At 33.2% G+C, this 72,089-nt stretch overlaps 1 protein-coding gene and 1 non-coding gene across 2 annotated transcripts; both read left to right on the top strand.

Annotated features, from left to right (window-relative positions):
• The first annotated feature begins 31,370 nt into the window (after positions 1-31,370).
• LOC139904636 (protease Do-like 7) lies at positions 31,371-46,291 on the top strand. The gene is made up of 25 exons (XM_071886570.1): positions 31,371-31,671; positions 32,809-32,879; positions 33,319-33,453; positions 34,104-34,162; positions 34,267-34,303; positions 34,425-34,553; positions 34,737-34,826; positions 36,064-36,129; positions 36,224-36,280; positions 36,370-36,435; positions 36,774-36,881; positions 37,351-37,431; positions 37,539-37,588; positions 37,783-37,948; positions 38,082-38,525; positions 39,237-39,419; positions 39,509-39,620; positions 39,777-39,947; positions 42,489-42,568; positions 42,675-42,902; positions 43,030-43,245; positions 43,330-43,487; positions 43,675-43,786; positions 45,110-45,834; positions 46,229-46,291. The coding sequence occupies exons 1-24, from the start codon at positions 31,419-31,421 to the stop codon at positions 45,278-45,280; spliced, it is 3,243 nt and encodes a 1,080-aa protein (XP_071742671.1). The 5' UTR covers positions 31,371-31,418; the 3' UTR covers positions 45,281-45,834; positions 46,229-46,291.
• A 329-nt stretch (positions 46,292-46,620) lies between these two features.
• On the top strand, positions 46,621-46,692 carry TRNAG-UCC (transfer RNA glycine (anticodon UCC)). The gene has a single exon. It is a non-coding gene; the product is annotated as a tRNA-Gly (tRNA).
• Positions 46,693-72,089: the final 25,397 nt, after the last annotated feature.

The raw sequence follows: 72,089 nt of genomic DNA, 5'->3' as shown, positions 1-72,089 counted from the left end.
AGACGACATTGAACAAGTATAGGGTTGGCCTTGGATTCACGAACCTATTTCAATTATATATATTAACACATATAATAACAACTAACAAGTTTATATATTAATAAGTTATATATCCTATTACTAAATAAATTATATTTATCCTATATATTTTAAGTGGTTAATATTTATTTTAATAATACATTTATTAATATTAATATAGTAAATACTTATTAAAGTAGTTTAATAATATAATAATTATCATTTATCATAATATATTAAAATAGAAATTTATTTCAAGATTTATATACGATAAGAATATATATATTTATATTATTAATATATTTTACATATATCTTACTTAATATCATTTTAAAAATTTAGTAATATGTAATATTAATATATTTATAATGTATTTTTGTAAAATAATATTTATTTGTAATAATAACAATAATAGAGACAATAATAGTATTAATAATGAAGATATCTATAAAAATAATATTAGTGATAATACTACATTTGAAGGATAGGTCTCACAAATTAAAGTGCTCCTGCCTGGGATCGAACCCGCGACCTCACGCTAACTCGACACCACACCAAACCAGCTGAGCTAAACTGTTTTTTTATTAAATCACGGACCCAATACAATTTAACCCCTTTATTCGGCCCAACTAACAATAACTAAATTTTCAGCCCATTCCAATTACGGTTTTTAATTGACCCACGAAATAATTTTGTCAAGCCCAATGGGCCTGACATAGTGGCTGACTGTTTTAAAAAAAATTATTATACAGCATACGAGAATCGAACCTAGGACCTCTCGTTCACCCAACACCCTCATAAACCATTCGGCTGCAGTTACATATCTGATTATGTAAGATTCGAATTAAATATTAACCGCATCTTTCTGTTATCTAATATCTTCTTCAAAGACAACCCAGAACTATTCATTGTTATACATCATCGACTATCACCATTTTTCTTGATCCTTCTTCATCATCAATTCACTATATCATAATCATCACTACCTCATCTTAATAACTAATATCATCATTCTTATCATGGATCACATGAAATCATAACCGTTATTTTCTTTATTTCATTATCCACCTCGTATCATCACTATTGTTTCCATACGGTTTTCATCATTGATAACATCAAAACAGAAAAAGGATATCAGCGGCTGTAGCAACAGAAATTAGTCGCACAGCAGGAAGTAGAAGTGAACGAGAATCATAAGGATGGTCTTGGTTGTGGTTTGGAAAGAAAACAGAAAGAAAAAACGGCTTGTAATACGTGGCGGTAGAGACAATATATAATGGTTTGATGGAGGTTCTAATAGTTGTTTTAAACAGGAATTCGGAAGGTATGTAGCAGCGTAACAGCCTGCTAGATCAGATATGGATTTAGTAGTTGGGTTTAGAGATCAACTAGCAATAAGGAGTAGTTTGAAGGTTGTAGAGACATGTTGCTGAACCAGGAACAGAAGCTGCAACATGTTAGTCGATGATGGTTTGAGTTGATGATTAATGGTGTTCTCAGTGGTGTTTTGATGGGTTTTACTTAAACAAACAGAAAAACAAAAAGATGCAGCAGCATAAGTTGACGGTTGGAGTGGTTGTGGTGATCATAGGAGCTTCAAGGTGTCGGGTTTAGAAGGTGATGGAGGTCCACAATGGTTTATGATGGTTGTGGTGGTTGCCGGTGGTTAAAGAGGTCGAGGGTTTGTGGTGATTAATGGTTGATCATATAATGAAAGAAAGAAACATAAAGATTGCAAGTGGTGGGTTCTAGTTTTTATATATGTATTTGTATATATGTATCAAGAAAAGAGATGAGTTTAAGATGGTTTAATGGTGTTCTCGACATATGAGTTTGTGATGATTAAATGGGTTGTCAACGAGTAACATTTGTAGAAATAGTCGAGTATCACAAATTCCTTTATGGTTAGGTGATGGTTAAATATAAAGTAGGAATTAGAAGCACAAAACGATATCAACAAAAATAAGTGTTCGGTTCATGCAAAAGAGAAGTATTATTTTGTATAGAGGAAAAAGGAAAAGTGGTTTATGGAAGTGAGATGGCGGGTAATTCATATCCAAAGTGTGCATATCCATATATTGCGTAAACTTTAATCAAATAATTCACAATAATATATAATATTAATATTAATATTTAATATATAAGTGGAGAAAAACGTGTTCACATAATTAGCAGCCAATTAAATCTACCGACAGTTTTCACGGACTGTGTTATATCGTGACCATTGCTAAACAGTTAGAATATAAAAGTGTTCCTAAAAATCCTAAATTTTTAGGTTAAATATATTTAATTATTTCATTCATTAACTATTTGAAACCTGATCAAAAAGGTTCGATAATTTTTTTATTTTCTGATCCAATTTATATGTACGGAGTACTAATATTTAAACTAAAAAGGATAAAAATATTTTTAACAAATCTAGAATCTTCGTAATCAATTTACACTCCAACTTTTATTTCATTTCTTCATGAACATGTACAATATCTATATTAAAACTAACAAACATCAACCGAGTGTTACCGACATTTACCAATTAAGCTCAAAATCGTTTATCTTTAATATATGTTCTTTCTTTATATATAACAAAAAACAATTTAGTAAATAATTATATTAATTATATCTTTTAAACAAATAAATATAATATTATATATTTACATACACACAATGGTTCATGAATCACCGGGAATAGTTAAAAGTCAAATTCATATAAACAGTTTCAAAATTTTTAGACTCAACTTTACAGACTATGCTTATCGTGTCGAAATCATAACAAGTTTAGGTTTAAATTTGGTCGGAAATTCTCGGGTCGTCACAGTACCTACCCGTTAAAGAAATTTCGTCCCGAAATTTGAGTGGGGTGGTCATGGCTAACAATAAAAATGTTTTCATGACAAATACGAGCTGATAAATAGAGGTTTATCATTATTGAATGATAATGATAAAATAATTCGATTATTCTAAGAATACGTGTGAAGCTATCGCAAAAGAGTGAATTGAAGAAAATAAGATTCTCCTTAGCTTTTGACGTAAACAGGGTTGAATTTAGAAAATAAGGTGCGTCTTAACTTTTGACGTTGCCTTGGTTGAATTCCGGAATTCAAGGGATTTAAAGAAAATCTTCGAAATCTAAAAGATTTGATTCTTCAGCGAGTAAGGAAATTAAGATCTCTATAATTAAATACGATGATCTGCCTCGATTACTCTGTCTGATACTTCCACTATAAATTAAACTCTTCCGTTCCATTATTCTCACCATTCCTATACTTTCCTTCTTGTTTCATACATCCAAAAGATTCTGAAAATGATTAATCCAATTCTGATCCTTGTCCTCATCCTTACTATCGCAATAATCATTCTCCTTTTTCAACTTCCACCAGAGGAATCTGTTTTCTTCTACTTCGCCCTTGGGGTTATAGTGTTTTTAATTCTCCCGTGTCTTTATGTTGCGATAAACATTGATATACACGGTTTGTAATTCCTATGTTTGTGATCGGCTTTATAATTTCCTTTATTTTTCGGAGCTCCATGCTCTTGTTTTCTCTTCCCGACTCCAAGTCAAGCGAATAATGGTCCAGAATTTGTAGATATAGAGTTTCGAATGATTATAATGTTCTAAGCAGGAAGGAACGTGATAGCACGATTTGATTTTTAAATTTATCAACATCACGGAAGATATAACCATCAAGAATACATTTTCTTGATATGTTCAAAAGTTAAGTAGAATGAAAGAGTTATGTAACATGGGACATGATGACGTTATGATCTGTGAATCATCACGTTCCATTAGAAACTCAGCATGAATTACTGTAATATAATCACGTTGATCAAGTGTCATTATATTATACTAACTCATGCATCAGTTACCAACATTACTTCAATAACATTCATATTTTAAGCTCGAAAGTTTACAGAATATAGAAACTAACAGTTTCTATATGATGTAACACTGATAGCTCGAAGAGATAGATAATTTCGGACGAGGATATTTATGAAAATATCTTCAGAAATATCGAAGATATTTATGATGATATTTTGGAAATTCTAAGTTCGATTGTTGATGAAGAAAGATTCTCCGCAAGATTTTAACATGAGTACGGATCAAGATATTCGTTGAAGGTTTCATCAGATCCAGAATTACCTGGATTCCTTGAATATATGGTATGGTCCTTGTATTTGCCCTTGGTCTCCTTCGTGGTTAGCTCCATCCGTTTTCCAGTTCCAACTTCTCTGAGATTTTCCAACATATTATTTATTATCATCAAACTTCCGACGATTAAGGTCGTTTACGGTTTTCTGCAGTTTCTGCTGCTTCATTCAGCTTTTTCAAAGTTCAATATGTTGATTCGTAGGCTGGGTGCTTTTCAAAATTTCAGAATTGAAGATCATGATTTTAAGAGGTACATGTTATATTTATACATATATACATATAACTGTTGTTGTAAAATTGTTGCGAGATTCAAAATAATGATTACTGATTCCCGGTATTTGGTATGGAAATACTTGTCACAAGATGCGAATGAGTATATGATAGGGTTTCAATGAATATAATAATTTTCGAAAAATCAAAGATCAACGGAGTTGCTGGTATATCTTCTGATAATGTCGTGGAATATAAAAGGTTCCTCGGTAACAATAAAAGAGTACACATATATATCAAGGTTTTAATAAGGTTGTTTTGAACGAAAAGTCGAAGTTGACTTCTGGAGCTGTGATAAAATTTGCTACTTTGAAAGGGATTACCAAGTTATTTTGGGTAATAATAATGCTAAAGGAGCTAACACAGATACGAGTTAAACGTTTTACTCAGGTTTCGAGTGTTTTCAGGTACATAACTATATGCGTCAATCTCTTCTTCCGTAGATGAAGTGCGGTTGGTTCATACTCTCGATTGAGGTGTTTTCAAGAATCATGAAAGGTTTGAACGTAGATTGTAATCGTCAAGATATAATTGAGGTTTAAGATGAAATCAAGTGGCAAACTTGAAGAATTGTTTAGTTTCATATGTTATAATCAATATTTTAATTCATTTTAATTATCCACTGTTGATAGTCCTCAGTTGATAGTCCACAGCTGACAGTCCAATAATTCATATAGTTTAATATATAATATTCGAATTAATTAATACGTATTGTGACCCGTATTCGTCTCAGACTCGATCACAACTCAAAATATATATATTATTATAGAATCAACCTCAACCCTGTATAGAGAACTCGATTATTACTGCATATAGAGTGTCTATGATTATTCCAAATAATATATATATATATATATATATATATATATATATATATATATATATATATATATATATATATATATATATATATATATATATGCGTCGATATGATATGTCAAAACCTTGTATACGTGTCCCGATATTTAAAGTGCGTAAAAATAAATAACAGAAATTAAATGACGATAAATAAAGTGCGTAAAGTAAATAACAGAAATTAAATGACGATAAATAAAATTGCGAGATTGTAAATTGCGATGATTAAATTACGATAAATAAATTGTAATCAGTTAGCTAGGAACTATTAGCTAGGAACAGTAGCGTGGATTCTTAACAAAATTTCCCATAGTCAATTTGTTTGTTTCTAACAAATTTTATTTTGTCAAATGTTTTCTTCACTATGCCACTTGTTGGATTCTGATAAATCAAAATCCAAATATGAAATTTGGATGAATATGATTATTCTATGGTGAACGGATTTGTATATCGATGGATGTAAGTAGGATAGTAAAAGACTGTTGAATCAGATTCGAAGAACGTACAATGTAACTTATTAATGTGTAATCTAAATATTCCTCGGGTATTACCTACCCGTTAAAATATTTTCACCATTAACAGTTTGTACAATAAAACTTTTAATTACCATCTTTATGAAAACATATATACATATATATTTTCTTCAGACGTAATCATGGATTTAATGAGTCAATGTGATATTAAACTCGTCAGATTTACGGCTAGAACTAGAGTACATAATCTCTAAAACATTAGAGATTATATAATCGCCATGAAGGACGAAGATAGTTTATGTAGAACGATTCGTAGAACGATGATTATGCTTGAGGTATAGACTGCGAGGCTGAGACGTGTGATGATGTTGTTGTGGTTGGTACTGGTTATGCTGCTGGTGCTGCTGATGATGGTACTGTTTCTGTCAGTGCTACAAGTGTTGTTGGTGCTAAGGTTGGTGATGATGTTGGTGTAGTAAGTATAGCTTGTAGATCACGCACCATTCTTGTCAGGGTTTCTATCCTACCCTCTATCATTTCTATCCATCCACTCATCTGATTTGATAGATCTTGATTATCAATTCGAAGTTCCCTAACTTCTTCTAATATTCCCCTTCGATTGGTATTAGGAAGTAGAGGTTGAATATTTTTTGAAATTGCAGTAATGCGACCTTCGAGGTGGAAAACTTTAGCAAGAAGGGTGAATACAGTGTTGCGCATAGGTTCACCGGTGAGTACATCGTTTTCTCCGATGTTATGAGGTAAGTTTGGTTCGCGGTAGCGCTCGCCTTCTTCATTTCTCCATCGAGTGAGTAAGTCTCGAACCCACCCTCATCTCCTCCAGAAAGAAAAATAACTAAATGGTTGAGGCACTTATGGTTCATTGACTTCGGAGTCTGCTTCAATATACATCTCGAAATCGCTTCCGGAACTAATGGAATCCATGCTAGGTGTAGGATCCATCTCTCACGATCAGTTAAAGGGTTTTGATATGAAATGATTTTCGAATATCGAATGATATTCTCATTATATATAGAATATCTGTACATACTTCCAAAGATCCCGTGAATTACGGAGAAAATTAAGGAAACGTGTCAGATAAAGTCTACAGTGACAGATGGGCTAAGATATGGATTTATCTATACACTGTCTACGCAATAGAGGCAGTAAGACGTGTCTAGAATTTAAGGATGATAAGCAAATAATTTTTCGACACTAATGATAAGCAAAACTTTTGACATGCAGACACGGTCGAAGTCCAGACTCACTAATGCATCCTAACGACTTATCAGTTAGACTCACTAATGCAGACCTGGTTCGCTAAGACCTCCGCTCTGATACCAACTATAGAGACCCGTCCTAATCCATCCGGACGAAGTCCATATCGATTATAAACGATTCACAACAATTGATTACATTGCGAGGTACTTGACCTCTATATGATACATTTTACAAACACTGCATTTGTTTTTGAAAAGACAATCTTTCATTTCATCGAAAGTTGACGGCATGCATACCATTTTATAATATATCTAACTATAATTGACTTAATAATAATCTTGATGAACTCAACGACTCGAATGCAAAGTCTATTGAAATATGTCATGAATGACTCCAAGTAATATCTTTAAAATGAGCAAATACACAGCGGAAGATTTCTTTCGTACCTGAGAATAAACATGCTTTCAAGTGTCAACCAAAAGGCTGGTGAGTTCATTAGTTTAACATAAATACTCATTTCCATCATTTTAATAGACCACAAGATTTCATATTTCCATTTCTCATAAATATACGTCCCATGCATAGAGACAAAAATATCATTCATATGGATTGAACACCTGGTAACCGACATTCACAATATGCATATAAGAATATCCCCATCATTCCGGGATCCTCCTTCGGACATGATATAAATTTCGAAGTACTAAAGCATCCGGTACTTTGGATGGGGCTTGTTGGGCCCGATAGATCTATCTTTAGGATTCGCGTCAATTAGGGTCTCTGTTCCCTAATTCTTAGATTACCAGACTAAATAAAAAGGGGCATATTTGATTTCGATAATTCAACCATAGAATGTAGTTTCACGTACTTGTGTCTATTTTGTAAAACATTTATAAATATTGCGCATGTATTCTCAGCCCAAAAATATAAAGGGTAAAAAGGCAAATGAAACTCACCATACTGTATTTTGTAGTAAAAATACATATGACGACATTGAACAAGTATAGGGTTGGCCTTGGATTCACGAACCTATATCAATTATATATATTAACACATATAATAACAACTAACAAGTTTATATATTAATAAGTTATATATCCTATTACTAAATAAATTATATTTATCCTATATATTTTAAGTGGTTAATATTTATTTTAATAATACATTTATTAATATTAATATAGTAAATACTTATTAAAGTAGTTTAATAATATAATAATTATCATTTATCATAATATATTAAAATAGAAATTTATTTCAAGATTTATATACGATAAGAATATATATATATTTATATTATTAATATATTTTACATATATCTTACTTAATATCATTTTAAAAATTTAGTAATATGTAATATTAATATATTTACAATGTATTTTTGTAAAATAATATTTATTTGTAATAATAACAATAATAGAGACAATAATAGTATTAATAATGATGATATCTATAAAAATAATATTAGTGATAATACTACCTTTGAAGGATAGGTCTCACAAATTAAAATGCTCCTACCTGGGATCGAACCCGTGACCTCATGCTAACTCGACACCACACCAAACCAGCTGAGCTAAACTGTTTTTTTATTAAATCACAGACCCAATACAATTTAACCCCTTTATTCGGCCCAACTAACAATAACTAAATTTTCAGCCCATTCCAATTACGGTTTTTAATTGACCCACGAAATAATTTTGTCAAGCCCAATGGGCCTGACATAGTGGCTGACTGTTTTAAAAAAAATTATTATACAGCATACGAGAATCGAACCTAGGACCTCTCGTTCACCCAACACCCTCATAAACCATTCGGCTGCAGTTACATATCTGATTATGTAAGATTCGAATTAAATATTAACCGCGTCTTTCTGTTATCTAATATCTTCTTCAAAGACAACCCAGAACTATTCATTGTTATACATCATCGACTATCACCATTTTTCTTGATCCTTCTTCATCATCAATTCACTATATCATAATCATCACTACCTCATCTTAATAACTAATATCATCATTCTTATCATGGATCACATGAAATCATAACCGTTATTTTCTTTATTTCATTATCCACCTCGTATCATCACTATTGTTTCCATACGGTTTTCATCATTGATAACATCAAAACAGAAAAAGGATATCAGCGGCTGTAGCAACAGAAATTAGTCGCATAGCAGGAAGTAGAAGTGAACGAGAATCATAAGGATGGTCTTGGTTGTGGTTTGGAAAGAAAACAGAAGAAAAAAAACGGCTTGTAATACGTGGCGGTAGAAACGATATATAATGGTTTGATGGAGGTTCTAATAGTAGTTTTAAACAGGAATTCGGAAGGTATGTAGCAGTGTAACAGCCTGCTAGATCAGATATGGATTTAGTAGTTGGGTTTAGAGATCAACTAGCAATAAGGAGTAGTTTGAAGGTTGTAGAGACGTGTTGCTGAACCAGGAACAGAAGCTGCAACATGTTAGTCGATGATGGTTTGAGTTGATGATTAATGGTGTTCTCGGTGGTGTTTTGATGGGTTTTACTTTAAACAAACAGAAAAACAAAAAGATGCAGCAGCATAAGTTGACGGTTGGAGTGGTGGTGATCATAGGGGCTTCAAGGTGGCGGGTTTGGAAGGTGATGGAGGTCCACGATGGTTTATGATGGTTGTGGTGGTTGCCGGTGGTTAAAGAGGTCGAGGGTTTGTGGTGATTAATGGTTGATCATATAATGAAAGAAAGAAACATAAAGATTGCAAGTGGTGGGTTCTAGTTTTTATATATGTATTTGTATATATGTATCAAGAAAAGAGATGAGTTTAAGATGGTTTAATGGTGTTCTCGACATATGAGTTTGTGATGATTAAATGGGTTGTCAACGAGTAACATTTGTAGAAATAGTCGAGTATCACAAATTCCTTTATGGTTAGGTGATGGTTAAATATAAAGTAGGAATTAGAAGCACAAAACGATATCAACAAAAATAAGTGTTCGGTTCATGCAAAAGAGAAGTATTATTTTGTATAGAGGAAAAAGGAAAAGTGGTTTATGGAAGTGAGATGGCGGGTAATTCATATCCAAAGTGTGCATATCTGATGTTATGCGAGGTGTATATAAAATATTTTATTAATTTTAGCAGGAAATACTATTAAATACGATACAATTTTACACAAGATATTTATTTATTTATAGAATGGATATACTTAAACCTTGCTTCAACACTTATAGGCAGTGTACCTAATCGTACAGTAGTGTAGTTTTTAGTAAGTCCGGTTCGTTCCACAGGGAAATCTTTAAACAAAGCGTAACGCTATATTAGTTTACTTTTATAAAAATACAAACATATATATAAGTAATATTATTATTATAAAGGGGGGTTTTTACCGTTTAATGACCGGTTTGTCGATTTTAAAACTTTAGTCGCAGTTAAAACCTAATGTAAAATATTAAATAAATAAAAGACTTAAATTAAAACTTAAAGTAAATAACGATAATGAAATTGCGAATAATAAAAGTGCGATAAAATAAACTTGCGATAATTAAAAAGTACGATAATTAAAAGTGCGATTAAATAACAATAAATAAAAGTGCGATAATTAGAAGTGCAATTAAATATAAAATAAAGGAAATTAAATATGAAATAAAAGAATTATGCTTATTTAAACTTCCGTAATCATGATGTTTGACGTGTTGATTTTAGTTTTATGCCCATGGGTTAATTGTCCTTTGTCCTGGATTATTTAATCTGTCCGTCTGGTTTTTGTCCATAACAGTCCATCAGTCATAAATATAAAGTGCGAGTGTCCTCGTCAAATTATTATTATACCCGAAGTTAAATATTCCAACTAATTGGGGATTCGAATTGTAACAAGGTTTTAATACTTTGTTTAATGAATACACCAGGTTATCGACTGCGTGTAAACCAAGGTTTTACTACTTTGTTAACAATTACACCAATTACCCTTGAATGTAATTTCACCCCTGTTTTAATTATTCTAGTGGCTATTAATCCATTCCCGTGTCCGGTTAAATGAACGATTATTCGTACATATAAATACCCCGCCCATCGTGTCCGATTGAGTGTATATGGTAATTTATAGGGACGCCTAATTGTAAATCTTTATATTAACATTAACAAACTTTCATTTAGTTAAACAAATATAAAGCCCATTAATAGCCCATAGTCTAATTTCCACAAGTGTCGTTCTTTTGTCCAAACCCCAATTATGGTACAAAGCTCAATTACCCAATTTTAGTAATTAGCCCAACATCATGATTACTTCGTTTTAAATAAGCATAATAATAACTTAGCTACGAGACATTAATGTAAAAAGGTTGAACATAACTTACAATGATTAAAAATAGCGTAGCGTTACACGGACAGAATTTCGACTTACACCCTTACAACATTTGCTAACATACCCTTATTATTAGAATTATAATTAAAATTAAAATATAAATTATAAATATAAATATAAATTTTACGTATGAATGAGGAAGAAAAAGATGATGGTTTTTGATCAGAATTCGGTTGGCTTTATAGGCAGTTTTCAAATTTAGGGCTCCGCGACTCGCGACAAAAGCCTCTTCAAACTCCGCGAGTCGCGGAGGATGAATTTACAGCTCACACCCTTGAAGTCTTTCTCTGCCGACGGTTTTATAATATATATATAATATATATATATAATTAATATAATTAATTATATATTATATTATATTTATATGCATAGTTAATTTGTAATTTTTAGTCCGTTGCGTCGAGCGTTGAGAGTTGACTCTGGTCCCGGTTCCGGATTTTCGAACGTCCTTGCGTACAATTTTATATTTTGTACTTTGCGTTTTGAATCTTGTACTCTTGTAATTTCGAGACGTTTCTTATCAATAATTGGAACCTTTTTGATTGTCTTTTGTACTTTTGAGCTTTTTGGTCGTTTGCGTCTTCAATTCGTCGAATCTGTCTTTTGTCTTCACCTTTTATTATTTAAACGAATATCACTTGTAAATAGAACAATTGCAACTAAAAGCTTGTCTTTCTTGAGGAATAATGCTATGAAATATATGTTCGTTTTTAGCATTATCAAATATTCCCACACTTGAGCGTTGCTTGTCCTCAAGCAATATCGTCTTGAAATACTAGAATCACTTTTTTATTCTTCACACTTTGTACATCAGTGATTTCTATACGGCGGTATAAACAATGGTAGTAACGATATGGTTTACAGTCCCACATGACTATAAAAATTTAGATCCATTAAGGAAATTGGATCTTTATGAAAACATTTGATCTTTTGAAAATTAAATCTAGTTTTTACCCTAGATAAGTTTTCCGGGATAACCCTTTACCGGTGTTTGCAAAATATTTTTGTGGGTTTGGTGGGTTTCAGATTTGAAAATTTTAGCTCAAAACTTGCTGTTTTGTGTCACCCACTTGCTAACCTTGTATTTGGAAAGCAACACGTCCAGTTTACTTGTCCCGTATATTACCTTTCGGTAAACTACCGTCCGGTTGTAAAGGAAAGCGTTGAACAAGCAACTGTTAAGGCAATGTCCCCTGACATGCTTTTGATTATGGTCTATAACGTGTCGGACGCAATTACTATCCTTGGTAGGAGCAATAGTAAAGCTCACCCTTATAATTTTTCGGTCTGGCACAAGGTCATGTCTTTGACCATTATGCAACCACCGTTCTTACGGTTGACACCCGATTTAGTTCAGGTGACCTAATGAATTCCAGGTGAATTCCTAGGATGTTACGTTCAATGGTAATGAACGCATTGAAAATAGGGTTTTCAGAAAACAAATCGGTTTATAATTTTGATCAAAATATTTTCTCGTTCAAGCTCGAGTTTAGATATCATTGAATTCCATGAGTTTGAATTCTCAATCTTTAAGGTCAATCTCTAGGATTGAGTAATATCAGTCTTAAAAGCTGATTTTTAATCTTTAAGGAGATTATCCTTTCTGGGGATCTGATTCATTAGTCTTATCCAGCTAATTTGCATGGTGCCCCCCCATTGTACGAGATAAATCCTTCTCATGGTTAGGATAAATCTGACCACTTGGCGACCCTGTTTAATGCTGAGGTCCGTGGATTTCCTGCTGATTTTAGTGATGACTTTTCTAGATTTTTCGTCAACCTACAGCTGGTCTGGACGACAACTTCATGACCTAAATCAAGAAGCGCGTGTCTTTTTCGGAAGACTTTACTTCCTTTTAATGATGGAATTGATTCATCATGTAGATCCATCTCTTCTTTTCTTTCATCGGGTAAAAACAGTTTAGTTTAGTCCAAAGCAAAAGTATTTTCAGTTATTTGTTACAGATATATGTGACATATATTTAAAATAACTTGGTAAATTTTCCCACACTTGGCTTTTTATTTTTCTTTTTATCGTCCTCTATTCCATTTTAAATGAATTTTGACATTTTAGTTTGTTTCTTAATTTATGTCCTTTCCGAGGTAACAATAATTTCGGTGTTAAAACCTAGTTTTATCGTTCATAAATATGTATAAACATGATTTTGAATTCATTTAATTGAAAATTTTGAAAAATTTTACTAGAATTGGGTAGTCAGTATATAAGACTAGGGCTGTTCTTTTTTATCAGAGAGCACTAGATTCTAATACAACTACTGCTTTACTAGTATTTTTAATGGTAACCAAGTGTATAAAGTAAAAATTTTTAAAATCCGAAAGAATTTAACCCCTTCCCACACTTAAGATCTTGCAATGCCCTCATTTGCAAGAAATCAGTAACAATTTAAATTATTGAGGGTGATTTGTGTGAAAATGATTAAATTTTTACCAAAGTTTCCAAATATATTGGCGTTTGTTTGCTGAATGATAAATGGTGCACATCATTTGTTCATTCCGTCTTGTTGTTATTTCACATATATTTTGCATCTTGTCGTCAAAATTAGTTGCTTTTGCTGAACTTAATGCCAGTCTTTGAAAATGCGTTGTTTTACCCTGTTGTGTACATAAGATAAACTGCAAACATATATACATATTTTTGAAGTTTGGTATATTACCCCACATTCAAAAATTATTAAAATCTAAGAATAAAAGTTAGATAATTATAAAAATGATTACAATATTAACAAAAGTATTAAACGTATCAATAATTACAAATTACAAATTACAAAATAATAAAAAATAATAAGTAAACTAAGGATGATATTGGTACCAATAGGGGTTCCAGGCATAACCATAGGTGCTATAGAATGCTTCGGCAGGGTCATACGTAGGATATGGTGGCTGCATCTCTATAGACCAAGGAGGGAAGATGGGTTTCGGTGTAGGAATATAGTTTCTACCTATATGTTGGCAATGAGCTATGATTTGGTTCTGATGAACTTGCCAATCTTCAAATGCTCTCTGTCTAGCATTTTCGTATTCCTGAGAAGCTATAAACCTATGCATTTCTTGCATCTCATTCCCCCCTCCTACATTACCTTGCTACTGGTTTCTCTCCACCTGTGGATGTCTACCATGGTATCGTACTGCGGCGTTATTTCGCCTCTTCAAAACTTTCGCACCATGGTATACATTTAAACCTATAGTATCGCGGGGTTCCGGCTCTTCTAGTAATAATCCCCCCCGACTTATATCCACACCGAGATATTCACCAATCAAAGTAATAAAAATACCACCTCCTATTATGCTATGTGGTCGCATCCCCCGAACCATAGCTGATAAATAATAACCCACACAATATGGTATACTTACAGCGCTTTGTGGGTCTCGAATACACATATGGTAAAACAAATCCTGTTCATTTACTTTTTCTTTGTTCTTACCCCTTTGTGTAATCGAATTAGCTAAAAACCTATGTATCACTCTTAATTCGGCTCTATCTATATCCAAATAAGAGTAATTTCCCCCTTTGAAACGGTGATGGCTTGTCATTTGACTCCACACACCGTGTGTATCAAAATTTTCATCTATCTTTCTACCGTTTAGTATCAATCCTCTACAATCGGCAGACGCTAACTCCTCAGGCGTATATATACGTAAAGCCTGAGCCATGTCCAGTAAAGACATGTGGCGCATCGAACCGCCTAACAAAAATCTAATAAAAGAACGATCGGTTAAACTAGCTACCCGATCATTCAACTCTATACTACATAACAATTCTTCACACCATACTTTATATACAGGTCTACGTATGGTGAATAAACATATCCAGTCATTAAAAGAAGAATTACCATACCTCTGTACAAGTAATTCCCTAATTGGCCCGGCCAATTCTACAGCTTCTAAGGGTCCCCATTCTATGACCCTCGGTACCTCAACAACCTTAGAATGAAGAGTATGCAAACCCCGTTGATATTTTGGATAATCTATCCAAAGTCTGTCAAATCTCAGGTTCGGGTGCAACTCTTCCAAATGCATATCGGAAAAGGTCATGACTGGATGAGGTACATCCTGCTTGTAGTAGTTATCCACCTCCTGTTGTTCCAAATTCTCAGCAGGAGCATTGCGGGCTTGGGATGAAGATTCACCCCTTTCATTCTGCAAAACACATCAAACACAAATTTTGTGCATCCAAATATGCATTAGTGTCAGCAAAATCATCAATCAAAATAATTACAATGACATTATCAATTTATATCAAACTTAAGCTCATTTTCATATTTTCATCAAATCTACACTTTTTCAAATAAGCATATACGAAAATGTTCGCCAAGTTCATAAGCATTCAACTCAAATAACATGTCAAAATAATCATTACTAGCAATTAAACAAGTCTCAAATGGCATTATCTTTCAAAAATCAAGTTCATGAATTTTAGACTTGAAAAAGTCCACTTTAATTCTCAAAATCATGTTTAGGCTCAAAGTTTGGATCATTTAACTACCTAGACATGTTACACCACTCAATTTAGCAACAATTCATGACAAAAATCGGCCATAACCTGTTTATATCAAAAAGCCCCAAATTTGCTCAAGAACACAAACCCTAGATTACTCAAAATTTGAAGTTTAAGGCTTCTAATCATGTTAAACAGCATCAATCTAGGTTATACAAGCATAATACATAAACAATTTAAGCCTAATTACACTAAAAAGCATCAAAATCAAATTGGGGAAAAATTTGCTCAAGAACATCAAATTTCGAATTAAATGGTGTTTAGGTGTAGAAATTTACCGTTTTTCTTGAGTAATTCTTAGATAGCATCCTTCTCAACATGATTTTAGCAAAAAATTTGGTGATTAACGGTTAAAAATTGGGATTTTGGGGTGTTTTTGGGTGGTTTTTCAGGGTTATGTTCGCAGTATTTTTGGGTGTGGAGTGTGAAACTGAGCTGTTGCAGCTCTTATTTTTTTCTGTAATCCGGTCTCTCCGCGAGTCGCGGGGATTAACCCTCCAAACTCCGCGACTCGCGGAGTTTGTTTTTTTTTTTTTTTTTTTTATATAATCATTAACTTTTGAAAACAATTAAGAAATTAATTTTAAAATTTTGTTTCCCTTGTTATTTAGGACGAGGTCGTTTCGGATCGATGTCCTAGTCCGTCTCTCGACAAAATTTTAAAATTTGTCTTTTTGTAGCGATTGTTTTAAAAGCTAAGATTTTTGGGTTTTTTCAATGTTTTTGGCATACTTTAAATTAATAAGATTAAAAATAATGATAATAAAAGTTCTCGTCCCTCCCTTGGGTAAAGCAATTTCGGTTCAAAAACCTAGTCTTCAACTTACGACGAATTTTAAAAATCATATTCTTAACTTAATGAGATAAAGTAAATTTTTGTTTTTAAATTCACACAACTTAAATATAAAATTCAAAATTATTATTAAAAGTTCACACCAAACTTAAAATTTGAAATGCATAAAATTAAAAATTAATATTTTTAAAAATTCACACCAAACTTAATTTAAAAATTTATAAATTCATACCAAACTTATATTAATTTTTCAAATATTTACAATTTTAAATATATTGTTTTTACAAAGTTTACAATATTAATTTAAGATTTAAATATTAATATGGTAAAAATAAAATTAAAAATCTTTTTGTCATTTTATCCCACTTTAATCAATCAAATATTATCAAAAATATGCGCCCCTCTTTTCGGTAAAGTAATTTCGGTTCCAAGACCTAATTTAACTCATGACGAATTTTTGAAATATTTTGGGTTGATTGATTAAAGATATTTATACCTTAAGAATAAACGTTAAATTTTGCAGTGATGTAATAAATTTTTGAATGATATCAATAATTTCGGTCGCCAAACCTAATTTTATTTAATACCAATTTAATACTTTTTAGCGAACAAATTAGCGTTTATTATCAAAAGGTTAAAAATAAAAATAAAAACTGTACAGACATACCTGTGAAATAGATTTCTTAGTTATATGATCTATCCCATTCATAAGATAGTCGGTTTAATTGGTTTTCCATGGCTACATAGGCGTAACCTCGAGCATTCAGTGTCTTTTCTTCTAAACATATGAACGGTCCGTCTCTGCATAAAGTAACAAATTCGGTATTTGAATAGGTTTGATTATTTGAACATTTACCTCCATGTGACCATTTTCCGCATTTGTGACATCGTTCTAGGTGTCGTGCTCTTCTTTTCGCTGCGGATTTTGATTTTCCTTTACCAAATTGTAACTTATTATCTTCGCATCTGGATTCTTTTCTAACTCCGTCCATTCTTTCTCTGATTACTGATACTATTTCACTCGGTAGTATGTCATTATTACGTTTAGTGATCAAAGCGTGTAGCATTAGACCATGGTTTAGTTCACAGGCAGTCTTCATTTTGTAAAAACCTAGAAAAAATAAAAATTCAGAATGGGGGGAGAAGACTAGTTCTTTAGGGTCTGCTAGGGAAAGACCATTCGGGTTCCATTTTCGAGAACTACACGAAAACAGACAATCTAACTCTAACAGAAATACATATTATCCTTTAAAGACTTGATTCTCCCCACACTTAGTTAGTTGTGGTATTGAAATTGTGATTAACTTCGTTGTCGACTTCCATCGGACCATGTATGTAATGTTTAACTCTGTGACCATTAACTTTAAATTCAATCCCATTTGAATTTATTAATTCTATCGTTCCGTATGGGAAAACTCTTTTGACTATGAATGGTCCAGACCATCTTGATTTCAATTTTCCAGGAAATAGCTTGAATCGTGAATTAAAAAGAAGAACTCTGTCTCCTTCTTTAAATTCTTTTGAACTTCTGATTCTTTTATCATGCCATTTCTTCGTTCTTTCTTTATAGATTAACGAATTTTCGTATGCTTCATGTCTTAATTCTTCCAATTCATTTAGTTGACTTAATCGTAGACGTCCAGCTTCATGTAAATCAAGATTACATGTTTTCAAAGCCCAAAATGCTTTGTGTTCAATTTCTACTGGAAGATGACATGCTTTTCCATAAACAAGTCTAAAAGGTGTGGTTCCAATTGGAGTTTTGTAGGCTGTTCTAAAAGCCCAGAGTGCATCCTCCAATTTAATGGACCATTCCTTCGGATTTGATCCTACGGTTTTCTCTAGAATACGTTTTAAAGCTCGGTTGGTATTTTCAACTTGTCCACTTGTTTGTGGATGATATGCGGTGGAGATTTTATGAGTTACTCCATATCTTTTAAGAACTTTCTCAAGTTGATTATTACATAAATGAGTACCCCGATCACTTATTAAAGCTTTCGGTGTTCCAAACCTTGCAAAAAGACGTTTTAAAAAGTTGACTACAACTCGTGCATCATTAGTTGGGAGAGCTTGTGCTTCCGCCCATTTAGATACATAATCAATGGCTACGAGTATATATAGATTATTATGAGATTTTGGAAATGGACCCATAAAGTCAATACCCCAAATGTCAAATACTTCACATACTTGGATGACATTTTGTGGCATTTCATCACGTTGACTTATTTTTCCGGCCCTTTGACAAGCATCACAGGATTTGCAAAGAAGGTGTGCGTCTTTGTAAATTGTAGGCCAATAGAATCCAGCTTCATAAACGTTTCTTGCTGTTAGTTGAGGCCCATAATGCCCTCCTGTTGGTCCTGTGTGACAATGGTTTAAAATTTTACTAGCTTCATCTCCAAATACACATCGGCGTATTATTCCATCGGGACAACTTTTAAACAAATGTGGATCTTCCCAGAAATAGTGTTTTATATCACTGAAGAATTTCTTTCGTCTTTGGTACGATAATCCTTTTTCAAGGAATCCACAAACTAAGTAGTTTGCATAGTCTGCAAACCATGGGATTTCTTTATAATCTATCTTCAATAGATATTCATCAGGAAAGTTGTCTTGTATGGCCGATTCATTTAGAACTTCTAATTCGGGATTTTCAAGACGAGAAAGATGATCAGCGGCGAGATTTTCTGCTCCTCTTTTATCTCTAAGAGCAGAATGGTCGGTATAGACCACCGTTTTTGCTAGAACGAGATATGATCGAAATTTGTCAAAAGCAAAGACAATAGCAAGGAGTTCTTTTTCAGTAGTTGTATAGTTCGTTTGTGCTCCTTGTAACGTCTTACTAGCATAATATATAGGTTGAAATCGTTTTTCAATCCTTTGTCCTAAAACGGCTCCCATTGCAAAATCACTTGCATCGCACATTAGTTCAAATGGTAGATTCCAATTTGGTGTTATCATGATCGGCGCATTAGTGAGTTTTTCTTTAAGAATATTAAAAGATTTGATACATTCATCTGAAAAGATGAATGGCGCATCCTTTTCTAGGAGTTTATTCATAGGAGTGGCAATTTTAGAAAAATCTTTTATGAAACGTCGGTAAAAACCGGCATGCCCTAGAAAACTCCTAAATCCTCTAACATTGGTGGGATGTGGAAGTTTAGCAATTACATCTACTTTAGCTCTATCCACTTCAATTCCTTCTTTTGAAATTTTATGTCCAAGAACGATGCCTTCTTTAACCATGAAATGGCATTTCTCCCAATTAAGTACTAGATTTGATTGTTCGCATCTAATTAGCATTCGTTCCAGATTAACTAGACATGATTTAAATGTATCACCGAAGACTGAAAAGTCATCCATGAATACTTCCATGCATTCTTCTATCATGTCGTGAAAAATCGCCATCATACACCTTTGAAAGGTTGCAGGGGCGTTGCAAAGTCCAAATGGCATGCGTTTGTAAGCAAAAGTACCATAAGGGCACGTGAATGTGGTTTTCTCTTGATCTTCGGGTGCTATTGGAATTTGAAAATATCCGGAAAATCCATCTAGAAAACAATAGTAACTATTTCCGGCTAATCTTTCCAACATTTGATCTATGAAAGGTAAGGGAAAGTGATCTTTTCTGGTGGCGTCATTTAATTTTCTATAATCAATACATACACGCCATCCTGTTACAGTCCTAGTAGGAATAAGCTCATTTTTCTCATTTGTAATGACAGTCATGCCACCCTTCTTAGGTACGCATTGAACTGGGCTTACCCATGGACTATCAGAAATTGGATATATCAAACCTGCATCTAGCAGTTTAATAATCTCTTTCTTAACTACATCTTGCATATTAGGATTTAGTCTTCGTTGGCGTTGCACATACGTTTTATGACCTTCTTCCATAAGGATTTTATGTGTGCAATACGAAGGACTTATTCCTTTAATATCATGAATCTTCCATGCAATGGCTGGTTTATGAGCTTTCAACACAGAAATGAGTTGTGATTTCTCATTTTCAGTAAGAGAAGACGATATTATTACAGGTAATTCAGATTCACCATGTAAATAAGCGTATTCCAAATGGTTTGGAAGTGGCTTTAACTCTAATTTCGGAGGTTCTTCTATCGATGATTTATATCGATATTTGTCTTCTTCTTTTAGCATTTGAATTTCTTCTGTTGTTGGTTCATATCCATTAGCTATAAGTGTAGCTAACATTTCAGCTTCATCAATTGGTTCATTACCTTCTCCTAAAGAACATTCTCCTGTTCCTTGTAATTCTGGAAATTCTTCTAATAATTCTGCATGTGCATATATAGTTTGAATATAATAACATGTATCATCTGCAGATTGTGGTTGTTGCATTGCTCTATCAACTGAAAAGGTAACACTCTCATCCTCTATACTTAGGGTCAATTTCTTACCGAACACGTCTATCATTGCTTTAGCCGTGTTTAAGAATGGTCTTCCTAATATGAGAGGAACTTGAGAATCTTCTTCCATGTCCAAAACAACAAAATCTACTGGAAATACTAAATTACCAACTTTAACTAGCATGTTCTCCATTATTCCTCTAGGATATTTTATTGATCTATCGGCTAGTTGTATGCTTATTCTGGTTGGTTTCAATTCTCCAAGGTCTAGTTTAGCGTATAGTGAATACGGCATTAGATTTATACTAGCACCTAAGTCTGCCAATGCTTCTATTGAACTAAGACTACCCAAAAAACATGGAATTGTGAAACTTCCTGGATCAGATAGTTTTTCTGGTATCTTATTCAACAGCACTGCTGAACAATTAGCATTCATAGTAACAGCCGAGAGTTCTTCCATTTTCTTTCTATTTGAGATTAGATCTTTCAAGAATTTAGCATATCTTGGCATTCCTGAAATCACATCAATGAAAGGAAGATTTACATTTATCTGTTTAAACATATCCAAGAATTTCGATTGCTCGGCTTCAAGTTTTTCTTTCTTCATTTTACTCGGGTAAGGAAGTGGTGGTTGGTATGGTTTAACATAAGGTTTATCCTTAACTGTGTTATCTTCATTAACCTTTTCAACTACCGGTTCTTTTTCCTTATCTTGATCAGGTTGTGGTTCTTGTGGAGTAGGAATAGTTTCATCAGAAGTTACGGGTATTTCAGGTGGTTTAAGTGTTGTACCACTTCTTGTGGTAATGGCTTTAGCTGTTTCATTCCGGGGGTTAGCATTTGTATCACTAGGTAGACTTCCCGGTTTTCTTTCACCTATTAACCTTGCTAGGTTACTTACTTCTTGTTCCAGATTTTGAATAGAAGCTTGTTGATTTCTAAATGCTTGAGCATTTTGTTCATTGGTTTGTTTCTGAGAGGTGAAAAACTGCGTTTGAGTTTCAACTAGCTTTGTCATCATATCTTCTAAATTCGGCTTTTTATCATCGGTTTGTTGTGGTGGTTTGTTTTGAAAATTCGGTCTTTGCTGGTTGTAAGTATTATTGGATACTTGTTGATTGCTAGGACCTTGTTGGTTGTTGTATGGAATATTTCGGTTATAATTCTGGTTTTGATTGTAAATCGGTCTTGGCGGTTGATAATTATTCTGATAATTATTTCCAGGCCTTTGGTTTATGTATGAAATATTCTCTCTTTGTTCCATTGTTAATTCAATACTGAGACAATCTTTTGTCAAATGTGGTCCTCCACACTGCTCACAACTAATTCGTATTGAGTGAATATCCTTAGTCATCTTTTCCATTCGTCTCTCCACAGCATCTATCTTTGCGGAAATGGAATCTAAGTCATGGCTAGAATCGGCTCTAGCTGCTTTAGATGATCTAATGATATCTTTTTCTTGGTGCCACTCATGTGAGTGGGAAGCAGTGTTATCAATAATTTTGTAAGCATCAGTTTCGGTTTTCTTCATAATAGAACCACCAGCTGCTATATCTATGTCTTTTCTTGTAGTGATGTCGCATCCTTGGTAGAATATTTGTACTATTTGACAGGTGTCTAAACCATGTTGCGGACATCCTCTTAACAACTTTCCATATCTTGTCCACGCCTCATATAGAGTTTCATTTGGCTTCTGTGTGAACGTAACAATTTCTGCTTGAAGTCTTACGGCTTTAGATGCAGGAAAGAATTGTTTAAGAAATTTGTCAACTAAAACGTCCCATGTATCAATCGCCCCTTCAGGTAACGATTCCAACCAATCTTTGGCTTCTCCCTTTAAAGTCCAGGGAAATAACATGAGATATATCTGTTCATCCTCCACTTCTCGTATTTTAAATAGTGTGCAGATCCTATTAAAGGTACGTAGATGTTCATTTGGATCTTCCTTCGGCGCACCACTAAATTGGCATTGATTAGTCACCATGTGTAGAATTTGTCCTTTGATTTCATAATCTGGCGCATTAATGTCTGGATGAGTAATTGCGTGACCTTGGCCAGTGCGTTTAGCTCTCATTCGGTCTTCCATACTTAAAGGTTCCAGATTCTCCATAATTGAATTTGTTGAATCGGTATCACTAGATGATTCTGATTTAATGGTTCGTTCCTCAACAATCTCTGTTTGAATGATTGGTGGTTCCGGAGGAAAGTTTAGTGGTTCAGGATCTACGAACCGTTCCTGAATATTCTCCGGATTCTCAATTGTGAGGTTGGGTTCAAAAAATGGATTATCGGAAATTTGAACTGAAGTACTTGGTCTACTGGATGACGATTCTAAAGAAAAATCAATGGCGGTTATATTTGCTAAATGTCTTGATCTAGTTACAGGTGGTGAACGTACAAAAGGTGATGAACGTCTTGCTCGGTGCATTCACTGAATATCCTATTAGTTTTTAAAAGGAAAGAAAAATTATAATAAGTTATCCAATCAATAGACTTTTCTGATTTTGCCCACGTTTCGAATAGCCAAAAGATGCAGCAGAGGGGCAGGATTCGTTTGGTCTCAATATAATTGAGGACTGTTTGGCTCCAATAACCCGGTCCACGTACAAATCCAACTATTACTACGAACCAGAAAATTTTGATGTCTATTAATTTAACCACTTAAAATAAATTTTCGTAATTTTAAGAAATTTAGATAAGAAGTAGAATAAAAATCTATGTCCTAAAACTAGAATAGCGAGAAATAAGAGAGAAAAAGAGTTCGTCGCAAAAGGTCGAAAAAGAAAAAATGGTTGAAAAATAAAAGGTGACGGAAAAATAAAAGAAACTTATAAAAACTTAAAAATACTTAACTAACCTAATCTTATTACTACAACTAACTTTAAATTATAATCGCAAATTGAAATTACTAATTGGAATAATAATTGATACATAGTAAAAGGTCTAAAAATATTAAAGCTTACAGGAAAAACTAAATCCCAAATGGAAATAACTTAAAAAGAAACTAAAACTTAAAATGGCGTCGCAAAATTCTAAAGCACCTAAATCTTAGTCTAAAGAAAAAGCACTTAAGGAATTCTACGGCAAAGCCTAAAAATCTAGGAGTAAAAATAACTATAGCAAAAACTAAGTTTAAAATTAAATATGAGCGAAAAATACAAATATTACGCTACAACGATTAAAAAGGGACAAAATATAAAAATATATAAAAAGTTGTAAAAAGTACAATTTTTATAAAAATATTATTTTTATATTATTTATTTAATAAAACTACTAATTTTACAATTTAATTAAAACTAATTAATACTAAATACATAAATTAAATAAAAAGTAAAAGTAAAAATAAAACTAATTATAATAATAATACATAATTAGGGTTTAATAATAATTAATTAATAATTACCGTAATTAATGCTGAATTAGGGCTTCCTGTTCGCGTGTCAGAGAAGCTCCGCGACTTGCGGTAATTAAAACTTCAAACCCCGCGACTCGCGGGGTTCCAAAATTCAGATGACAGCTTATTTCTTCAACGCGTTTTTCTTTATTTATTTATTTATTTTATTTTCTGTTTTTAATTTTTTCTGTTTATAAAAAATATTTAATAAAACTTATATTTTTATAAATTAAAATAAGAATAAAGAAACTTATAAAACTTAAATATTTAACAAAATCTTAAAAATACTTATATTTTTGTTTTTCTTTTTATATTTTTGAATAATTAACACGTATTTTTACAAAAACGAATTTTTAATAGAAGTAAGCTAAAAATCTTTTTTTTTTTTATATATTAGCGTTGCGCTTCCGGCTTTTAAGATAGGTCCCCGGCAGCGGCGCCAAAAGTACTTGATGTTATGCGAGGTGTATATAAAATAGTTTATTAATTTTAGCAGGAAATACTATTAAATACGATACAATTTTACACAAGATATTTATTTATTTATAGAATGGATATACTTAAACCTTGCTACAACACTTATAGGCAGTGTACCTAATCGTACAGTAGTGTAGTTTTTAGTAAGTCCGGTTCGTTCCACAGGGAAATCTTTAAACAAAGCGTAACGCTATATTAGTTTACTTTTATAAAAATACAAACATATATATAAGTAATATTATTATTATAAAGGGGGGTTTTTACCGTTTAATGACCGGTTTGTCGATTTTAAAACTTTAGTCGCAGTTAAAACCTAATGTAAAATATTAAATAAATAAAAGACTTAAATTAAAACTTAAAGTAAATAACGATAATGAAATTGCGAATAATAAAAGTGCGATAAAATAAACTTGCGATAATTAAAAAGTACGATAATTAAAAGTGCGATTAAATAACAATAAATAAAAGTGCGATAATTAGAAGTGCAATTAAATATAAAATAAAGGAAATTAAATATGAAATAAAAGAATTTTGCTTATTTAAACTTCCGTAATCATGATGTTTGACGTGTTGATTTTAGTTTTATGCCCATGGGTTAATTGTCCTTTGTCCTGGATTATTTAATCTGTCCGTCTGGTTTTTGTCCATAACAGTCCATCAGTCATAAATATAAAGTGCGAGTGTCCTCGTCAAATTATTATTATACCCGAAGTTAAATATTCCAACTAATTGGGGATTCGAATTGTAACAAGGTTTTAATACTTTGTTTAATGAATACACCAGGTTATCGACTGCGTGTAAACCAAGGTTTTACTACTTTGTTAACAATTACACCAATTACCCTTGAATGTAATTTCACCCCTGTTTTAATTATTCTAGTGGCTATTAATCCATTCCCGTGTCCGGTTAAATGAACGATTATTCGTACATATAAATACCCCGCCCATCGTGTCCGATTGAGTGTATATGGTAATTTATAGGGACGCCCAATTGTAAATCTTTATATTAACATTAACAAACTTTCATTTAGTTAAACAAATATAAAGCCCATTAATAGCCCATAGTCTAATTTCCACAAGTGTCGTTCTTTTGTCCAAACCCCAATTATGGTACAAAGCTCAATTACCCAATTTTAGTAATTAGCCCAACATCATGATTACTTCGTTTTAAATAAGCATAATAATAACTTAGCTACGAGACATTAATGTAAAAAGGTTGAACATAACTTACAATGATTAAAAATAGCGTAGCGTTACACGGACAGAATTTCGACTTACACCCTTACAACATTTGCTAACATACCCTTATTATTAGAATTATAATTAAAATTAAAATATAAATTATAAATATAAATATAAATTTTACGTATGAATGAGGAAGAAAAAGATGATGGTTTTTGATCAGAATTCGGTTGGCTTTATAGGCAGTTTTCAAATTTAGGGCTCCGCGACTCGCGGCAAAAGCCTCTTCAAACTCCGCGAGTCGCGGAGGATGAATTTACAGCTCACACCCTTGAAGTCTTTCTCTGCCGACGGTTTTATAATATATATAATATATATATAATTAATATAATTAATTATATATTATATTATATTTATATGCATAGTTAATTTGTAATTTTTAGTCCGTTGCGTCGAGCGTTGAGAGTTGACTCTGGTCCCGGTTCCGGATTTTCGAACGTCCTTGCGTACAATTTTATATTTTGTACTTTGCGTTTTGAATCTTGTACTCTTGTAATTTCGAGACGTTTCTTATCAATAATTGGAACCTTTTTGATTGTCTTTTGTACTTTTGAGCTTTTTGGTCGTTTGCGTCTTCAATTCGTCGAATCTGTCTTTTGTCTTCACCTTTTATTATTTAAACGAATATCACTTGTAAATAGAACAATTGCAACTAAAAGCTTGTCTTTCTTGAGGAATAATGCTATGAAATATATGTTCGTTTTTAGCATTATCAATATCCATATACTGCGTAAACTTTAATCAAATAATTCACAATAATATATAATATTAATATTAATATTTAATATATAAGTGGAGAAAAACGTGTTCACATAATTAGCAGCCAATTAAATCTACCGACAGTTTTCACGGACTGTGTTATATCGTGACCATTGCTAAACAGTTAGAATATAAAAGTGTTCCTAAAAATCCTAAATTTTTAGGTTAAATATATTTAATTATTTCACTCATTAACTATTTGAAACCTGGTCAAAAAGGTTCAATAATTTTTTTATTTTCTGATCCAATTTATATGTACGGAGTACTAATATTTAAACTAAAAAGGATAAAAATATTTTTAACAAATCTAGAATATTCGTAATCAATTTACACTCCAACTTTTATTTCATTTCTTCATGAACATGTACATTATCTATATTAAAACTAACAAACATCAACCGAGTGTTACCGACGTTTACCGATTAAGCTCAAAATCGTTTATCTTTAATATATGTTCTTTCTTTATATATAACAAAAAACAATTTAGTAAATAATTATATTAATTATATATTTTTAAACAAATAAATATAATATTATATATTTACATACACACAATGGTTCGTGAATCACCGGGAATAGTTAAAAGTCAAATTCATATAAACGGTTTCAAAATTTTTAGACTCAACTTTACAGACTATGCTTATCGTGTCGAAATCATAACAAGTTTAGGTTTAAATTTGGTCGGAAATTCTCGGGTCGTCACAAAATGGAAGTATTATCGTGGGCATACACGTGTCTCAATCTAACGGTCATTATTTATAGCCAATAAATCATCATTAGTTGCCGTTTCCAACACAGGGCGAGTAGCTCAAGCGCGCTGTGTCACTGTTGATTTATGTCTTGTCAGCCGAACAGGCTTATGTGGCAGTGTCAGGCATTAAATGACCTCGAGCCGCGTGTGAGGTATTTAATGCTCTGCGTTTTCTTTTGCTTTTCCTTTTTGCCTAATAGTTTGTTATCATGTGTCTTGCGTCACATAACACCAAACTGGGGGGACATAATGATACCGCGACCCGCAAGCGCATGCTAAACGTATGTTGGCTATTCGTCCTAGTAGGCGCATGCGCATGGACTCTATGCGGTATGCGGTAGCATATCACGTACTTTGTTCTCAATATGGCGGTTGTTTCCCAAGATCGATAATATATTTTCCATAATTAAACCCGGGATCTGGGGGAGTTTGTTATGGAAAGGATTATCACGATCTTGGATGATTCTAGAATTAGGGTTTGCCTATATATACTAACCCTAATTATCATTATACCATATATCACGTTACGTAAACATCTCATACTACACATCTTACGTAGCATTAATCATCTCTCATCTTCTAGGGTTAACAGGTTAGTTCTCCTACGACTGTTGCCTACAACCTTACTTAAGGCCTTCCGATCGACGACCGTCATCGAAGGTGGACTTAATAACTTAGCCACCCCGTCGACATCATCATGTCGGCCAGGGTTATTCACGGTAGTCGGACCGGAGAGCTAAGTTCTAAGATCCTTAAACCTCTTTAAACGTATTGAGCATGCATATTGACCTCTTGGAAAATATAGGCATGATCAATGAATACACGAGAACCCCACATATGATTTGTAACAAAAGGAGCACTTGTTGTGAAAAATATAATATACACACATGTTTAGTTTACTTTGGAGTTTCTACAATGGTGTACTGAATAAATCGTAAAAACCTTTAGATTGATAAATTATAAAAGCAACACAGAAATTAGTGTAACTCTCTATTGTTTAATGAGAAAATTGTTTGGCAGGCAGACTAATTGAACACCATCATTCGCATGAGTTGTTGCATATTCATATAGCTCTACTGCCTGATTAGCCATGACTGCTCCTCTTATCATGTTTCTCCTGTTATTTGAACATACATATAATATATTGTTTTCAACTAAGTTATAATGAATTGTACTAATGATTCATGAATAACATAAAAGTAAGATATTTAATATATATTATATGTTTAGGTGTATTCTAGAAAGACATACTGTAAATCTTGCAAAGAAAATTCAGTTCGTTGCATAGACTGTCCATTGACATGACTAACTCGCAAGTGACTTAGTTCAACCAGTTGTCCAACAACATCTAGATATAAATAAATAGATTTAGATATTAATTTTAACAGTTTGTTATACTTCTAAATGTATGATAATGTTGCATTATAAGTTTTTATCATGCGCCTTGTAAATTTTGTCACATTTTTTATGATGTTCTTTCATATGTTCTTAAATACTTTTCAAATGCATCTCGTGATGCATCACAAGTCAATTGACGTAGAGCGCACGTGTAGTGCGTCAGGATTTCATTGAAATCATGTAACGTTGGATAGAGTAATAAGTTGTACTTCAAGATTTATGAGGAAACGTCGTTCCGTTATACAAAATCTATATTTGAAATATAATCAACAACCATTTTGGTTAAAAATATATTACGATAAGAAAAAGATCAAGATAAAGAATTTCTTTTAGTAATACAGTGCTAGATTTGTTGCCAAACTCACAAGCCTTATCAACGAAATGCTAACCGAAACTCCAATCCAAAGGAAGCTCAAGTTTCCGCTACATGAACATAGATGGCAACCTCCAGTCCCACCTACTACTACTCTAAGGGTCTGTTCCTAAGTTTTTCATTAAAAGAAATGAATTGAAATTAAGAAAAGTAAGTGAAAGGGAAGGAAGAGGTGGAAAGAAAATAAGGCTAAAATCATCAATCCACTCCGTTTCTTTCTTTCCAGTCAAAACTCAGGAACACAAAAAAAAGTATATTTTCTTTCAGCGTCTCTTCCTTTCTCTCCAAAACAGAACTCTAAGGCTGTGTTCTCAAGTTTCAAATTAAATGAAAGGGAATGAAATGAAATGAAATGAAATGAAAGGAGAGGAAGATGAATCCTTCAAAATTGGAAGGAAAATCAGGGCAAATCCATCTTTATGATTCTTTTCTTTTCTTTTAATGAAGAACTCTGGAACACCTATATTTTCTTGTTTCCATTCCCTTTCCATTCTTTTCTCTCTAAATTAAGACTCAGGAACAGAGCCTACGGCTATGTTCTCAAATTTTCAGATGATAGAAAAGAAATGAAGTAAGGAGGAATGAAAGGAAAGGAAATGGATCTTTCCGATTTGGAAGAATGTATAAGACCATATATAACCTTGCCTGTGACGTCACAAGCGGATTATACACTTTTTGGCTAAAAAGTATAATCTGCCTGTGACGTGGCATATGTCAGTTCTGACCAAAAATAACCCTGACACCCCATTTCCGTGTCACCTGAATGTAGGTCCCACCAGTTTTATTATTTTTTATTTTATATTAAATATGAATACAAAGTATTTTTTATAAAATAAAATGCATATAAAATATAAAAAAAGGTTAAGGCTACTCAAGGGCCATATACTTTTTTTTTGTCCCGATGTAGTCCATATACCCAAAAAAATACTATTATAGGCCATAAACTTTGAAAAAGTGTATCGATGTAAACAAAAGGTAACCTGTTACCGGCTAAACAGGTCACCTTTTGTTTACATCGATACACTTTTTGAAAATATGTGACCTACATCGATACACTTTTTGAAAGTATGTGAACTACATTATTATTATTTTTTTGTATAAAGCTTACATTGGAACAAAAAAAAATATACTTTTTTGAAGATCAACCTACAAAATCGATCAACCTTATTTATCAGGTTAACGGTTTACATTAACACATTTTTTTAAAGTTTATGGCCTATAATAGTATTTTTTTTGGGTATATGGACTACATCGGGACAAAAAAAAAGTATATGGCCCTTGAGTAGCCTTAACCCTATAAAAAACATCACAAATTAATTTTTCATAAAATTCAACCATTACATAAATTAATACGTAGTATAATTCAACAATACTTAAAATCTAACCATTACATAAATTAAATTATAAAATAAACTAGTTCGTGGTGTAACAATACGCTCGTCTTTCGAATCGGATTCGGAGTTAAGTATATAAATAATTTGAATGAAAGTGTTAAAATGAGAGAAAATATTGAGTTTGATGTGTTAAAAATGATAGGTTTTGATGGGTTTATATAGAAAAAAATATACATAATTTAAATAAATAAAAAAAAACAAAAACAAAACAAAAATCATCAAAATACGTGGACCAATCATAGCATCTGACGCGTTTTTTTTCCGTGAAAAATCCGATTGACGTCTCCGGGACGTTTCGCCTGACGCCGCATTAGGGGCATCAGAGGGCGTCAGCGAACCTGACGGGACCCCTCTGACGCGGCGTTAAAAATGGTCTAAGAAGGAAGGCTAATTTTTAGTTTCTTTCTCGTTAATTTTTTTTGTTTCGGAATCTTTTGAATGAGTAACTATAAAAATTTAAAAATAAAAACTTAAATTAAATATTAAATACTACGTAAGTAAATAAAGCAAATAACTTCTAAACGACACCAAAGTTCTCGGTCAACGTACGGTACCGTACTCCGGCGATCACATAACTCACTCTACACTTAAACCCTAACTGATCAGATACTCAAAATTAGGGTTTTAATACATGGATGATTCATCGGAGAAATTAGACGATGATCAGTCAATGGAAAACGATTCTCCATTGAACGACAACAACCATGCGACTGCAGAAGATTGGAGAAAAGCGCTGGAAAAAGTTGTTTCGGCGGTGGTAGTCATCCGTACGACTGCGTGTCGAGCTTTTGATACTGAATCCGCAAGTTCAGGTTTTGCTACAGGCTTTGTTGTTGATAAGAAGCGTGGAATTATTCTAACTAATCGCCATGTTGTTAAACCAGGTATAAAAAACTTTAAGATTTAAGATTTTAAATAATAAAATGCCTAAATGCTTTTTAATAACTTCCTTTTCAAATTATCAGTTTTGGTGACACAAATGCTAATAATAATTGTTTTTATAATTTATGTTTTTATATTTTTGCATTATTCTATAGTGAAAACTCTAAACGTCACCGATAAAATTACAAGTTTGTCTTTCCAAGTATATTAATCAATTGCAGTATTTATTAAGTAATTAAGTAAGTTATAATTGAAAAAATATATGGCGACAAGGAAGATCATTAATCATCATTCATATCATATTCTAAAATGTCTTATGAAGGATTCAACATTAAAGTTGATCGAATTCAAAATCTGAGATTGGTAAAAATAGTAACTTTACGTTTGACAACTTTAATCTTAGCTGATTGAAGTGTTGAAAGATGGAGTGGATATATCACTATACGAATCAACTCATTTGACAATTAAGTTACATTACCTTAATTGTCGGACATATAACCTCCTACTATATTCGTGAGCAATGTGACGTATAAAATGAAATAGTGCGTCTACTGCTATTACTATATTAGAGCACTGGGAGTGGTGACTGAGGTCACTTGGCATGTCAGGCGTGACTTGTTGAGTCAGAAAAAGTGGGGAGTGGTGACCTATGTCAGTTGGGGTATGTCACTTATTAAAATAATATTATTTTTGTATATGAATATGCCTCAAAACACGTGACGGGAGAGACTGGCATGGGGTAAATGGAGGTGACTGACATGGGGTAAACGGATGTGGGGAGTGGAAAATTTGGTGACTGGGTGTGGGACGGAGGGGGGACGAGCCTCCACTCCCCTTGCTCTTAAGTCCATACCGTAACTGATACAAAAACTATAAAAGTTAAAATTGACCAGCCTCATGCCATCACTACTTAATAGGTGGCACACTGTAATGTTTGAACATTTTCTTCACCATGTGTATGTGTGTTTATTTGTTTAGTGTGTGGACAATCAATTTGGGACGAAGGGAGTATATCATAGTCCGGATATAGATACAATATATAATTTAAAATATAATTGCAAAGTGGACCGTGATAGTGCATGGTGGAAGAGTGTAAATTGTGAGAGTATACTAAATAAGATGCTTCATTATTTTTGTAGGTCCCGTGGTAGCAGAAGCTATGTTTGTAAATCGTGAAGAGATTCCGGTCTATCCAATTTACCGAGACCCTGTGAGTTACTTTCTTACCAAATCATGGATGATGTCATGATGATCTATGGTTATTATTTTGTGTTATACTTTTTTCTTATCACCTAAAGCTAAGCTAGAAACTTAAATCGTAAGAAGTTGTGGAATTGATTTTACAGAACACGTGTGATTTATGCTGTAATTTTTTTTTACCACCTGAATATCCGAGTTCATTTTATTAATATGTTGGAGGATTTTTTTGGGAAATGAGAATATTCCGATGAATTATATATATAAAATATATATATATATATATTTACAGACTTAAATATACACGACAGGCCTTGCAGACGAAACAACCAACTGAAAGCTGTATGTGCAAACACACATTTTTGAATCCGTCCTGCATTTTTTTGTTATATTAGTTCAGAGAGACAATTTCTGCATGATAACAAGGTTTTACTTGTGCTTTTGATTTTCAGGTTCACGATTTTGGATTCTTTCGCTATGATCCTGCTGCAATTCAGTTTCTAAGCTATGAAGAGATTCCTCTTGCTCCTGAAGCTGCTTGTGTTGGATTGGAAATTAGAGTTGTTGGAAATGATAGCGGAGAGAAGGTATACTTACATTTGGAAATTCAGATAAATTTGATGCGTGTTGCCTATATGAGATTTTTGGTTGTGTACATATGCCGTTTGTAATTCCTTATTTTTGCAACTTCTCTTTATTATACATTCATATCTGTGATTGTATGAGTTAACATTAAAGTTTCTCCAGTTTTCATCTACTTATAAACAAAAAAGGTTTTCATCCTTTTTTTTTTCTTCATAATTATCTTAAGCACAACCTTGCTATATTTATCGATATATCAACTTTGGTTTTGGTGAAGGAATGTGTCTAAATCTTATTCTTATGTGTAATTTACGTATATTGGCACGTTTGATATTGTGGCGAAAGTTTATCGTCATCACCAGTATTACAATTTGTTTTCGGCCTCAGCTGCTAACATTCTTAGCTATGAACCTCTATATAATTTTACAATTTCTTAACACACACATACACTACACACACAAACAAACTGTACATTCTGTCATTCTGGATTACAATCTGCCTTCTGTTATTATTATTTTTTTTTTCTTCCAGAAGTCTGAATTTCTTGTACTAAGACTGATGTATCTTTTTCTGTTTCATTTAATTGTTTTAATCCATACCATCATTATTATATACATTTCTTCTGTACTGATCTAATTTATCTTCGAATCTACAGATCTCAATTTTGTCTGGTACCATTGCTCGTCTTGACAGGGATGCTCCACATTATAAAAAGTATGCCACTTAACTCTTAAGGATTTTCTTAAGTCATACCCAAATAAATATAAATGTTCCCGCCCTTCATCACATTTCTAAATTATGAACTTTTCTTACTGCAGGGATGGCTACAATGATTTCAATACCTTCTATATTCAGGTTAGCTGTTCTAATGTCTGAGAGAAAATTACCTTGCATACTTGTTTATTGCACAGTTCCAGCCATTGTTACGTTTTGTACTAAGCAATTTGGTATATTTGTTAAAAAATAATTTCACCAGGCAGCTTCAGGTACTAAAGGTGGTTCAAGTGGTTCCCCAGTGATTGATCGGCAAGGAAGGGCAGTTGCATTAAACGCTGGCGGCAAGTTGTCTTCTAGTTCTTCTGCATTTTATTTTCCCTTAGAACGAGTAAGTGCAGCCAAAGGTGCTAGCTTACCAGGCTTACTTCTCTCGTGACTAAATGTAAAACCTGTTCTTCTAATGGTCGTTATACACGTATCTTGGAAACAAACCATCACATAGAGACTGCCAAATTTTGTTATTTGTATCCCATAGAAGTAAGGCATAAAGTTCTAAAGTTGGAAATTGCAGGCAGTGAGGGCTTTAAGTTTCTTACAAAAGGGAAGAGATTCTTGTCAAGATAAGTGGGAGGCTGTCATGATACCTCGTGGGACACTCCAGGTTTGTTTGTTAGGTTCTTCATATGCCTTTTCTTACCTATATGATTCATTTATGTACCAACTGTTATTGATATTCTTTAAAAATTGGCAGTGTTCTTGTTAAGGTACACTTAGTTCCATTGCTACAAATTTCTTGTTTCCATTGATATAAATTTTTTGTTAATTACATTTTTATAACACGTTCTTTATGATCATCTAAAAGTTCCTGTTGGCATATATGACATGGATGTTATTTCATTTGAAGTAATTTAGTAATGTGTTGTGCAATTATACTTACTTTGTTAATCTTGTAACTACTCTTCACAGTATTGCTTAGTGTTACTACTTTTAGTGTTGCAGAACTCGGGGATTATTCGGCATATAAGCTACCCGATTACTTACTCCAATTAATCGGTCAAACTTGGTCAAGACTTGAGATTACTCGGGTCAAACTAGGCCAAAACTCAGTTTTACACTGAAAGTCGGTCAAAGTCAAACTTAGTCAACATCCTAGTACTCCCCTAGTTGCCGAGTATTCTCTAAAAGTTCAAATAGCGATTTTTGCAACCTTGGGTACTTCTACGCAAGTACAATGAACATTATCAACTACATTACACCACTCATATACTTGCCAACTACTTTAAAACTTTGAAAACGATCTATTAGATGGTGAAAAGTGGATCTTCGTTGAAAAGTGAAGAAAATGTATAACATAAGATGTATTTAACTTGATTTTGAAGGTCTTAATCAAGGATTAGCTAGAACATTGAGTAACCAAGTAAATAATGATGTTGTTATTCTAGACTAAACACATGATTTTTTAACTGTTCCAGTATTATGACAGAGGGGTTTAAGAAATAAATCATACTTTATACTCAAAATTTTAAGAGACTACTTTTTTGGGAGGTTGATTACTCGTTGAAAATATTGTGCATGAACAAACCTAATATGAAAGTATTATATTACCAAACTTCTTATGTCTCTTTCTTTCTCTTTATTGACCGCCCTGTTCATTGTATGTCCTTGGATGTAATCACAAGTTTGATAACACGTGAATGCAACTAGACGAGTGGTCCCAACTTTTTACACATTATTATCAGTATCAGTAATTATTATTATATTACTATTAAATTAATCTGAATGACTTCTTAGTTAACTTTGCTTCCTTGCAAGTTTTTTATGAGTGAATCAATATGACCATCATGCTCTTTCATCTGTGACTGTTTACGGTTCACTAATGTATGATCTATCTGATATAGACAACCTTTGTGCACAAAGGATTTGAAGAAACCCGCCGGCTTGGTTTGCAAAGTGAAACAGAGCAGGTCTGTTATTCTTTGCTCAACTTCATATATTACAAGTGTATGATACAAATGTTGAACTTCTCCCATTGGCTTATCTAAGTTATTTTTGGATTAGTTGGTTCGTCATGCATCTCCCTTAACCGAAACTGGAATGCTTGTCGTGGATTCTGTTGTAAGTCTATTATCAATTCGGTTTATAATTTTCTATCTACGGATCGAGTAATATGATTATGCGTGACACTATCATGGATATGTTTTTAGGTGCCAGGTGGCCCAGCTTTTAAACATTTGGAGTCAGGTGATGTGCTTGTCCGAATGAATGGGGAGGTTCGTATAATGTAACTGTATCCTGTATGAGTCAGTCTTTTAAAAAACAATATTGGTCCTCAAATGGCCGTGTCATACGAAACCTATAAACTATGGACAATAATAAACAGCATCTGTTTGTATTATGGAGTACAACTTAACAGGTGGGTTATAAACAAGGCCCTATTTAGAAATAACCAACATGGCAACATAGATTGCTGTAGCAGATTAATCTATAAAGCAAGTGAACGATTCAATTTATATGAATCCATAATTAACGTTTTCTAGTATTGAATCTAGGTGTTAATTCTTAGAACATAAACTGCAAATTGGGCTGAAATAAATAATTCTTGGTACAGGTGATCACTCAATTTCTGAAGCTGGAGACTTCACTTGATGATAGTGTGGGCCTCGATGTCGAGTTAGAGTTTCAAAGGGGTGGCACACCTTTTACTGTTCATTTGGTTGTGAGTGATTGATTATCAGCATTCATGTTCTATGATAAATTCGATAGTCAACACTGGTTAAATTCTTTGTTCAGATAATAATTGTCGTACTTGTAAAACTCGTTCGTGAATGACTGTTACCGTAATAATTTTATGGACAAACAAGTATAGTTTTAATTGTTATACATCCACATAGGGGTGAAGGTTTAGCAGTGCTAAAATGAATATAAGTGACTCTTAGTTGGTGTCTTATGAGAGTAAATGAAAATATGTGTTGAATAATTAGGAGTTCCAAATAGTTAAGATATACCTGAGTATATCATTTAGCTCACATTACATTATTCAATTACTAAAAATGTTGACTGGCAATAGGTTTGATATATCTGTTAAAAAGGTATATTGAAGTTCTATGTTTTCTTTGACATTATGATCTGTAGTCATTCATAGTTAACATGCTTCACCTTTTTTTTTATATTCTCTTTCTTTTTAGGTTCAGGATTTACACTCCATAACTCCTAACTGCTTCTTGGAAGTTAGTGGAGCAGTGATACATCCTCTCTCCTACCAGCAGGTTAGTTGGATCCTTTTTAACCGATTTTTGCTATTCTTGCATTGGGAGATTGTTTTTATGGTATAATTGGCGTTAAATGTTCTTCGACCATCTTCCCTTTTCTACAGGCTAGGAACTTTCGTTTTGAATGTGGTCTTGTATATGTGTCTGACCCTGGGTAAGTTATGTGTTATATTTTGTAAGTAAATTTCATTCTCCCCAGTTTGTTCATGGCGCTAATACGACACCTTTTTCTTTATAAGTAATTTTTTATTTTATTTTTTTACTTTACTTTTGTTGAGGTTGAGGATATGTTGTACCAATTGAATTTGTTTCATCATGTTTATCTTAGTATAAATTTGGCATGTATAGTTACATGTTTTATCGAGCGGGGGTCCCACGGCATGCCATTATCAAAAAATTTGCTGGCGTAGACATTTCACATCTAGAAGACTTCATTAATGCTCTATCTAAGCTCTGTAGAGGAGCTAGAGTTCCATTGGAATACATAACTTACACAGATCGCCATAGGAAGAAGGTAACAACTAAAGCTCTCGAGTCCTTTATTAGATATAATAGTAATTGTGAATTTTTTTTCCTTCTGTATGTTCTTGTATAAAGGCTCAAAATTCTAAGATATTGATTCTTTAACGACATTATTCTGGTTGCAGTCCGTCCTTGTTACTATCGATCGTCATGAGTGGTACGCTTCCCCTCAGATATATACTCGTGATGACGGTTCTGGAATTTGGATAGGAAAACTAGCACTGCCTCCTAGTTCCCATCTAATGGCCTTCAAAGGTGTTGAACAAGGCCCGACGAGCAGTAGAGCATTGAACCAAGATGACAGTGATCAAACGACTAATCTTGATGTTGGTATGGACACTATTAGCTCCGAACATGTTAATGATGATGACACACGTGCTCAAGTGGAAACTGACAATGGAACCACAGTTTCTGAAAATCTATCTGCTAATGGAATTGTGATTGCTGACATATGTGATGAAAGATCTCCAGGAGACACAGATGTGAGTGGTGATCATGGTACATCAGCAAGCTTTGTTAATGCTTCTGTTGCCGAGCGTGTAATAGAGCCCACTCTTGTCATGTTCGAGGTAAGTTTCTTCAGAATGAAGTCATTATTCATGTATTATCTTCTACAATTTTTAGTTATAGCCACTGTTGTAAAAGTTGGCCGACGCGTCGGTTCGGGGACTAGCCCGTCCCGAACCGCCTACGCCTTAAAAGTCGGTCAAGGCTAAAAAGTTGGGTCAAAGTCTATATGAGTCGGTCAAAGTAAAAGTTAGGTCGATATTAATATTTTAAAAAATAAATAATTTGGGCCATATATCTATGTTTGTAATACTTTTGTTTTGTGTTTAATATATATTTGTGTAGGGAGATGATACTTCCATCATGAGTTTTATTTGTTCCACCATCATTTCATGTTTTTTTTCCCCAAAATATCTCTTAATAAACTATAACAAAAACTTTTAGAAAGTTTATGCAAGTCTATCATTAAGGGCATTCTAGACAAATTAGGTGGATCAAGTAAAATCCATGGTGGAAATATCAATTCCCGTGTTGTGTAATATGTAAGTATATGTTTAATATATTACTAAAAGTCAACGTTGGTCAACACCCGTCTCGTCCCCGACTTGACCTACTTGTCCCTCCAAGGTCTCGACCGACTCATCCCCGACTCGCAATTTTTACAACCCTGGTTATAGCATAACCAAAAATATGTTTTGAAGGAAGTCAAACGATGGACTGCTCTACATTTTAGATATTCTTACTACTTTTTGGTGTATTGTATGGTATCTCAGGTTTATGTGCCATCATCATGTATGCTTGATGGTGTCCACGGACAGCATTATCGTGGAACAGGTGTGATTATACATCATTCAGAAAAACTAGGGTTGGTTGCAGTTGACAAGAATACCGTTGTTATATCAGCATGTGATGTCATTCTTTCTTTTGCCGCATATCCAGTTGAAGTTCCAGGAGAGGTTTGTAACATAGAAATAACAACATCGAGTATTTGCCTTATTTTCAACTACTATTCTCTTCATATTTTAACTTTCTAAGTACTATTCAGGTGGTTTTTCTCCATCCTGTTGATAATTATGCAATAATTGCGTATGACCCTTCTGCATTGGATTTGGGACCCACCGGTGTTTCAGTAGTGCGAGCTGCTGAACTTCTTCCTGGTAATCAAGTATCTTTGTATATGTGGTTAATCAGATGTAAATGTCACATTTCCCTTGGTGAAACTTATGTAGCTTTTTGCTGTATTATTATAGAAAAACATTCACTAAGCTTTAACTCAATTTTATATGATTAACTAAGTTTCTTTTTTGTTACAGAACCTGCATTGCGCCGTGGAGATAGTGTTTATCTAGTGGGATTAAGTAGGAGTTCACAAGCAATATCCAGGAAATCAATTGTTACCAACCCATGTTTGGCAATAAACTGCAGCTCAGCTGATACTCCACGTTATAGAGCAACCAACATGGAAGTAATAGAGCTAGACACTGGTACCTTATCCTAATTTACTTACTAATTGGATCATATTATACATAGGCATGGAATCAAGTGAGAACACCATGTTTAAAAATAAACAGTCAGAACATTTTTTTCAGTTTTAATTCACAGTTTATTTTTTAATTGTTAACCTTATTTTTTCTTGCTTCACAGAAAATCCTAATCCTCATCATTTTTTGGCTTCACAGAAAAGTATGCCTGGCAATTGAGACCCATACTTTCAAATTTGGGTCAAGCTTTTGGGTCAATTGGGTCTTGAGAGAAATTAGGCATGGCTACGTAAACCAAAATTTAAAAGAGGTCCAATGGGTTTCCGTCCAACCTATTGGGTCCTACACCAAATTTAAAGGAACAAAATGGGTATTAATTACTAAAGCTAAATAACTAACTAGAGAATAACTAGAGATAGGTCTAATGGTTTCTAAATGGGTCGAGCATAACAAGTTTCATTCGTCAAACATGTATGAAAGCAATCATGGTTATATCATTTATTACGTATATTAATGTTCTTATGTATATATATGTATATGTATATATATATATATATATATATATATATGTATATATATATATATATATATATATATATATATATATATATATATATATATATATATATATATATATGTATTTTATATATATATATATGTATATATGTATATATATATATATGTATATATATATATATATATATATATATATACGTATATTAATGTTCTTATATATATATATATATATACATATATAGAGATTTAATCAAGAGGGAAGCACTTTTTTGGGGGGAAGTGGGGGAAAGTAAAAAAAAATAAAAATTTCCGTTTTTTTTGGAATTTTTTTTTCCGGCATCAAGATCACACGAAAATATGAACATTTAGAAGAGACACTTCGTGATGAATGTCATTATTTAGGCGGGAAAACGATCGACAAAAATAACATTCAAGATAATATTGTTCGTGAAGAATATGAACGTCTTTTTTCATGTTTTGTGAAGTAAAATTTAGCCCGATTTAGAGTTTAGGGTTTAGGGTTTAGGGTTTGGTGTTTTGGGTTTATGGAATAAACCCAAAACACCAAACCCTAAACCCTAAACCCTAAACTCTTAACCGTTCATGTTAAAAACTCAATCTAAATTCTAAATCTAAACCCTAAATCTAAACCCTAAACCCTAAATTTCTAAACCCTAATATCTAAACCCTATAAACCCTAATATCTAAACCTTAATATCTAAACCCCAATAGCTAAAACCTCAACATATGCTCGAAAAACATGATAATTATTATATATTACTTCTTCGAGCGTTTTCCCGCCAAAATAAAAACATTTATCACAAAGTGTCTCTACTAAATGTTCATATTTTCATCTCATCTATAATGTTCGTGAACAAAGTTTTTTCAAAAAACGAAAAAAAAAAAAAAAAAGTTTTTGCTTCCCCCGCTTCCCCCCGAATGGTTACTTCCCTCTTGATCCTACCCCTATATATATATATATATATATATGTATATATATATATACGTATATATATATATATACGTATATATATATATATATATACGTATATTAATGTTCTTATATATATATATATATATATATATATATATATATATATATACATATATAGAGATTTAATCAAGAGGGAAGCACTTTTTTGGGGGGAAGTGGGGGAAGTAATTTTTTTTCGTTTTTTTGAAAAAACTTTGTTCACGAACATTATAGATTAGATGAAAATATGAACATTTAAAAAAGACACTTTGTGATGAATGTCATTATTTTGGCGGGAAAACGCTCGAAGAAAAAAATAAAAACATTCAATGCATTGAATGTTTTGCTGCTGAGTTTTTTTTAAGGGGTTAGAAATTAGGGTTTAGAAATTAGGGGGTTATAAATTAGGGTTTAGCTATTAGGGTTTAGAAATTAGGGTTTAGGGTTTAGAAATTAGGGTTAGATTGAATATTTTAACACGAACGGTTTAGAGTTTAGGGTTTAGGGTTTAGGGTTGGGGGTTTACGGAGTAGATGACCCGTTTAGACCCATTTAACCCATTACCTGTTTCGACCCATTACCTAACATGACCCGTTTAAAAGTATGACTTGTTTGACCCATGACCCATATTAACCAAAAACCATTTTGACCCGTTACCCAAACCAATCCAACCTGACCCGTTTGTCAGGTATACTTGCCACTAAGAAAATTCTAATTGTGAAGCTTCATTATTTTTTGGCTTCACATAAATTTATAAAGAAGTGAATCTTTATATGTTTTTGCTTCATTGAAACCTTTTAACCGTGATCCTTTATTTATTTTGCTTCCCAATTCTGTTTATTATAAACTTTTTTTTTTGGTGTCAAAGAAAATTTTAATTTGCGAACCTTCATTACTTTTTGGTTTTAAAGAAAGTTACTAAAAAGTGAAGTTTTATTTTATTCTCCCCGTTTCCGTTTATATATATATATATATATATATATATATATATATATATATATATATATATATATATATATGTTCTCACACGTGTTTGTATATGGTTCTCTATGCAGACTTTGGTAGCACTTTTTCTGGAGTGCTAACTGATGAGCATGGTAGGGTTAAAGCTCTATGGGCGAGCTTTTCAAATCAGGTTAGCACTTACCGTAGATTAAAAAATAAAAAGTTGGTTTTTCTAGTCCTTTTGCAAACACTAGAAGTTCAACTAACTATTGATAACAAATTACACGTGGCTGCAGCTGAAGTATGGTACAAAGTCATCTCAAGACGCTCAATTTGTGAGAGGTATCCCTATACATTCAGTCAGCCAAGTCCTTGAAAAAATTATATCAAACACAAGAGGACCAACCCTTCTTATAAATGGGATCAGAAGACCAATGCCTCTTGTTAGGGTTTTAGAGGTTGAATTATATCCTATTTTACTTTCCAAGGCTAGAAATTTTGGACTCAGCGCCATCTGGATTCGAGTATGTTCTGACCTTTATATTTTTTGTTCATGTTTTTTTTTATTTTACTTCTATGATAGTACAGAAACATGTGAAGTATGCACGATGCATATATTAAAATAAATTTTTTTTTTTTTTTTGGTTACAGGCTCTTGTAGAAAAGGATCCTGTTAGACGTCAAGTTTTACGGGTCAAAGGATGTTTAGCGGGATCTAAAGCTGAGAATTTACTTGAAGAAGGTGATATGGTCCTTGCAATCAATAAAAATCCAGTAACATGTTTTAAGGATATCGATGATGCGTGTAATGCCTTGGATCTGTCTGATGACATGGAAGGAAAACTTGAATTGACTATCTTTCGTCAGGTTAGGTTTTACGCCTCTTAAATCAAATTATATTATTCTATTCAGAAATCAGAAGTGTTGAAGATTTTATTTATGGCTTATTAGGGACGTGAAATCGAGCTTCTTGTGGGAACAGATATAAGAGACGGCAACGGTACCACGCGTGTAATTAATTGGTGTGGATGTGTTGTACAAGATCCTCACCCGGCAGTTCGGGCCCTCGGGTTCCTGCCTAAAGAAGGGCACGGGGTATATGTCACAAGGTATTCTTTTGACCATTTATTGCAAAATGCAACATCTTGTTTAAGTTAGATTTGTATATTTTAAGGTTATATTGTGAGGCAGGATACATTTGACGTTATAGCATGGCCAGTTTACTTTCCTTCACGGTTAAAATGCACATATTTCATTAGTTTGGGCAATGATTTTACTCTTTTGCTAAACTTTCAGGCGTTCAAATGGGAGTCCTGTGCATAGATATGGCTTACATTCTCTTCGGTGGATTGTGGAAGTTAATGGAAAGCCAACTCCGAACTTGGATGCTTTTGTTAATGTCGCAAAGGTACAAATGTCATACCTAGCGGTGTAAACGAGCCGAGTCGAGCCCGAGCTCGGCCAGGCTCGAGCTCAGATCGTTTAAATTACATAGATCTCGAGCTCGGTTCGGTGCGAGCCTAATATTATAAGTTCGAGCTCGGCTCGTTTGATATTTTACAAGAGCTCAAGCTCAACTCGTTAATTACATAATCTTAATTTTTCTTTATATTATTTAAATTTATTATATTTCATTTTTATTGTTTTTGTCATTATATCCACATGTAATAAGATTTACTATTATTCTTTCAACTATTATTGATACAATAGTAATTATTTTATAATTAGATATTGGGTCATCAAGAGGGAAGCCGCACTGAAGGGGAAGTAAATTTTTTATTTTTATTTTTTCTTTTTTTTTGAATTTTTTTTTCAAACATTAAGATCACATGAAAATATGAACATTTAAAAAAGACGCTTTGTGATGAATGTTATTATTTTGGCGGGAAAACGTTCGAAGAAATAAATGATAACATTCATCATGAGTAATGTTTTAATTAGAGTTTTTTTTTCATCTTGTGTGAAGTTTTTTTTTTTTTTTTTTTTTTTTTTTTTTTTTTTTTTTTTTTTTTTTAAATTTAGCTCGATTTTGAGTTTAGGGTTTAGTGTTTTCGGTTTAGTAAAACCTAACTCTAAACCGTTGTGTGTTAAAAATTCAATCTAAACCCTAATTTCTAAACCCTAATTTCTAACCCTTAAAATTTTTTTACTTAAACATTACATATGATGCATGTTATCATTTATTTATTCGAGCGTTTTCCCGCCAAAATAATAACATTTATCACAAAGTGTATTTTTTAAATGTTTATCTTTTCATGTGATCTTAATGTTTGAAAAAAAAAAAAAAAATTTCAAAAAAACTAAAAAAATTTACTTCCCCCAAAAAGTGCTTCCCTCTTGATTTAAACACATTAGATATTATATTATAAAAAAATTAATATTTAGGTGTATATAAATGAAAAGCTTGTTTAGGCTCGCGAGCTTGTTCGAGCTCGAGCTCGTTTAATAAACGAGCTTTAAATCATGTTCAAGCTTAGGATCGAGTTCGTTTAGGCTCGACTCAAACGAGTTGAACTCGAGTAGCTCGCGAGTAACTCGGCTCATCTATAGCCCTATACATACCTAATGAACAAGTATTAGATCAGACAATTAGCTTAATGATGATAATTTCTTATGCTCATTTTTGTTTAACACATGGCTTCTTTTGTATCTTTTGTTTGTGTGCTTTATTTCTTAATTTTGACTTTTATCTAAGATTAAGATAAGATGTGCACATGCGTCTCGTATATAGGAAATTGAAGATGGAGAATTCGTTCGTGTAAGGACTATCAATTTGAGCGGGAAGCCGCAAGTGCTGACATTGAAACAGGACCTGCACTACTGGCCTACGTGGGAGCTAAGGTTTGATCCAGAAACTTCAATTTGGCACCGAAAGACCATAAAATCTTTAGCAACTGTTTAGACTTCAACGGATACAAAATTAAGATTCTGAAGACTCGTTTTAGAGCTGGTGTATTCAAGATTATTCTGGGTTGCCCATTTAACTATGTATGGGTGTTATCTCGGTAGTGGTTATTTTATTGTTTGCGAGGTTGGTCCTCAGGGATATGTACATGGTGACATACATTTACATCAGTTATTGGTAGCATTGATAATTTAATGTAAATTCTTCCAAACTTGTAAGTTGGTACTTGGTAGGCTACTTCTCATCACCGAATGCATATATATTTGCTTTTATGTCAACATTTTGTATGATGATTCTGAAGTTTGATAGAAGGGAAGCAACCTAGAAACTGGATCGAAAGACGTAACTATCAGATCAAACAGACATTTATAACAAGCTTCAACAAAACTGTATATGGAATTTGGGATTTAGCAACTGCTTTCCATAATCATCAAATCTCGCTTAAATCGGCATTGTAGAACCTATCAATCTATTCATTCTGTAAGCTTCAACACATGAGATAAAGTTGAGAATTAGCACCCTTCTGTGAATCTGGTCAACAATGTGAAGTGGTAAATTACTAAATTTAAACTCAATTTTGATAATGAGTTTGTTCGTCCTTGTGAAGTTTGTCATTAGACAAAGACAAAACAAACAAAAAAACCATGTCCTCTTAATGAATTTAAGATCGAAGAGATGGTTACACGTAATTTTTAACAGTTGCTCTGATGATTACTCAATGGATGTTTCATTTTTTATTCTGAAACATAAATGGGATAATTGTCATAGTACAATTGATTTTGTCAATATGTTCACACAGTCCAACAAAATAGTAAAAAATATTGTGTGATAATGCCAATGGTACAGAATTTTTAAAAACATCAGTATCAGTAATTGAGTTTAAAGTTAAGCGACATATCACACATCACATTCCTATACTCCGTAATAAAATGGTGTTGTACACAGGAAGCATATAGACGCTGGCAATGACTTTCTCTTTGATTACTTCATTTGGCAAGAGGAAAAAGAAATCCTACAGGTGGGATTGCTGGTATGAGCTCTCCGACTAATCGTTACTACAAAGGCAAATATGTTACATTTATTAGTAGCACATGAAGTCTTGATTTAAACTCAGTATGGTAACATACTACTTCTATGTCTATAATAAACCGTAAAGAATGGTTATGTTCAGAAAATCATTTCTCAATTTAACGGCTGGATCAGTTTTGATTACACATTTAGTCCTTTTAGCTTACTAATCGCTGTCCCAAAAAAAAAAAAAAAAAAAAAAAAAAAAAAACTTGACAGCAATAGACATTTTCGGTATATATATTTAAACACTTGGCCAAATCACAAAGGCGTTTGTAGTCCAACGGTAAGGATAATTGCCTTCCAAGCAATAGACCCGGGTTCGACTCCCGGCAAACGCAATATTTTGTTTTTCAACTATTTTCTTCAATTTATAAAAGGAAATTTGTTTTCCGGATATGTGAAAATAGTTTGTTTCTTGTTGTGTTGTGACTCTACTTGCGATACTTTTGCAGGTGATTTAAGGTTTTCTTCAAAACAATTATCAACATGTCACAAACATAATGCATTTTAAGGTTAATAAATAAACGAAGAATTACATAAGTAATTAACATAATTATACATTTCTAAGGTTAATAAATAAACAAAGAATTAAGTAATTAACATAATTATACATTTCTTTGAAATCCACGAATAGATGACGAGAGACCTTTTCCATGACCACAGTTTTATGAGAGCAACTGACAATCGAAAATACGCTCATTTCTAAGGTTGATCTACACTTCAAATAACGTCAAATGAATATGCTAGTCTCGTTTGAATCAAAACATTAAAATAAACACACAACGTTTATATGTCTCTTTTAATCTCTTTTTATCACAACCAATCAAGCACTGAAGCACACAATTTGTGCTCTCTGTTAAAGAACTAGCTTTTTGTCTTAACTAATCGATGTATGTGATATACGTCTAACTTCGAAACAAAAAAACAAAACGATTTGCTTTTTTTTTTTTTTTCTTTCTTTGGTCTGCACTAGGGTGAGTATGGGGCGGTTGGGGACGGATATGTACGAAACTCATCCCCATAACTAACATTTCGGTAACTAATTTTATTAACCGTTCGGTTAAAACGGTTTGATTAATTAGGTGGCAACAACCCGTTACAACATTAGGTGGCAAATTCGACCCATTTGACAAAACGAAAACCAAAAGATCAAAGCATGTTTCTTCGGATATCACTATCCCACCCAATGCACCTACCAAAGGCATCTAGCATATGCACAAACAAGTCTCAGCTACATTAAATCAAGCTTAACCGCATCGCAAAAGCATTCCATGCATAATTTAACTAATCATCTATCTTAATCATTCTTGATCAATCCGAAACCTATAAAAAGGTTAAACAACAACGGAGTAAGTGAATACAATATGTGTGAAACAACCCAACCCGTATTCAACCGGAATTTTTTTTTTTTTTTTTTTTTTTTTTTGTAACGATCATTACGTGCTATTGGAATGATATAAACCATTCCATACAGCCCATTAAAATGTACAACAAGTTTAATGTTTACAAAAGGCACTAGTGTCATTAATCAAAATGTAATACGAGTTCGACCCATTTGAAATGATAGTTTTAATCCAAACTACACCCGAGCATGGTTTGGGGCTAAACTACCCAAAAGCATTAGGTCAACATCCAAAAGCTTTAACTAGCACGCATCATGGGAATCTAATGCCCAATAACCCCTTTTCCTTTCTCCGTGTTCGCACCTAAAAATGTAAACAACGAGAGGGTAAGCTAAAGCTTATTGAGTGCAATAGTTATACATATACATATATAACCTACTTACTTGCAACCACTTACACAATATCGTATACAAACTTGTAACTCAAATAGCATGTCATCATACTTGTAATACTAATAAGTTGTACAATATCACAAAACCTCATCGGCATATACTCAACACCGTCTATATATATATATATATATATATATATATATATATATATATATATATATATATATATATATATATATATATATATATATATATATATAAATAATATGCTAAACAATCAACAAACCCCCATATGGTTAACCATAAACGCTATGGTGCTACCGGCTCGATGGTTCACACCATACGCATTTGAGTCATACTCTTTTATAGTGCTACCGGCTCGATGGTTCACACTTTGATGCTACCGGCTCGATGGTTCACATCATAATTTTATAGTGCTACTGGCTCGATGGTTCACACTTTGATACTACCGGCTCGATGGTTCATATCATAATTTTATAGTGCTACCGGCTCTTTGGTTCACACTTCGGCGCTACCGGCTCGATGGTTCACACCTCATTTTATAGTGCTACCGGCTCGATGGTTCACACTTTGATGCTACCGGCTCGATGGTTCACATCATAATTTTATAGTGCTACTGGCTCGATGGTTCACACTTTGATACTACCGGCTCGATGGTTCATATCATAATTTTATAGTGCTACCGGCTCTTTGGTTCACACTTCGGCGCTACCGGCTCGATGGTTCACACCTCATTTTATAGCGCTACCGGCTCGATGGTTCACACTTTGACACTCGTCACATACATGTTATGGCACTACCGGCTCGATGGTTCATACCATAACATTCACAAATAAATACGCCATATACACATATGTATAATTACTCCACTCACTTTATCGTCTTTGGTGAACTAGGAAATCAAGCTCGCGACCTTCAAAGTAATGCACCTATCACATTACGCATTTAATTAACATACAAACTAGTGGAATTAACCACCATCACTTACACTTGAGCATTTAATGACCTAGTGCATTAAATGACTCTCATCCACCCAAAATCGCCCATTAATGGCCATGACTCGTCATAAATCACTAAAAGCTAGTGATTAGAGTCTACTAACTCCAACTAACACAACTTAGAGTAGTTCATACCCATCTCACCCAACTAGGTCAACAATTGCACATTTGACCCATCTTAACCCATAGACTTCCAACTTTGGTCAAACTTAAACCCATTAACAAATCTTCTATCATTAAACAAGTGTATTAGTGACTAACAACACATTTAACACTTACAAATCCCAATTTTCATGACCAAACCCTAGATTATAGCTATTAGGGTTTTCTTACATCAATAATACCCAAATTCACCCATTTAACCCCCAAATGGATCTTACAAGCCTCAAATGACCCAAACCCTAGCCATAAATTAACTAAAACTCAAAACATGGAGTTAAGACTTACCAACACTATTGGATCGTAGCTAAGAATAAGGAGAACAACTTTACTTCTTGCTCCAAAGATCGATTCACAATTCTTCACTCTCAAATCTTACTTTTAATTTAAATGGGTTTTATGTTTTGAGAGTAAATAGAAGAAGAAAAGAGAAAAGAAATTGAATAAATGAGATAAGTGGTTGAGGTTTAAAGCTCCAATCAGATCCATACGAGAAAAGACAAAAATACCCTTGGACCACCCCTTTTTAAATAGGAAAAAAGGGTCAGATCTGCAGCTTTATCGCATCGCGACCTCAATTATAGCGGCGCGACAATACACTGGATTTTTGAGTTGTCTTAATCCACTCCTGATCTTGATTTGCTTTATTTGTCGCGGCGCGCCCAAGAACCTCGCGGCCGGCAATGGCCTGTAACTGGCCATTTCGACTATTTTAAATCAACAATGATTTATTCGACTTGTACACCTCGTTCACGCTTCCTATATACGTTTATATTTCGTCTTTAAGTCTCACATGACTTAGCACTATCAAAACCCATGCATATACTTATACATGCATACATTCTCAAACATATATGTATATATATATATATATATATATATATATATATATATATATATATATATATATATATATATATATATATATATATATATATATATATATATATATATATATATCGCATACAACAAGTTAACACTCTAAATCGTTTAATCATATAAACAAGCGAATTATAAACGTTCTAACGATTAAATGATTACCTTAAGACACGTATGAAGAAAACGGGATGTTACAACTCTCGCCCACTTGAATCGGAGCGCGTCCTCGCGATCCCAGCCGCATGACAAGCCAGAAGATACACCAATCCAAACTCTTCTGGTTCCCATGTAAACTAGGAACCTTTACTACGACTCCATTGAACTTTAAAAGTTCTCACCTCTTTATGTCTTAACCTATTTACCTTTTCATCGAGTATAGCAATCGGCTTCTCAACATACTCTAACTTGTTGTTTAGCTCAATCTCGTCTAATGGTACCCATGAAGAATCATCCGCAAGACACTTACGGAGATGGGAAACATGTAATGTATTATGGATCCCCGCAAGCTCTTCGGGTAACTCCAAACGATATGCGACTTCACCAACACGAGCTAAAATCTTAAAAGGACCAATAAACCGAGGAGCTAACTTTCCTCGTTTTCGAAACCGAATAACACCCTTCCATGGCGAAACTTTAAGCATCACCATGTCGCCTTCTTGGAATTCTATCAGTCGCCTTCGTTTGTCGGTATACGACTTTTGTCTATCTTGAGCCTTTTTCAAATGAGCCCGAATCATATCGATCTTGCTATTCGTCTCTAAAACCAAATCGGTACTCCTAATTTCTCTTTGACCCACTTCACCCCAACAAATAGGAGTTCGACACCTACGCCCATAAAGCATCTCGTACGGTGGCATTCCAATACTAGCATGATAACTATTATTGTACGAGAATTTCACCAACGGTAAGTGCTCATCCCAACTACCCCCAAAATCAATAATACACGCCCGTAACATATCCTCCAATGTTTGATTCGTACATTCGGTTTGGACGTCCGTTTGAGGATGGTACGCCGTGCTCAATTTCAATGGTGTACCCATATCTTCATGAAACTTTTCCCAAAATTGAGATGTGAAACGAGTATCTCGATCCTAAATAATAGATATAGGAATCCCATGCCTTGATATCACTTCCTTGATGAACAACTTAGCCAAAGTCTCCGATGATATCGCTTCCCGAATGGGAAGAAACAAGGCACTCTTCGTCAATCGATCAACTATTACCCAAATCGAGTCAAATTGGGTTCTCGTCGTCCTTGGTAACTTTGTGATGAAATCCATGGTAATGTGCTCCCATTTCCATTTCGGGATTTCCAAAGGTTGTAACGTACCATACGGCTTTTGGTGTTCGGCTTTAACTTGCAAACACGTGACGCATTGTTCAACATATTTAACAACATCACGTTTCATGCCTGGCCACCAATACTCTTTCCTCAAATCAAGATACATTTTCGTCGAGCCCGGGTGAATGGAATACTTTGACTTTTGCGCTTCATCAAGTAGCACTCGTCGGTTATCACCCATTTTAGGCACCCACACCCGTCCTTGAAAGGATAACAAACCATGCGGGCCTAAGGTAATAGACTCCGTTTGCCCCACGATTCGTTCTTCATGCTTATTATTAACATATCTTCAATTTGAATCTCACCGAGCTTTACAAGGAAATCGTTCGTAATAATCATGCTAACGATCCTACTCGTATCGCCGGATGTTGACTCTTTCGACTCAACGCATCCGCGACCACATTCGCCTTGCCCGGATGATAAAGTATTTCACAATCATAATCTTGTACTACATCCATCCATCTACGTTGACGATAATTCAAATCTCGTTGATCGAAAAGATGTTTCAAACTTTTATGATCCGAATAAATCGTACACTTGACACCATACAAGTAGTGGCGCCAAATTTTCAACGCATGAACAACCGCCGCCAACTCAAGATCATGAGTCGGATATCGCGTTTCGTGCTCCTTTAATTGTCGAGAGGTGTAGGCGATGACGTTACCCCTTTGCATTAGAACACACCCTAGCCCATTTAATGAAGCATCGCATAAACCGTCATGTCTTCTACACCTTCCGGCAACACTAACACCGGAGCTTGACACAACTTCTTTTTTAATAATTGGAAAGCAATCTCTTGCTCATTTTCCCAATTAAATGTAGCATTCTTTCTCGTCAATTTCGTCAATGGAGAAGCAATCTTAGAAAAGTCTTGGATAAACCGACGATAATAACCGGCCAATCCGAGAAAACTTCGGATTTTCGTAGGCATAGTCGGTTGTCCCCAACTCTTCACCGTCTCTATCTTCCCCGGATCTACTTGTATACCTTCTTTTTTCACAATATGACCAAGGAATTGAACTTCCCTTAGCCAAAACTCACATTTGGAGAGCTTTGCATACAACTTCTCCTTCCGTAACGTCTTCAACACACCAAAGAAATTATGTTCATGTTCCTTCATACTCTTCGAATAGACAAGTATGTCGTCAATGAACACAATTACCGACTTGTCCAACATAGGTTGGCACACTCGGTTCATAAGATCCATGAATGCCGTCGGTGCATTCGTAAGACCAAAAGGCATGACTATAAACTCAAAATGCCCATAACGCGTTCGAAAGGCCGTTTTCTCAATATCTTCCTCACGGACCCGCATTTGGTGATAGCCGGACCGTAGGTCGATCTTAGAGAAATAAGTTGCACCTTGGAGTTGGTCAAACAAATCGTCAATCCGAGGCAATAGATAATGATTCTTTATCGTCACTTTATTCAACTCCCGATAATCGATGCACATCCGCATACTACCGTCCTTCTTTTTCACGAATAGAACTGGAGCGCCCCATGGCGAAGCACTCGGTCGAATAAAACCCTTCTCAAGTAACTCTTGGGTTTGATTTTGTCACACTCCCTAAATGGAACCGGGGGTAATACGTGACTAACCAATATCATAGCACAAATGTAAAGCGAGAACGACTCTATATGAGACGTTTTAATTAAAAACCAATGTATTAACGCAGCGGAATGTATTAAGTCATTACAATTGAATTCTTAACAAAAGTAAATGTAAACTAAATTGTTTTAATGCAATGATATAAATGATAAAACGAGGACTACAAAAGCAGCAAAGTCCAAATAGCACACAAAATCTTTAGCAATCTTCACCTGAGACAAAACATGCTTAAAGTGTCAACCAAAATGGTTGAGTGAACAACATAGGTTTATAATAGTGTTTAGACCACAAGATTTAATTATAAAGTTTAATCAATTCGGTAGTAGTGTTGAGGTGTATGATATCGAGACTAAACAAAGTTACCCCGTGATCACTTTATTCGTTCGTGTCGTTAAATCATTATTATGTAACCAAAGACCAGCGGTCAAATGGTTAGAGACGTCGCTCTCAATAGGCCTACTCACAATAACTAAGTTTGCATTTATACGTAGCAATTAACGATATCATGACAGGGATTTAGCATGAATCAAAGCATGCAGCACAGTTTGAACTAATCAAAATAAAGTTTTCATGTACTTGTGTCTAAGCGTAAAATAGTTTAAAAGCAAGCATGTGTCTCACCCCAAAAGTTCAAAATAAGTAATAGAAACAGTTAAAAAATGGGGCTATGAAGTTCACCTTAGTAGCAGGTAGATATTCCACGCAAGTAGTAAGAACGGAGTGTAATCGGAGATCTCAACCTAGAGATATAATGTTCGATTAGGTAATGTCTAATAGACATATAGTTTGTTTATTAATATAGCAAACTATATTAATAGTGACCGTTTTCAAGAAAATTGTATTTATATAAGTGATAATATACTTAGTGTACTTAAGTGTTACTATATAGATAAGTGTATAGGTTATACTAATAATAGTATTATTAATTACTTTAATAATCAACTATTATGTTACATGTATAAATATACCTATATGATACATACATATATATTCTTTATTTATTATTATACATGTATGTGTTCATAACTATATGATATATATATATATATATATATATATATATATATATATATATATATATATATATATATATATATATAAGTGTAAGATGATACATATATATACTTATTACTTTTATTATTATGTTTACTAACTTATATAACTTACACAATACACATTCATACATACATACATACGTACATATACATACATATATACTCATACATATATACCTATGTATACATGTGCATATACACAAGCATATACCTACTTATACATATTTACATACATACGTATGCATGCATGCATGCACGTATATCATCTTCATTATTACTTATTAATTTAACTCATGCACATGAAATCATGACCTAATTATCATAACCTTAAACTAATAGCCTTAACATAAAATCATAAGTTTTTAACATAATAACTAGTAATCTTTTTAGCCATAATCAATTCTTAATCTTTATCTATTTTAATCTTCATAACAAAGATCATGATCATATCTTAACCCTAATCTTCTTTTTATCAATATTCATTCATATTCTTTTAATCTTGTAACCTAGCTTATTAACAATGATGTGTGCGAGGCGTACTAGGAAATAGCTTTATTTTTACTAGGAAATACTATTAAATACGATACAATTTTACACAAGATATTTATTTATTTATTTATAGAATGGATATACCAAAACCTTGCTACAACACTTATAGGCAGTGTACCTAATCGTACAGTAGTGTAGTTTTTAGTAAGTCCGGTTCGTTACACAGGGAATCTTTTAAACAAAGCTTAACGCTATATTAGTTTTAATTTATAAAAATACAAATATATATATATAAGTAATATTATTATTATAAAGGGGGGTTTTTACCGTTTAATGACCGGTTTGTCGATTTTTAAAACTTTAGTCGCAGTTAAAACCTAATGTAAAATATTAAATAAATAAAAGACTTAATTTAAAGCGTAAAGTAAATAACGATAATGAAATTGCGATTAAATAAAAGTGCGATAAAATAAAATTACGATAATTAAAGAGTACGAAAATTAAAAGTTCAATTAAATACAATAACAATAAATAAAAGTGCTATAATTAGAAGTGCAATTAAATATGAAAATAAAGGAATTATGCTTATTTAAACTTCCGTAATCATGATGTTTGACGTGTTGATTTTAGTTTATTCCTATGGGTTAATTGTCCTTTGTCTTGGATTATTTAATATGTCCGTCTGGTTTTTGTCCATAACAGTCCATCAGTCATAAATATAAAGTGCGAGTGTCCTCGTCAAATTATCCTTATACCCGAAGTCAAATATTCCAACTAATTGGGGACTTAAACTGTAACAAGGTCTTAATACTTTGTTTAATAATTACACCAGGATATCGACTGCGTGTAACCCAAGATTTTAATACTTTGTTATCAATTATGTCAAGTGTCCTTGTACATAATTTCACCCCTATTTTAATAATTTTATAGACTATTAATCCATTCCCGTGTCCGGTTAAATGAACGATTATTCGTACATATAAATATCCCGCCCATCGTGTCTGATTGAGTGTGTATGGTTATTTATAGGGACGTCCAATTGTAAATCTTTATATTAAAATTAACAAACTATCATTTAGTTAAACAAGTATAAAGCCCATTAATAGCCCATAGTCTAATTTTCACAAGTGTCATTCTTTTGTCCAAACCCCAATTATGGTACAAAACCCAATTACCCAATTTTAATATTTAGCCCAACATCATGATTACTTCGTTTTAAATAAGCATAATAATAACTTAGCTAAGAGACATTAAATTAAAAAGGTTGAACATAACTTACAATGATTAAAAATAGCATAGCGTTACACGGACAGAATTTCGACTTACACCCTTACAACATTCGCTAACATACCCTTATTATTAGAAATTAAAATTAAAATTAAAATTATAATATAAATATAAATATATATATATATATATATATATATATATATATATATATATATATATATATATATATATATATATATATATATATATATATATATATACGTAAGAGATAGATTAGAAAAAGATGTGTAAATTTCGGCCGAATGCTCGGCCTTTTATAGGCCCACGTAATACTATTTGACCTCCGCGAGTGCGGAGGTTTTTGCCTTTATAAGCTCCGCGAGAGCTGTGGATTCCAGCTCACACAAGCTTGGCTCCTAGCTTGCAGACGGTTTTATAATATAATATAATATATATATTAATTTTAAGAATTAATTATATATTATATTATATTCATGTGCATAGTTGACTTGTAATTTTTAGTCCGTTGCGTCGAGCGTTGAGAGTTGACTCTGGTCCTGGTTCCGGATTTTCGAACGTCCTTGCGTATAATTTAATATCTTGTACTTTGCATTTCGCGTCTTGTACTCGTGTAATTTTGAGACGTTTCTCATCAATAATTGGAACCACTTTGATTGTATTTTGTACTTTTGAGCTTTTTGGTCGTTTGCGTCTTCAATTCGTCGAATCTGTCTTTTGTCTTCACCTTTTATTATTTAAACGAATATCACTTGTAAATAGAACAATTGCAACTAAAAGCTTGTCTTTCTTGAGGGATAATGCTATGAAATATATGTTCGTTTTTAGCATTATCAAATATTCCCACACTTGAGCGTTGCTTGTCCTCAAGCAATATAGTCTTGAAATATACTAGAATCACTTCTTTATTCTTCACACTTTGTACATCAGTGATTTCTATACGGCGGTATGAACAATGGTAGTAACGATGTGGTTTACAGTCCCACATGACTATGAAAATTTAGATCCTTTAAGGAAATTGGATCTTTATGAAAATATTTGATCTTTTGAAAATTAAATCTAGCTTTTACCCTAGATAAGTTTTCCGGAATAACCCTTCACCGATGTTTGCAAAATATTTTTGTGGGTTTGGTGGGTTTCAGATTTGAAAATTTTAGCTCAAAACTTGTGGTTTTGTGTCACCCACTTGCTAACCTTGTATTGGGAAAGCAACACGTCCAGTATACTTGTTCCAAATATTACCTTTCGGTAAACTACCGTCCGGTTGTAAAGGAAAGCGTTGAACAAGCAACTGTTAAGGCAATGTCCCCTGACATGCTTTTAATTATGGTCTATAATGTGTTGGACGCAATTACTATCCTTTGTAGGAGCAATAGTAAAGCTCACCCTTATAATTTTCCGGTCTGGCACAAGGTCCTGTCTTTGACCATGCTATGCAGCCACCGTTCTTACGGTTGACACCCGATTTGGTTCAGGTGACCTAATGAATTCTAGGTGAATTCCTAGGATTTTACGTTCAATGGTAATGAACGCATTGAAAATGGGTTTTCAGAAAACAAATCGGTTTGTAATTTTGATCAAAATATTTTCTCGTTCAAGCTCGAGTTTAGATATCATCGAATTCCATGAGTTTGTAATTCTCAATCTTTAAGGTCAATCTCTAGGATTGAGTAATATTAGGCTTAAAAGCTGATTTTTGATCTTTTAAGGAGATTATCCTTTCTGGGGGTCCGATTCATTAGTCTTATCCAGCTAATTTTCACGGCGTCCTCCCCATTTTACAAGACAGATCCTCTCATGGTTAGGATAAGTCTGACCACTTGGCGACCCTGTTTGATGCTGAGGTCCGTGGATTTCCTGCTGATTTTAGTGATGACTTTTCTAGATTTTTCGTCAACCTACAGCTGGTCTGGACGACAACTTCATGACCTAAATCAAGAAGCGCGTTTCTTTTTTGGAAGACTTTACTTCCTTTAAGTGATGGAATTGATTCATCGTGTAGATCCATCTTTCTTACAGTAAATCGGGTAAAACTGTTTAGTTTAGTCCAAAGTAAAAGTATCTTCAATTATTTGTTACAGAAATATGTGACATATGTTTAAGATAACTTCGTAAATTTTCCCACACTTGGCTTTTATTTTCTTTTATTTGCCTTTTTATTGTCCTCTATTCTATTTTAAATGAATTCTAACATTTTGGTTTGTTTATCAATTTATGTCCTTTCCGAGGTAACAATAATTTCGGTGTTAACACCTAGTTTTATCGTTCATAAATATGTATAAACATGATTTTGAGTTCATTTAATTGAAAATTTTAAATTTTTTTACTAGAAGTGGGTAGTCAGTATATAAGACTAGGGCTGTTCTTTGTTATCAGAGAGCACTAGATTCTAATACAACTACTACGTTACTAGTATTTTTAATGGTAACCAAGTGTTTAAGTTAATAATTTTAAAAATCCGAAAGAATTTAACCCCTTCCCACACTTAAGATCTTGCAATGCCCTCATTTGTAAGAAATCAGTAACAATTTAAATTATTGAGGGTGATTAGAGTAGAAAAATGATTAAATTTTACCAAAGTTTCCAAACATATTGGCGTTTATTTGCTGAATGATAAATGGTGCACATCATTTGTTCATTCCGTCTATTGGTACATCACATTTGTTTTTCGTTTTGTCGTCAAAATTAATAGCTTTTGCTGAACTTAATGCCAGTCTTTGAAAATGCGCTGTTTTACCCTGTTTTGTACATGAGATAAACTACAAACACATATATACATATTTTTGAAGTTGGGTTTTCACACCACATTCAAAAATTATTAAAATCTAATAAAGTTAGAAAATTATAAAAGCTATTATAATAATAAAATAAGAAATAAGAAATAAGAAAATTAAGAATTAGTAACATTACAATAAAATAAATAAAAATATAAAATAAGAAAATTACGGATGAGGAGGATGGTTCCAGTATGGGTCCCAACCGTATCCATAGATGCTGTAAAATGCTTGGGCCGGGTCATATGTAGGATATGGTGGTCGGCTCTCTATAGTCCAAGGAGCAAATTCGGGCATAACGGTAGGAATGTAGTCTCTACCTACGTGTGTACAATGACTTATGATTTGGCTTTGATGATACTTCCAATCTTGAAATGCTTTTTGTCTAGCCATTTCATACTCGTGTCGAGCCATAAAAATTTGCATTTCTGTCATTGGATTACCCCCTCCCGGTTGACCTTGCTGTTGATCTCTCTCAACCTGTGGATGCCTGCCATCATAACGTGCTGCCGTGTTGTTTCGTTTCTTTAAGACCTTAGCACCATGATAAACACGCAAATCTATTCTATCACGGGGTTCTGGTTCTGCCATTAATAATCCCCCCCGACTTCTATCCACACCGAGATATTCAGCAATTAAAGTAATAAATATACCACCTCCTATTATGCTACCACGCCTTATACCCCTAACCATAGTCAATAAATAATAACTCACACAAAAAGATATACTTACAGCACTATGTGGGTCTCGAATACACATGTGGTAAAACAAATCCTGTTCATTTACCTTTTCCTTATTCTTACCTCGTTGTGTAATCGAATTGGCTAAAAACCTATGGATTACTCTTAATTCAGCTCTATCAATATCAAGATAAGAGTATAATCCCCCCTGGAATCAGCGATGGCTAGTCATCCTACTCCATACGTCATTTGTATCAAAATTCTCAACCACCCTCCTACCATAAACTATTAACCTCTGGCAATCATAAGATGCTAGCTCCTCGGGCGTATATATACCTAAAGCCCGAGCCATGTCTAGTAAGGACATATGGCGCATCTCCCCTCCTAATAAAAATCTAATAAAACTACGATCGGTTAAAGTATCTACCCGATCATTTATTTCAATAGTACACAATAACTCTATACACCATTCTCTATATACAGGTCTACACATGTTGAATAAATGTACCCAATCACTAAAAGTAGAATTACCATACCTTTGAGTAAGTAATTCCCTGATTGGCTCGGCCAATTCCACTACCTCTAATGGCTCCCAATCTATAACTCTGGGTACCTCAACATTATTAGACACAAGGTTGTGCAGGTTCTTTTGATATTTTGGATAGTCTATCCAATATCTATCAAATCTCAAATTCGGATGTAAATCTGCCTCATGAATGTTTGAATATGAAACAATTAGGTGAGACATATCTTGTCGGTATTGGTTATTAATTTCCTGTTGATCTGCATCTTCCGGAGGAGCATTGCGAGCCTGGGATGAAGATTCACCCCTTTCAGTCTGTAAAATATATCAAACACAATTTTTGTGCATCTAAATATGCATTAGTTTTAGCAAAATAACAACTTAAAACAATCACAATAACATGTTAAATCAAAATTAAACTTATACATATTTTCACATTTTTTTTTACAATTCTATACTTTTCCAAATATACTTATACAAAAATGTATACAAAGTTTCTTCGCATTTAACTTCTAAAACATGTTAAAAATAATCATTATAACAATTAAATAAGTTCCTCATGGCATTCATATCAATTAAATCAAGTTTATGCAATTTTGGTTCAAAAAGTCCACTTTAATCTTCATAAATCTTGTTTAGGATCAAAGTTTTGATCATTTAGCAACCTAAACATGTTACACTACTCAATTTAGCATAAAGTAACAACAAAATTCGGCCATAACCTGTTTATATCAAAAAGCCCTAATTTTGCTCAAGAACACAAACCCTAGATTATTCAAAAATTGAAGTTCAAAGCTTCTAATCATGTTAAATAGCATCAATCTAGGTTATACAAGCATAATACACAAACAATTGAAGCATTATTACACTAGAAAGCATCAAAATCGAATTAGGCGTAAAATTGTTCAAGAACACTAAAAATTCGGATTAAATGGTGTTTAGGTGTAGAAATTTACCGATTTCCTTGAGTAATTCCTTGATAATAGTTTCCTCATTGTGATTTTAGCAACAAATTTGACGATTTATGGTGAAAAATTACGAATTTGGGCGATTTTTTCGTGGGGTTTTCGTGAAAAATGGGTATGGTGGTGAAGAAACTGGTCTTTCGACCAGTTATATTTTTTTCTGGGTTTTTTGACCTCCGCGAGTGCGGTGGTGGGGCCATTTAAACCTCCGCGAGTCGCGGTGGTTTTTTTTTTTTTTTTTTATAAAACCTTATAACTTTATAAAACATAAAATCAATTTAAAACTTAAAATTTTGTTTCTTTTTAGGATGAGGGCGTTTCGGATCGATGTCCTAGTCCGTCCCTCGACAAAATTTTTAAAATTTGTCATTTTTAAGCGCGGTTTTAAAAGCGAAGATTTTTGGGTTTTTTTTTTTTAATGTTTTTGGCATACTTTAATTCAATAAGATTAAAAATAATGATAATAAAAGTTCTTGTCCTCCTTCGGGTAAAGCAATTTCGTTTCAAAGACCTAGTCTTCAACTTACGACGAATTTTAAAAATCATATTTTTAACTTAGCGAAATAAAGTAAATTTTTGTTTTTAAATTCACACCAAACTTATTTTTAAAATGCATAAAATTAAAATAATTCATATTAAAAATTCACACCAAACTTAAATTATATTTTTATTTTTATACATACAAACTTATATTAAAAATATTAATTTTTCAAATATTTACAAACTTAAATATATTGATTTTAAAAAAAAATTCACAATATTAATTTAATATTTATATATTAATTTTAAAAACATGGTAAAAATAAAATTAAAAATCTTTTTGGCTTTTATCCCACTTTAATCAATCAAATATTATCAAAAATATGCGCCCCTCTTTTCGGTAAAGTAATTTCGGTTCAACGACCTAATTTAACTCATGACGAATTTTGGAAATATTTTGGGTTGATTGATTAAAGATATTTATACCTTAAGAATAAACGTTAAATTTCGCAGTGATGTAATAAATTTTTGTATGATATCAATAATTTCGGTCGCAAGACCTAATTTTATTGAATACCAATTTAATACTTTATAGCGAACAAATTAGCGTTTATTATCAAAAGGTTAAAAATAAAAATAAAAATAAAAACTGTACAGACTTACCTGTGAGATAGCATTCTTAGTGATATGCTCTAGCCCATTCATAAGATAGTCGGAGTAATTGATTTTCCATGGCTACATAGGCGTAACCTCGAGCATTTAACGTTTTTTCTTCTAAACATATGAACGGTCCGTCTCTGCATAAAGTAACAAATTCGGTGTTTGAATAGGTTTGATTATTTGAACATTTACCTTCGTGTGACCATTTTCCGCATTTGTGACATCTTTCAAGGTGTCGTGCTCTTCTTTTCGCTGCGGATTTTGATTTTCCTTTACCAAATTGTAACTTATTATTTTTGCATCTGTATTCTTTTCTTACTCTGTCCAATTTACCTCTGATTAATGATACTATTTCACTTGGAAGGGTGTCATTATTACGTTTAGTGATCAAAGCGTGTAGCATTAGACCATGGTTTAATTCACAGGAAGTCTTCATTTCGTAAAACCTAAAAAAAATAAAAATTCAGAATGGGGGGAGAAGACTAGTTCTTTAGGGTCTGCTAGGGAAAGACCATTCGGGTTCCATTTTCGAGAACTACACGAAAACAGAAAATCTAACTCTAACAGAAATACATATTATCCTTAAAAGACTTGATTCTCCCCACACTTAGTTAGCTGTGGTGTTGAAATTGTGATTAACTTCGTTGTCAACTTCCATCGGACTATCTATGTAATGTTTAACTCTGTGACCATTAACCTTAAATTCAATTCCATTTGAATTTATTAATTCTACTGTGCCGTATGGGAAAACTCTTTTGACTATGAATGGTCCAGACCATCTTGATTTCAATTTTTCAGGAAATAGCTTGAATCGTGAATTAAAAAGAAGAACTCTATCTCCTTCTTTAAATTCTTTTGAACTTCTGATTCTTTTATCATGCCATTTCTTCGTTCTTTCCTTATAGATTAACGAATTTTCGTATGCTTCTTGTCTTAATTCTTCTAATTCGTTTAATTGACTTAACCGTAGACGTCCAGCTTCACGTAAATCAAGATTACATGTCTTTAAAGCCCAGAATGCTTTGTGTTCAATTTCTACTGGAAGATGACATGCTTTTCCGTAAATGAGTTTAAAAGGTGTGGTTCCAATTGGAGTTTTGTAGGCTGTTCTAAAAGCCCAGAGTGCATCCTCCAATTTAATGGACCATTCCTTCGGATTTGATCCTACGGTTTTCTCTAGAATACGTTTTAAAGCTCGGTTGGTATTTTCAACTTGTCCACTTGTCTGTGGATGATAAGCAGTGGAGATTTTATGAGTTACTCCATATCTTTTGAGAACTTTCTCAAGTTGATTATTACAGAAATGAGTACCCCGATCACTTATTAAAGCTTTCGGTGTTCCAAACCTTGCAAAAAGACGTTTTAAAAAGTTGACTACAACCCGTGCATCGTTAGTTGGGAGAGCTTGTGCTTCTGCCCATTTAGATACATAATCAATGGCTACGAGAATATAGAGATTATTATGAGATTTTGGAAATTGACCCATAAAGTCAATACCCCAAATGTCAAATACTTCACATCTTGAATGACATTTTGTGGCATTTCATCACGTTAACTTATTTTTCCGGCCCTTTGACAAGCATCACAGGATTTGCAAAGAAGGTGTGCGTGTTTGTAAATTGTAGGCCAATAGAATCCAGCATCGTAAACTTTTCTTGCTGTTAGTTGAGGCCCATAATGCCCTCCTGTTGGTCCTGTGTGACAATGGTTTAAGATTTTACTAGCTTCATCTCCGAATACACATCGGCGTATTATTCCATCTGGACAACTTTTAAACAAATGTGGATCTTCCCAGAAATAGTGTTTTATATCACTAAAGAATTTCTTTCATTTTTGGTACGACAATCCTTTTTCAAGGAATCCACATACTAAGTAGTTTGCATAGTCTGCAAACCATGGAATTTCATTATAATCTATCTTCAATAGATATTCATCAGGAAAGTTGTCTTGTATGGCCGATTCATTTAGAACTTCTAATTCGGGATTTTCAAGACGAGAAAGATGATCAGCGGCGAGATTTTCTGCTCCCTTTTTATCTCGGATTTCAATATCAAACTCTTGTAAGAGTAAGATCCAACGGATTAATCGTGGTTTAGCATCTTGTTTCGAAAATAGGTATCTAAGAGCAGAATGGTCGGTATAGGCCACCGTTTTAGCTAGAACGAGATATGATCGAAATTTGTCAAAAGCAAAGACAATAGCAAGGAGTTCTTTTTCAGTAGTTGTGTAATTTGTTTGTGCTCCTTGTAACGTCTTACTAGCATAATATATAGGTTGAAATCGTTTTTCAATCCTTTGTCCTAAAACGGCTCCCATTGTAAAATCACTTGCATCGCACATAAGTTCAAATGGTAGATTCCAATTTGGAGTTATCATAATCGGCGCATTAGTGAGTTTTTCTTTAAGAATATTAAAAGATTTGATACATTCATCTGAAAAGATGAATGGAGCATCCTTTTCTAGGAGTTTATTCATAGGAGTGGCAATTTTAGAAATTTTTTTTATGAAACGTCGGTAAAAATCGGCATGCCCTAGAAAACTCCTAACTCCTCTAACATTTGTGGGATGTGGAAGTTTAGCAATTACATCTACTTTAGCTCTATCCACTTCAATTCCTTCCTTTGAAATTTTATGACCAAGAACGATGCCTTCTTTAACCATGAAATGGCATTTCTCCCAATTAAGAACTAGATTTGATTGTTCGCATCTAATAAGCATTCGTTCAAGATTAACTAGACATGATTCAAAAGTATCACCGAAGACTGAAAAGTCATCCATGAAAACTTCCATGCATTCTTCTATCATGTCGTGAAAAATCGCCATCATGCACCTTTGAAAGGTTGCAGGGGCGTTGCAAAGTCCAAATGGCATGCGTTTGTAAGCAAAAGTACCATAAGGGCACGTGAACGTGGTTTTTTCTTGGTCCTCGGGTGCTATTGGAATTTGAAAATATCCGAAAAAACCATCAAAAAAATAATAGTAACTATTTTCGGCTAATCTTTCCAACATTTGATCAATGAAAGGTAAGGGAAAGTGATCTTTTCTGGTGGCGTCATTTAATTTTCTATAATCAATACATACACGCCATCCTGTTACAGTCCTAGTAGGAATAAGCTCATTTTTCTCATTTGTGATGACAGTCATGCCACCCTTCTTAGGCACGCATTGAACTGGGCTTACCCATGGACTATCAGAAATTGGATAAATTAAGCCTGCATCTAGTAGTTTAATAATTTCTTTCTTAACAACATCTTGCATATTAGGATTTAGTTTTCGTTGGCGTTGCACATACGTTTTATGACCTTCTTCCATAAGGATTTTATGTGTGCAATACGAAGGACTTATTCCTTTAATATCATGAATCTTCCATGCAATAGCTGGTTTATGAGCTTTTAGCACAGAAATGAGTTGAGATTTTTCATTTTCAGTAAGAGAAGACGATATTATTACAGGTAATTCAGATTCACCATGTAAATAAGTGTATTCCAAATGGTTTGGAAGTGGCTTTAACTCTAATGTCGGAGGTTCTTCTATCGATGATTTATATCGATATCTGTCTTCTTCTTTTAGCATTTGAATTTCTTCTGTTGTTAGTTCATATCCATTAGCCATAAGTGTAGCTAACATTTTAGTTTCATCAATTGGTTCAGTACCTTCTCCTAAAGAACATTCTCCTGTTCCTTGTAATTCTGGAAATTCTTCTAACAATTCTGCATGTGATTCTATAGTTTGAATATAATAACATGTATCATCTGCAAATTGCGGTTGTTGCATTGCTCTATCAACTGAAAAGGTAACACTCTCGTCCTCTATACTTAGGGTAAGTTTCTTACCGAACACGTCTATCATTGCTTTAGCCGTGTTTAAAAATGGTCTTCCTAATATGAGAGGAACTTGAGAATCTTCTTCCATGTCTAGAACAACAAAATCTACTGGAAATACTAAAGTACCAACTTTAACTAGCATGTTCTCCATTATCCCTCTAGGATATTTTACTGATCTATCGGCTAGTTGTATACTTATTCTTGTTAGTTTCAATTCTCCAAGGTCTAGTTTAGTATATAGTGAATACGGCATTAAATTTATACTAGCACCTAAGTCTGCCAATGCTTCTATTGAACTAAGACTACCCAGAAAACATGAAATTGTGAAACTTCTTGGATCAGATAGTTTTTCTGATATCTTATTCAACAGCACTGCTGAACAATTAGCATTCATAGTAACAGCCGAGAGTTCTTCCATTTTTGTTCTATTCGTGATTAGATCTTTCAGAAATTTAGCATATCTAGGCATTCCTGAAATCACATCAATGAAAGAAAGATTTACATTTATCTGTTTAAACATATCCAAGAATTTGGATTGCTCGGCTTCAAGTCTCTCTTTTCTCATTTTACTCGGGTAAGGAAGTGGTGGTTGGTATGGTTTAACATAAGGTTTAGCCTTAACTGTGTTATCTTCATTAACCTTTTCAACTACCGGTTCTTTTTCCTTATCTTGTTCAGGTTGTGGTTCTTGTGGAGTAGGAATAGCTTCATCAGAAATTACAGGTATATCAGGAGGTTTAAGTGCAATACCACTTCTTGTGGTAATGGCTTTAGCTGTTTCATTTCGGGGGTTTGCATTTGTATTACTAGGTAGACTTCCCGGTTTTCTTTCACCTATTAACCTTGCTAGGTTACTTACTTCTTGTTTCAGATTTTGAATAGAAGCTTGTTGATTTCTAAATGCTTGAGCATTTTATTCATTGGTTTGTTTCTGAGATGTGAAAAACTGTGTTTGAGATTCAACTAGCTTCGTCATCATGTCTTCTAAATTTGGCTTTTTATCATCGGTTTGTGGTGATTTGTTTTGAAAATTAGGTCTTTGCTGATTGTAAGTATTATTGGATACTTGTTGATTACTAGGACCTTGTTGGTTGTTGTATGGAACATTTCGATTATAATTCTGGTTTTGGTTGTAAATTGGTCTTGGCGGTTGATAATTATTCTGATAATTATTTCCAGGCCTTTGGTTTATATATGAAACATTCTCTCTTTGTTCCATTGTTAGTTCAATACTGAGACAATCTTTTGTCAAATGTGGTCCTCCACACTGCTCACAACTAATTCGTATTAAGTGAATATCCTTAGTCATCTTTTCCATTCGTCTCTCGACAGCATCTATCTTTGCGGAAATAGAATCTAAGTCATGACTAGAATCGGCTCTAGCTGCTTTAGATGATCTAACGATATCTTTTTCTTGGTGCCACTCATGTGAGTGGGAAGCAGTGTTATCAATAATTTTGTAAGCATCAGTTTCTGTTTTCTTCATAATAGAACCACCAGCTGCTATGTCTATGTCTTTCCTTGTAGTGATGTCGCATCCTTGGTAGAATATTTGTACTATTTGATAGGTGTCTAAACCATGTTGCGGACATCCTCTTAATAACTTTCCAAATCTTGTCCATGCCTCATATAGAGTTTCATTTGGCTTTTGTGTGAACGTAACAATTTCTCCTTGAAGTCTTACGGCTTTAGATGCCGGAAAGAATTGTTTAAGAAATTTTTCAACTAAAACATCCCATGTATCAATCGCCCCTTCAGGTAACGATTCTAACTAATCTTTGGCTTCTCCCTTTAAAGTCCAGGGAAATAACATGAGATATATCTGTTCATCCTCCACTTCTCTTATTTTAAATAGAGTGCAGATCCTATTAAAGGTACGAAGATGTTCATTTGGATCTTCCTTCGGCGCACCACTAAATTGGCATTGATTAGTTACCATGTGTAGAATTTGTCCTTTGATTTCATAATCTGGCGCATTAATGTCTGGATGAGTAATTGCGTGACCTTGGCCAGTGCGTTTAGCTCTCATTCGGTCTTCCATACTTAGAGGTTCCAGATTTTCCATGATTGAATTTGTTGAATCTGAATCACTAGAGGATTCTGATTTAATGGTTCGTTCCTCAACAATCTCTGTTTGAATGATTGGTGGTTCCGGAGGAAAAATTAATGGTTCAGGATCTCGAAATCGTCCCTGAATATTCTCCGGATTCTCAATTGTGAGGTCGGGTTCAAAAAATGGATTATCGGAAATTTGAATTGGAGTACTTGGTCGACTGGATGACGATTCTAAGAAAAATCAACGGCGACAATATTTGCTAGATGTCTTGATCGAGTTACAGGTGGTGAACGTACAAAAGGTGGTGAACGTTTTGCTCGGTGCATTCACTGAATATCCTATTAGTTTTTAAAAAGGAAGAAAAATTATATAAGTTATCAAATTAATAGACTTTTCTGATTTTGCCCACGTTTCGAATAGCCAAAAGATGCAGCAGAGGGGCAGGATTCGTTTGGTCTCAATATAATTGAGTACTATTTGGCTCCAATAACCCGGTCCACGTACAAATCCAACTATTACTACGAACCAGAAAATTTTGATGTCTATCAATTTAACCACTTAAAACAATTTTTCATTTGAAATTTAAAGAAATATTAGTTAAGAAATAGAGAAAATTCTAAGTCCTAAAAACTAGAATGGCGAGAAATAAGAGAGAAAAAGAGCGCGTCGAAAAATAAAAGATTGAAAAATAATAGGCGTCGAAAAATAAAAATAAGAAAGTAGCGCGTCGAAACTTAAAAAGGAACTAAAAACTAAGAATTAAAAGTTGCGTCTAAAAATATTAAAGCTTACAAGGAATTCTATATCCCAAATGGCAATATCTTAAAAAGGGTACTAAAAACTTAGAACAGCGTCGCAAAATTCTAAAGCACCTAAATCTTAGTCTAAAGAAAAAGCACTTAAGGGATTTTACGGCAAAGCCTAAAAATCTAGAAATAAAAATAACTATGGCAAATACTATGATTTAAAACTAAATACGAGCGAAAAATACAAATATTACGCTAAAACGAATAAAAAAGTACAAAATATAAATATATACCTAAAGTTGTAAAAAGTACAATTTTTATAAAAATATTATTTTTATATTATTTATTTAATAAAACTATTAATTTCATAAATTAATTAAACTAATTATAACTTAATAATACAAATTAAATAAATAACTAAACTAATTAATTAAATAAAACCCTAAAAACTAAATAATTAAATTAATTAAACCCTAATTTCGTATTAATTGCAGTCCTAGGTTGACCTGTCAGATTGACCTCCACGAGTGCGGATAGTCCCTGTTCAAAACTGTAGTGACCCGAACTTTTCCATGTCTATATATATTAATTGAGATTGATATTTACATGATTAAATATTTCCAACATGTTAAGAAATCAAACTTGTTAAGACTTGATTAATTGAAATATGTTTCATATAGACAATTGACCACCCAAGTTGACCGGTGATTCACGAACGTTAAAACTTGTAAAAACTATATGATGACATATATATGGATATATATATAGTTAACATGATACTATGATAAGTAAACATATCATTAAGTATATTAACAATGAACTACATATGTAAAAACAAGACTACTAACTTAATGATTTTTAAACGAGACATATATGTAACGATTATCGTTGTAAAGACATTTAATGTATATATATCATATTAAGAGATATTCATACATGATAATATCATGATAATATGATAATTTAAAATCTCATTTGATATTATAAACATTGGGTTAACAACATTTAACAAGATCGTTAACCTAAAGGTTTCAAAACAACACTTACATGTAACGACTAACGATGACTTAACGACTCAGTTAAAATGTATATACATGTAGTGTTTTAATATGTATTTATACACTTTTGAAAGACTTCAATACACTTATCAAAATACTTCTACTTAACAAAAATGCTTACAATTGCATCCTCGTTCAGTTTCATCAACAATTCTACTCGTATGCACCCGTATTCGTACTCGTACAATACACAGCTTTTAGATGTATGTACTATTGGTATATACACTCCAATGATCAGCTCTTATCAGCCCATGTGAGTCACCTAACACATGTGGGAACCATCATTTGGCAACTAGCATGAAATATCTCATAAAATTACAAAAATATGAGTAATCATTCATGACTTATTTACATGAAAACAAAATTACATATCCTTTATATCTAATCCATACACCAACGACCAAAAATACCTACAAACACTTTCATTCTTCAATTTTATTCATCTAATTGATCTCTCTCAAGTTCTATCTTCAAGTTCTAAGTGTTCTTCATATATTCTACAAGTTCTAGTTACATAAAATCAAGAATACTTTCAAGTTTGCTAGCTCACTTCCAATCTTGTAAGGTGATCATCCAACCTCAAGAAATCTTTGTTTCTTACAGTAGGTTATCATTCTAATACAAGGTAATAATCATATTCAAACTTTGGTTCAATTTCTATAACTATAACAATCTTATTTCAAGTGATGATCTTACTTGAACTTGTTTTCGTGTCATGATTCTGCTTCAAGAACTTCGAGCCATCCAAGAATCCGTTGAAGCTAGATCCATTTTTCTATTTTCCAGTAGGTTTATCCAAGGAACTTAAGGTAGTAATGATGTTCATAACATCATTCGATTCATACATATAAAGCTATCTTATTCGAAGGTTTAAACTTGTAATCACTAGAACATAGTTTAGTTAATTCTAAACTTGTTCGCAAACAAAAGTTATCCTTCTAACTTGACTTTTAAAATCAACTAAACACATGTTCTATATCTATATGATATGCTAACTTAATGATTTAAAACCTGGAAACACGAAAATCACCGTAAAACCGGATTTACGCCGTCGTAGTAACACCGCGGGCTGTTTTGCGTTAGTTAATTAAAAACTATGATAAACTTTGATTTAAAAGTTGTTATTCTGAGAAAATGATTTTTATTATGAACATGAAACTATATCCAAAAATTATGGTTAAACTCAAAGTGGAAGTATGTTTTCTAAAATGATCATCTAGACGTCGTTCTTTCGACTGAAATGACTACCTTTACAAAAATGACTTGTAACTTATTTTTCCGACTATAAACCTATACTTTTTATGTTTAGATTCATAAAATAGAGTTCAATATGAAACCATAGCAATTTGATTCACTCGAAACGGATTTAAAATGAAGAAGTTATGGGTAAAACAAGATTGGATAATTTTTCTCATTTTAGCTACGTGAAAATTGGTAACAAATCTATCCCAACCATAACTTAATCAACTTGTATTGTATATTATGTAATCTTGAGATACCATAGACACGTATACAATGTTTCAACCTATCATGTCGACACATCTATATATATTTCGGAACAACCATAGACACTCTATATGTGAATGTTGGAGTTAGCTATACAGGGTTGAGGTTGATTCCAAAATATATATAGTTTGAGTTGTGATCAATACTGAGATACGTATACACTGGGTCGTGGATTGATTCAAGATAATATTTATCGATTTATTTCTGTACATCTAACTGTGGACAACTAGTTGTAGGTTACTAACGAGGACAGCTGACTTAATAAACTTAAAACATCAAAATATATTAAAAGTGTTGTAAATATATTTTGAACATACTTTGATATATATGTATATATTGTTATAGGTTCGTGAATCTACCAGTGGCCAAGTCTTACTTCCCGACAAAATAAAAATCTGTGAAAGTGAGTTATAGTCCCACTTTTAAAATCTAATATTTTTGGGATGAGAATACATGCAGGTTTTATAAATGATTTACAAAATAGACACAAGTACGTGAAACTACATTCTATGGTTGAATTATCAAAATCGAATATGTCCCTTTTTATTAAGTCTGGTAATCTAAGAATTAGGGAACAGACACCCTAATTGACGCGAATCCTAAAGATAGATCTATTGGGCCTAACAAACCCCATCCAAAGTACCGGATGCTTTAGTACTTCAAAATTTATATCATATCCGAAGGGTGTCCCGGAATGATGGGGATATTCTTATATATATGCATCTTGTTAATGTCGGTTACCAGGTGTTCACCATATGAATGATTTTTATCTCTATGTATGGGATGTGTATTGAAATATGAAATCTTGTGGTCTATTGTTACGATTTGATATATATAGGTTAAACCTATAACTCACCAACATTTTTGTTGACGTTTAAAGCATGTTTATTCTCAGGTGATTATTAAGAGCTTCCGCTGTCGCATACTT

The sequence above is a fragment of the Rutidosis leptorrhynchoides genome, chromosome 4, assembly GCF_046630445.1.
Source record: "Rutidosis leptorrhynchoides isolate AG116_Rl617_1_P2 chromosome 4, CSIRO_AGI_Rlap_v1, whole genome shotgun sequence".
NCBI lineage: Eukaryota > Viridiplantae > Streptophyta > Magnoliopsida > Asterales > Asteraceae > Rutidosis > Rutidosis leptorrhynchoides.
This window is presented reverse-complemented; position numbering and strand designations above follow the sequence as displayed.

Bases quoted from the DNA above. Each gene is read 5' to 3' on its own strand.
- LOC139904636 (XM_071886570.1), top strand. From the start codon at position 31,419: ATGGATGATTCATCGGAGAAATTAGACGATGATCAGTCAATGGAAAAC. The intron at 37,949-38,081 runs GTAACAACTAAA...TTCTGGTTGCAG, and splicing joins CAGATCGCCATAGGAAGAAG to TCCGTCCTTGTTACTATCGA. The intron at 42,569-42,674 runs GTTAGCACTTAC...ACGTGGCTGCAG, and splicing joins GGGCGAGCTTTTCAAATCAG to CTGAAGTATGGTACAAAGTC.